The 72,089-nt window shown below is 39.3% G+C and overlaps 2 protein-coding genes across 3 annotated transcripts; both read right to left on the bottom strand.

Annotated features, from left to right (window-relative positions):
• Positions 1 to 16,449: 16,449 nt before the first annotated feature.
• On the bottom strand, positions 16,450 to 35,268 carry LOC137281451 (uncharacterized oxidoreductase MexAM1_META1p0182-like). 2 transcript variants are annotated; one of them, XM_067812685.1, is made up of 9 exons: positions 35,077 to 35,268; positions 29,149 to 29,279; positions 28,776 to 28,871; positions 27,246 to 27,384; positions 26,639 to 26,679; positions 25,859 to 25,928; positions 24,768 to 24,804; positions 17,727 to 17,775; positions 16,450 to 17,306 (listed from the first exon to the last, which is right to left on the bottom strand). In XM_067812685.1, exons 1-9 carry the CDS (start codon positions 35,108 to 35,110, stop codon positions 17,142 to 17,144), a joined length of 762 nt encoding a protein of 253 aa, XP_067668786.1. In that variant the 5' UTR covers positions 35,111 to 35,268; the 3' UTR covers positions 16,450 to 17,141. The 2 variants fall into 2 exon arrangements, with proteins under 2 accessions (XP_067668786.1, XP_067668785.1); XM_067812684.1 differs by lacking the exons at positions 16,450 to 17,306; positions 17,727 to 17,775; positions 24,768 to 24,804; ... (3 more) ...; positions 28,776 to 28,871; positions 29,149 to 29,279 and adding an exon at positions 30,107 to 32,244 and having other exon boundaries at positions 35,077 to 35,230.
• A 10,845-nt stretch (positions 35,269 to 46,113) lies between these two features.
• LOC137282386 (uncharacterized oxidoreductase TM_0325-like) lies at positions 46,114 to 71,132 on the bottom strand. The gene is made up of 8 exons (XM_067814132.1): positions 70,963 to 71,132; positions 50,475 to 50,605; positions 50,107 to 50,202; positions 49,169 to 49,307; positions 48,587 to 48,627; positions 47,256 to 47,325; positions 46,636 to 46,684; positions 46,114 to 46,394 (listed from the first exon to the last, which is right to left on the bottom strand). The coding sequence occupies exons 1-7, from the start codon at positions 70,994 to 70,996 to the stop codon at positions 46,659 to 46,661; spliced, it is 537 nt and encodes a 178-aa protein (XP_067670233.1). The 5' UTR covers positions 70,997 to 71,132; the 3' UTR covers positions 46,114 to 46,394; positions 46,636 to 46,658.
• Between the last annotated feature and the right edge of the window lie 957 nt (positions 71,133 to 72,089).

Here is a 72,089-nt window from a genome sequence, read left to right as displayed (position 1 = left end):
GTTACCCAGCCACGTTGGCATTTCTGGGAACACACTTGCCGATGTTGCTGCCAAAGCAGCATTCACCAAATCTGTGACACCACTTCTTATTCCTTACAGCGATTACAAAGCCACCATTAGATCTTATATCCGTGATCTGATGCAAAAGAAGTGGGACACCCAAGTAGGTATAAACAAATTACATGCGATAAAACCCTATATTGGTTACACCTACTTGGGTTGTCAGACGAGATTTGAGGAGGTCATTATCCCTTGTGATGAAAGAATCACAGTCAAGCATATCTTGCTTGACTGTGTTGAGTATTCCATCACAACTTCTTATTCCATACTCTGATTATAAAGATGTCATCCGATCTTACATCCGGGATCTTATGCAGAAGAATTGGGACACCCAGGTAGGTATCAATAAATTACATGAAATTAAACCCCACATTGGTTATACCTACTTGGGTTGTCAGTCTAGATTTGAAGAGGTCATCATAAGGCGATGTCGTATTGGCCACACTAGATATACCCATGAATATCTATTGAAAGGTGAGGATCCTCCGTTCTGCATCCCTTGTGATGAAAGAATCAGTCAAGCATGTCTTGCTTGATTGTGTTGAATATTCCATCACAAGGGATAAGTATTTTAAAACACGAACCATGAAGGATCTTTTTAGTAATGTAAATCATCATTTATTTATTGCATATTTAAAAGTATTACATTTGTTATCCGATTTGTGAATAGATAAATATTTTATAAGTGGTCATTTGGATTAGTAACTGGGATTGTTAGTGGCTGTACCTTCAAGGGGGGTTGAAGTAGAGTAAAATTATTGTCCTCCTGAGAAGGTACGTAAGTCCCAAGGCATTCAAAGGTAATTTAAATTGACCGTCTATTCTAATTGTAGTATCCCTGTCATTTTAATTTTGGCTAAAATTCACTTCATCGCCTGCAGTTGAAGGGATGATGTAAATCCAGCTAGGGTCCATGTAGGTAGCAAAAGTACTGTAAGTCCCCATGCTCCCTAGTATGGTGACCTACCTTCAGTTGTTGGCGACCTGTAGCCTGTTTTTATTTTCTGTATTGCCCTCTCTAGTTTAAATGTTTTAGATTTCATGATTAGTTTTAACATCAATATGTCTGTGATAATCTAGCTAGTTTTACTGTCCTTTGTCGACGGATATTTTAGATTGATTACCTTGTTTTCATCGCTATATGGCTGTAATATTGCCGATGCGATGTAAAAATTTAACTCACTCACTCACTCATTCACAGCAAAAATAAGCTGGTTTCCGGAACACTGAAACCTAGAAGAAACGTCATGGAAACCAACATTTCCAGTTGGTTTCCAGGGAGTTTCCTATAGTTTCACTGTGGTTTCCATGCAACTGAAACTGCACCATTTCAGGATGGTTTCCAGTTCGTTTCATTACCCACTCCTCCAAGCGGGATCCAGTTGGTTTCCATGTACGAGTTTATTGTAGGTTTCAACCTGGTTTCCATGTATGAGTTTTTTGTAGGTTTCAACCTGGTTTCCATGTATGAGTTTACTGTAGGTTTCAACCCGGTTTCCGTGTTGTAGTTTCCAACCTAGTTTAATACCTAGTTTCCATGAACTGAAACTTGCTCGTGTCAGCCCTTTACCCGGTCCTCCGGAAAAGATGTTGTTTCATGTCTCACATGTAGCAAATCAGGTATTTTATACAATTGCATAATGGTAAAAGGCTTCAGGATGACAAACAAGAATAAAACAAAAATTCATTAAAAGTTTATTTATATTCAACAATATGTTTGTAAACAAATAATATCCGGAATATTCAAGTTAGTAAATGAAACAAAAGCAAGGGAATAATTAGCAGTGAGTACAGAATATTTTTCTTAAACACACTGTAGACCAGCCCATATCACTTGGCTTCCTAGTTTGAAAAATGTTAGCTCTTTCCCCAAGAGGAAGAACTGTGTGCTTCTTCTCCTCCGGCCAGTCAATCGTTTCACAGCCTTCCTGCTTTCCAGCTTCTGAAATTTAGAAAACAAACTATCAGTACAAACAAGCATTCGTCTACGATATCCATGGCTAGAGAAAAGAAAACTGTCAAACATTGCTTGAGGTAAAATACACTGAACCCCACGTCCGATAAGCGAAAAGATCAAAAAGTATAAACTGAGCATTTGACATCAAAAGTTTCAATCGCAGAACAGCTTATTGATATATGATAGAGCGCAGGGACATGAAGAAATTCGCCTTTGAAAGCCATAATTTATTTTCTGAATGTTACTTACAATGCACATTATGAGTATAGAACTACGATTTATCCGTTATTGTGAAAAGACATGTTTTCTTAACCAATAATGTGGAGTCATTCAGGCAGACAAGCTATGAATATGGGGTCACAAGCATACGCTGCAGCATAATGTGCTCCATAATATTTAAAACTTTTTAAGCTGGATTTTTCAAAGGATAAATTGCACATTTTAAACAGTGTTCACTTTGAAATTCCTTGAATGTACATAGAAAGAATCCAAATTAACTTGATATTTTAAAGGTTTCCTTAAAATTTTTAATCTCTGCAAGATGTAAAATGACTAGAATACGTTTACTTACTCTGAACCTTTTGCCGTTCTTTGTATACAAGCCGTGGGCCTCTGCTTTCCCCACACCGTCATAAGTGATCCTCTTGTTCATCCAAACCCATCAAAAAGCTTCTGAAAGGAGACGTGCATGATGCATAACTATACGTGAAACATGTTTCCAGTTGGAGGTTACAAGAATAATGACATGCGCCATGCACTTTTACTGATTCCTAGGATTTACATTATTTGGTTATGTTGTATTTACATTATGTACTGGACGGTTATACATACCTGTTGTATGTCAAATTGAGTTGGTCCTGGCTGCCTTCTTCAGTTTTTCCAACAATGCCCTCCTTTATGCTGGAAACGTAGAAATGCATCGATTAAAAACAGTCAGGAACTTGTCATATTGCACTCTTGATAACAATAAAGTGTCGAATAAAAAGAATAAATATCAATTTGCAAAGTGTAGAATATGCTAGATGAAAAGAATCCAGGTCAGCAAATTCATATACTATTTTGGGTTGGCAATCCATCATTGTATACCCATATATTCTTTATATACTCTTCGTAACCTTTTCTGTGGGACTAACACAATCCACATTTCTTCATTCAGAGTTCGTTAAATCTTGATATGATAAGCATAACTCTACTTACATCAGATGGCAAATCTAAATTATCTCATAAATCAATAATATAAAAATCTTCAATATTAGTTTGAAAACATTGTGAAATTTCAATTTTGAAACCTGGTCAGAGAATCCCTAACCCATAAATGCAAAATGACACACATTGTTTTCAAACGTGCAAATATCAAAAGCAATATGAAAAGGATTTCTTAAATAAATATTCGTATTTATAAATACGTTTGAAGTTATTTTTGAGTCGTAACAAGCACATTAGCAATAATATACTAGAGATATTTGTGATTTATTTTTTTCTTGCAAAGATAAATTTCTCATTCATTAACACATTGAACCATTTTAATCGTGTGTGAGCTGATCCAAATCACAGTAATATTGAGTTCTTGAATTAACCGAGTGCTGAGCGAAGGAAGCCATAGATCTCTCTTGCTAAGAATTCGACACGCATTTGTTTACCGAGGTCCATCAAGTCTAAAATTTCATATGCATTGTAGTAGTTACTTATTTACGTTAAACATTCCGAGTAACATGTGCTATTGCTTATTTCAAGAAAATAACACTGTACCTGACCAGATCGTGGAATGTTCCTTTTCACCCGCTGCGATCGACGACTGCTGCTGTTCTCAATTTTTCACGTATCCGAATCTCCAAAGCTTCTATTGTAAATCTCATTGCCATTCTCTTGAATCAGATAACACGGGCAAACGTAGGAATACTGTGTTGACTTCCTTGTCGTTACTGGACATACCGGGTGAGAACTTCTTTCAACATAGTCGTCTCAAAACAACTTGGGATCAAGCGACAAAATGGCGGCAACTGTGCGTAGGGGCATTGTGGGTAATAAGAAATACCTGATCCTTTTTCGATTGGCAGGCACGAAATCCTTCTCTGACCCAATTTGGATGTGATTTTATGACAAAGACTGAAAACGACTACTTCAGTACTTAAAACTGTTGCTTTTATAAAATGTCACGAGTTCGCGTGCCCATGCATGGATTACCGGTTCATTACTTCCGGTTTTGTCTGTCAACACCTGACTCAGGTAAGTTCTATTGTTTTTACAGCTAGCTAAATTTGATAATAGGAGCCTGTTAAGTGGGGACTGCCCCAGTGAAGCCGATACACGAACCCCGACGCACTAATGACCTGACACTGATTAGTTGTCAAGTATTTGAACTCAGTGTCAAAGTATGCCAACTATAAATGCTTTTAACGCTAAACTTTACGCACTGCCTCAGTTTATTGTATAATTCACGTATATTCTGCATAAATATCATCATGTAAGTACCGAACTGACAATTGTTTTAATGACTTATACTAATCTTCCTAAATGCTTATACTCTTTCACATTCCCAGGAGTTGGCAGTCTATAGCCTGTTTATATATATATATATATATATTGCATCATTCCCCTTTTAATTATTAATATATATCTGAACTATTGCTATTGCTAAAGTGGCTTTAATTTTATTTATTTTTATACAATATTTTACTGAAAGGAATACAAGCCCGTACACAACTCAATGATCCATTAAGTTATAATTAATACATAATAAAAGTTTGAGTAATGTTTCTATGCAAAGTCAACTCATCTTTTATTCTTGTATATAGATATCACTGTTTTATTATTTCTTTTCAGATAAAGCGTCTGATCCTCAATTTGACAAAGCAGACAACCGAAACCTGGACTTGTCCCATTCATCACAATCTAGAGAAACGGAACTAAGTGTGTCTCGCGCACATAGCTGGGCAAAGGCCATTTATAGCCATTCGTCCTTTCACCATTTGCATGTTTAGCACGGTTATTGTGAAGTTTGTGTGCATGGTAGTTGGAATATGATGCTTCATTACATTACGAATAAACAAGAATGTGAAGGAAAAAAGTGTATAGTTTGTTCTTGTATCATCAGTTTGAAGCCACATTTATTATTGTGATATCCACAGAATGATGCGTCACCAATTTACATTTGTTGTCTTGTTCATCTAAGCAATGATACGAATCTACTATTCCTTCCCCAGGCACATTCAGATTGAATTATAACACCTCGTCAAAGCTAAGTTTCAGTCAGGAATGGAAACCAACACATGACCATAGCTTCGTGTCAGTTTCCATCACCGGAGCTTAGAGTATCCATTATGGATTCTATTTGGAAACTAGGTCACCCAGTTTTACTGAATGGATACCAACTGGATGTCAGGATGGTAAACAATTTATGTTACTTAGTTCAAAACAGCGCAATGGAAACCAACATGAAACTACATTTTTTCTACTTTTATGTTGGTTTCCACTTAGTGAGATCTGAGAGTTGCAAATTCCAGGTATGGAAACCAACAAGAAACCCCCGAACTTAGTTTCATTTTGGTTTCCATTTACAGAAATACCAAAATCACATTTCCAAAATGGAATCTAGTTGGAATTTCAGGGAATGGAAACCAACTGGATTCCGCAATTACCCACATTACGGATGGTTTCCAGGTTTCTGGAAACCAAAAAACCTGGAAACCAAGTCATTTTTGTAGTGACTATACGGCGTTGTGTAAGAGAAGGTTCATCAGTCTCAACATAGAGACTGGCAACAGGTGAGGTTCTGAAGGACCCAAGACAAAGTCTGAGACCTTAATGGTGGATAGAATCAAGAAGTTTCAGGTTGCTTTTACATGCTCCACCATATACGATGGAGCCATAATCAAGTTTAGATCGTACTAATGATCTGTATAAGTGAAGGAGGGTAGCTTGATCTCCTCCCCACTTTGAATTTGAAACAACTTTTAGCAAATCTAGTGCCTTCAGGCATTTAGCTTTAAGGGATTTAATGTGTGGTAAGAATGTTAAATGAGAGTCGAAAATTAAACCCAAGAACTTGGCCTCCTTTACAACTTTGATAGGGATGCCATTTAAAGATAATTCTGGGTCCTTATGAGGCTTATATTGTCTACAAAAATGTATACAATTCGTCTTGGATTTAGAAAATTTAAAGCCGTTTTCAAGACACCATTTATTTATTTTGTTTAAACATAGCTGCAGTTGCCGTTCAATTGTATGCATATTTTTACCACGACAGGAAATATTAAAATCATCCACAAATAATGATCCATCAATGGAATCATTTAAAACCTTGGATAAACTATTGATCTTGATGCTAAAAAGTGTGACAGACAAAATACTGCCTTGCGGGACACCCTGATCCTGATTGTAATGATCAGACAGGGTTGAACCCACTCGAACTTGAAATTGTCTGTCTTTTAAAAATTCTGATATAAAAAGAGGCAAACGGCCCCTCAGGCCAAAATCATGCAAACCTTTCAAAATGCCATGCTTCCAGGTTGTATCATAAGCTTTCTCAAGATCAAAGAAAATTGATACAGCATGTTGTTTATTTACTATAGCATTTTTAACGAAGGATTCTAAACGTACCAAATGGTCAATGGTACTACGATTTTTCCTGAAACCACACTGAATATTGGTTATTAGGTTATTGGTTTCAAGATACCAAGTTAATCTATTATTCACCATACGTTTCATGGTTTTACAGACACAGCTAGTAAGAGATATTGGTCTGTAGTTAGACGGATCTGTATGCTCCCTGCCGGGCTTTGGTATTGGGATTACAATAGCATTACGCCATGATGGAGGAAATTCCCCAGACGTCCATATTTTATCAAATATATCTAAAAGTGTCATCAAGCATGGTTCAGGTAAGTGTTTCAGAAGCTGGTAATGGATATTATCATCACCGGTAGCAGTGTCATGAGCTTGCTCAAGAGCAGTTTGTAGCTCATGTAATGAAAACACTTCATTGTAATCTTCACCGTTATTTGATTCAAAATTAAGTTTTGTCTTTTCCTGTTGTTTCTGATATCTCTGAAACTCAGGAACATAATTTGTTGATGAAGAATTTTTGGCAAGAGTTTCGCCGATTTTATTTGCAATTTTAGACTTATTAGTAATTAAATTATCACCATCTTTAAGATGGTGTACGGCAGATTTGGAACCTTTGCCTTTAATTCTTTGAACCATGTTCCAGACCTTGGACATCGGCGTGCGTGAATTAAGTTTGGAGACATAATTTCTCCAAGATTGTCGTTTGTTTTGTTTAAACGTACGACGCGCCTTTGCATTCAGTATTTTGAATTTATTCAAGTTATGGACAGTTGGATGATGGCGAAAATAATGTTCTGCCTTTTTCCTCGCTTTTCTGGCCTGTCTACAATTTGCACTGAACCATGGTTTTCGTACATGTGGAGTCGTAGAGGACTTTGGTATACACTCATCAGCAATTCTATTTAAAATGTCAGAAAAAGTTTCAATGGGATCACTGATATTAGTGAAACACTTAGGTCGCAGTTTTGATTCACACATAGTTTGATATAAAGAACAGTTAGCCTTCGAAAAGTTCCATCTTGTAAACGATGGAGAATCGGATGGAGTAATTTCTGAGAGGATAGTTGGGAAGTGGTCACTTCCACAAAGGTCATTATGAACAGACCAATCAAATTCATTGAGGAGGTTAGAATCTGCAAGAGATACATCTAGAGAAGAATAAGTGCCAGTTGCAGGGTGCAGATAGGTGCTTGAATCATCATTAAATATGCACAGATCATTATTTGAAACGAAATCTTCAAGTAGTTGGCCCTTAGCATTAGTGTTAGTACTGCCCCATAATGGGTTGTGACCGTTTAGGTCACCCATAATAATACATGGCTTCGGGAGTTGATCATATAGTGATTGAAGATCAGTCTGTTGTAGTGTTGAAGAAGGCGGAATATACAGAGAGCATAGTGTAAATGCTACTCCCAGAGTCAGTCGCACAGCAACAGCTTGTAGATTAGAAGTGTAACAGGGCTGTGAATAACATCCCGTCGTATGAGGATAGTGGAACCTCCAGTGGCCCTATCACCTGGAGGGGAAAAATAATGATACGCTTCAAACTGACGTAAACTAAAGTTATCTGTCTGTTTCAGATATGTCTCTTGCAGACAGAACGCTGATGGTGCTAAATCCTGGATTAACAACTGTATTTCATTAAAATTTGTTCGTAGTCCTCTACAGTTCCAATGCACGATATGCTGAGATGGACCTATCTTTTAGGTGGATTAATAGGGGATCTACCCCGTACCTTTTTCGAGGGCGACAAGCTATGTGCCCTAGAATGGACGTTTTCAGACACGTCCATGTCCTCAAGCGATCCGTATCTGTTAAATAATCTGATCTTATCATCTGACCCCTTTGGGGCCCTGCCACTTTGCTTTGTGAAAGAATCTGGTTTCGGTTTGGTTTTGCTTTTGACAACTGGTTGAACGTTCCTGTTAGACTGAGTCATTTGAGATGCCTGAGAAGATGTATCACAAGCAGAAGAAGGTTCTGATTGGGTTTGGGGCTTGTCAGGAAGTGGTTCCACAGTTTGTGTAGATATTACAGGCGATAACATCATAGGAGATTCGGTTTTAAGCCAAGTCAAGTTCGTTTGACAGCTTGCAGATGACGTGGTTACTGTAGGGGTTTTATCAGACGGTGTTTTTGCAATGGAATCATACGTTTCCTTAATCTCAGAACCTAAGACAATCTTTTTTGCATCAGAGGAACTAATGTTTTGAGTAAATTTGATCTTGTTGATCTCCATATGCTGTTTCCAAACTGGACAATCTTTGGAAAAAGATGAGTGAGCACCCGAGCAGTTGGTACATTTCTTAAAAGTACTCTTGCAATCTTCTGTTGTATGTGTCTTCTCACCACAGTGAGCACATACAACGGACAATGTACAAGTACTAACACCATGACCAAATTTCTGGCATTTGAAACACCTCAAAAGATTTGGTATGTAGGTGTCAACGGTCATGTTACAATATCCTGCCTTTATTGATCTGGGAGCATTGGGAGAAGAAAATGTGAACAGGTAAGTGTTCGTCAGAACGGTTTCGTGGTTTTTGCGTGTTGCAAAACGCTTGACGTAAATGACTCCTTGGTCTTTCATTTCCGAAACAATATCAAGTTCGGACATGTCAGCGAACAATCGATCTCTGTCTCTAACAACTCCTTTGCTGGTGTTAAGTGTTCTGTGAGGAGAGACTGACACCGGAATGCCGACGAACGTTTCAGTTGACATCAAATTAGTTGCTTGTTGCCTTTTGCTGCACTCAATGAGCAATGACCCTGAACGTAAAAGTCTAATGTTTTTCACATCACCAGCTATGCCTTGTATGCCTTTTTGCACTGCAAAAGGATTTAACTTCAATCGTGTGTTATCTTTGGTCTCCATTACTAAAAAAGTGGCCAGTAGTCAATTGATTTTGGCTGTCTGTGGTCATCGTCATCAGGATCAGTGTCGACAGGACGTTTTGTTTTCTTTAGGGGAGTTTCGTAATCCATGTTTAGTGTTTTAAGATTCATCATCCGAGCTCCCCACCCACCACGGAGTATCATGAAGACGATGCTAAACACAAGTGGGTCTCCAACTTGCAGCACCAAGGATACCCGGATGATATACTCCAGCAGAAAAACCAAAAGATAAATTATTCCACCAGATTGGCCCATGAGCCACCGCCTTCTGGGCATAAGACTCTAGGCAAAGTTCATGTATACAAAATTCAAGTTAAATAACATTCTATAATCCAAAGGCGCCAAGACCGAAATACAGACGATTTCAAATCCCATTTTGTGCAATTACATAAAGTCCATGCACAGGGCTTGGCATGACCAGCCGATTGGTCGAACCGGGCCCATTCGACCACCCGTCTAGGCGAAGTCAGGGCCAAAGTGGTGTATTGAGCAACAGGAACACGGTCGCAAGCTCCTATTGCCCTCAACCACCAGGATCCCTTCCTCCGCCGACACAGGGCCGCAACCCACGGCAAACGGGTTGGTGGACCAAATATCCCCCCGGGTCCACTACGGGGGTGTCGGCGAGCTCTTAGCATTACCCAGCACCCACCACGAGGAGGTGGCTCGCCACGGGTGCCCACTGACTGAAGCTTGGCCTCCCATCACCCTTTATTGTTGTGCACCACTGCTCAAACAAATACGACTTCAGTATGTGCATCAATATTTATTTATATGAGCATATGTTACTTTTCTTAAGTGACACTGACAGTATTTGTACTATTTCGAAAGTATTTCAGAATTCTGATAATTTGCTTCATAAATTACAAGTCATCTCTCAAATTTCATTGATATTTGTCTAGCATGTTTGGTACACATCACACGCTTGCTACTAGTGGCGTTCCGATCAATATAGTGACCAAACGACCAAACAATCCGTAACATTTTCTCATAATCGAACGGAAACGACTTTGGAACTATTGTTCTGTGTTGACGATGGAATATAACTTCGAAGTTGTTAGGGCCTGAACACGTGTTTATTTCTTAGAAAAATCACTTCGCTAACTGAAAAGTCATGACTGAATGTTTCTTTAAGACTCAGAGGAATTTAACGTTCATGATATATTATATAATTAGTCGTCACTTTAAAGTATCAGGTTGCACAATCAAACAAATAACCAGCACGTACCAACATGTACATCAGTATATATCTAAGTAAACATAACAATATCTTGGAAGGAAGCCATAGATCTCTCTTGCTAAGAATTCGACACGCATTTGTTTACCGAGGTCCATCAAGTATATTGCATCATTCCCCTTTTAATTATTAATATATATCTGAACTATTGCTATTGCTAAAGTGGCTTTAATTTTATTTATTTTTATACAATATTTTACTGAAAGGAATACAAGCCCGTACACAACTCAATGATCCATTAAGTTATAATTAATACATAATAAAAGTTTGAGTAATGTTTCTATGCAAAGTCAACTCATCTTTTATTCTTGTATATAGATATCACTGTTTTATTATTTCTTTTCAGATAAAGCGTCTGATCCTCAATTTGACAAAGCAGACAACCGAAACCTGGACTTGTCCCATTCATCACAATCTAGAGAAACGGAACTAAGTGTGTCTCGCGCACATAGCTGGGCAAAGGCCATTTATAGCCATTCGTCCTTTCACCATTTGCATGTTTAGCACGGTTATTGTGAAGTTTGTGTGCATGGTAGTTGGAATATGATGCTTCATTACATTACGAATAAACAAGAATGTGAAGGAAAAAAGTGTATAGTTTGTTCTTGTATCATCAGTTTGAAGCCACATTTATTATTGTGATATCCACAGAATGATGCGTCACCAATTTACATTTGTTGTCTTGTTCATCTAAGCAATGATACGAATCTACTATTCCTTCCCCAGGCACATTCAGATTGAATTATAACACCTCGTCAAAGCTAAGTTTCAGTCAGGAATGGAAACCAACACATGACCATAGCTTCGTGTCAGTTTCCATCACCGGAGCTTAGAGTATCCATTATGGATTCTATTTGGAAACTAGGTCACCCAGTTTTACTGAATGGATACCAACTGGATGTCAGGATGGTAAACAATTTATGTTACTTAGTTCAAAACAGCGCAATGGAAACCAACATGAAACTACATTTTTTCTACTTTTATGTTGGTTTCCACTTAGTGAGATCTGAGAGTTGCAAATTCCAGGTATGGAAACCAACAAGAAACCCCCGAACTTAGTTTCATTTTGGTTTCCATTTACAGAAATACCAAAATCACATTTCCAAAATGGAATCTAGTTGGAATTTCAGGGAATGGAAACCAACTGGATTCCGCAATTACCCACATTACGGATGGTTTCCAGGTTTCTGGAAACCAAAAAACCTGGAAACCAAGTCATTTTTGTAGTGACTATACGGCGTTGTGTAAGAGAAGGTTCATCAGTCTCAACATAGAGACTGGCAACAGGTGAGGTTCTGAAGGACCCAAGACAAAGTCTGAGACCTTAATGGTGGATAGAATCAAGAAGTTTCAGGTTGCTTTTACATGCTCCACCATATACGATGGAGCCATAATCAAGTTTAGATCGTACTAATGATCTGTATAAGTGAAGGAGGGTAGCTTGATCTCCTCCCCACTTTGAATTTGAAACAACTTTTAGCAAATCTAGTGCCTTCAGGCATTTAGCTTTAAGGGATTTAATGTGTGGTAAGAATGTTAAATGAGAGTCGAAAATTAAACCCAAGAACTTGGCCTCCTTTACAACTTTGATAGGGATGCCATTTAAAGATAATTCTGGGTCCTTATGAGGCTTATATTGTCTACAAAAATGTATACAATTCGTCTTGGATTTAGAAAATTTAAAGCCGTTTTCAAGACACCATTTATTTATTTTGTTTAAACATAGCTGCAGTTGCCGTTCAATTGTATGCATATTTTTACCACGACAGGAAATATTAAAATCATCCACAAATAATGATCCATCAATGGAATCATTTAAAACCTTGGATAAACTATTGATCTTGATGCTAAAAAGTGTGACAGACAAAATACTGCCTTGCGGGACACCCTGATCCTGATTGTAATGATCAGACAGGGTTGAACCCACTCGAACTTGAAATTGTCTGTCTTTTAAAAATTCTGATATAAAAAGAGGCAAACGGCCCCTCAGGCCAAAATCATGCAAACCTTTCAAAATGCCATGCTTCCAGGTTGTATCATAAGCTTTCTCAAGATCAAAGAAAATTGATACAGCATGTTGTTTATTTACTATAGCATTTTTAACGAAGGATTCTAAACGTACCAAATGGTCAATGGTACTACGATTTTTCCTGAAACCACACTGAATATTGGTTATTAGGTTATTGGTTTCAAGATACCAAGTTAATCTATTATTCACCATACGTTTCATGGTTTTACAGACACAGCTAGTAAGAGATATTGGTCTGTAGTTAGACGGATCTGTATGCTCCCTGCCGGGCTTTGGTATTGGGATTACAATAGCATTACGCCATGATGGAGGAAATTCCCCAGACGTCCATATTTTATCAAATATATCTAAAAGTGTCATCAAGCATGGTTCAGGTAAGTGTTTCAGAAGCTGGTAATGGATATTATCATCACCGGTAGCAGTGTCATGAGCTTGCTCAAGAGCAGTTTGTAGCTCATGTAATGAAAACACTTCATTGTAATCTTCACCGTTATTTGATTCAAAATTAAGTTTTGTCTTTTCCTGTTGTTTCTGATATCTCTGAAACTCAGGAACATAATTTGTTGATGAAGAATTTTTGGCAAGAGTTTCGCCGATTTTATTTGCAATTTTAGACTTATTAGTAATTAAATTATCACCATCTTTAAGATGGTGTACGGCAGATTTGGAACCTTTGCCTTTAATTCTTTGAACCATGTTCCAGACCTTGGACATCGGCGTGCGTGAATTAAGTTTGGAGACATAATTTCTCCAAGATTGTCGTTTGTTTTGTTTAAACGTACGACGCGCCTTTGCATTCAGTATTTTGAATTTATTCAAGTTATGGACAGTTGGATGATGGCGAAAATAATGTTCTGCCTTTTTCCTCGCTTTTCTGGCCTGTCTACAATTTGCACTGAACCATGGTTTTCGTACATGTGGAGTCGTAGAGGACTTTGGTATACACTCATCAGCAATTCTATTTAAAATGTCAGAAAAAGTTTCAATGGGATCACTGATATTAGTGAAACACTTAGGTCGCAGTTTTGATTCACACATAGTTTGATATAAAGAACAGTTAGCCTTCGAAAAGTTCCATCTTGTAAACGATGGAGAATCGGATGGAGTAATTTCTGAGAGGATAGTTGGGAAGTGGTCACTTCCACAAAGGTCATTATGAACAGACCAATCAAATTCATTGAGGAGGTTAGAATCTGCAAGAGATACATCTAGAGAAGAATAAGTGCCAGTTGCAGGGTGCAGATAGGTGCTTGAATCATCATTAAATATGCACAGATCATTATTTGAAACGAAATCTTCAAGTAGTTGGCCCTTAGCATTAGTGTTAGTACTGCCCCATAATGGGTTGTGACCGTTTAGGTCACCCATAATAATACATGGCTTCGGGAGTTGATCATATAGTGATTGAAGATCAGTCTGTTGTAGTGTTGAAGAAGGCGGAATATACAGAGAGCATAGTGTAAATGCTACTCCCAGAGTCAGTCGCACAGCAACAGCTTGTAGATTAGAAGTGTAACAGGGCTGTGAATAACATCCCGTCGTATGAGGATAGTGGAACCTCCAGTGGCCCTATCACCTGGAGGGGAAAAATAATGATACGCTTCAAACTGACGTAAACTAAAGTTATCTGTCTGTTTCAGATATGTCTCTTGCAGACAGAACGCTGATGGTGCTAAATCCTGGATTAACAACTGTATTTCATTAAAATTTGTTCGTAGTCCTCTACAGTTCCAATGCACGATATGCTGAGATGGACCTATCTTTTAGGTGGATTAATAGGGGATCTACCCCGTACCTTTTTCGAGGGCGACAAGCTATGTGCCCTAGAATGGACGTTTTCAGACACGTCCATGTCCTCAAGCGATCCGTATCTGTTAAATAATCTGATCTTATCATCTGACCCCTTTGGGGCCCTGCCACTTTGCTTTGTGAAAGAATCTGGTTTCGGTTTGGTTTTGCTTTTGACAACTGGTTGAACGTTCCTGTTAGACTGAGTCATTTGAGATGCCTGAGAAGATGTATCACAAGCAGAAGAAGGTTCTGATTGGGTTTGGGGCTTGTCAGGAAGTGGTTCCACAGTTTGTGTAGATATTACAGGCGATAACATCATAGGAGATTCGGTTTTAAGCCAAGTCAAGTTCGTTTGACAGCTTGCAGATGACGTGGTTACTGTAGGGGTTTTATCAGACGGTGTTTTTGCAATGGAATCATACGTTTCCTTAATCTCAGAACCTAAGACAATCTTTTTTGCATCAGAGGAACTAATGTTTTGAGTAAATTTGATCTTGTTGATCTCCATATGCTGTTTCCAAACTGGACAATCTTTGGAAAAAGATGAGTGAGCACCCGAGCAGTTGGTACATTTCTTAAAAGTACTCTTGCAATCTTCTGTTGTATGTGTCTTCTCACCACAGTGAGCACATACAACGGACAATGTACAAGTACTAACACCATGACCAAATTTCTGGCATTTGAAACACCTCAAAAGATTTGGTATGTAGGTGTCAACGGTCATGTTACAATATCCTGCCTTTATTGATCTGGGAGCATTGGGAGAAGAAAATGTGAACAGGTAAGTGTTCGTCAGAACGGTTTCGTGGTTTTTGCGTGTTGCAAAACGCTTGACGTAAATGACTCCTTGGTCTTTCATTTCCGAAACAATATCAAGTTCGGACATGTCAGCGAACAATCGATCTCTGTCTCTAACAACTCCTTTGCTGGTGTTAAGTGTTCTGTGAGGAGAGACTGACACCGGAATGCCGACGAACGTTTCAGTTGACATCAAATTAGTTGCTTGTTGCCTTTTGCTGCACTCAATGAGCAATGACCCTGAACGTAAAAGTCTAATGTTTTTCACATCACCAGCTATGCCTTGTATGCCTTTTTGCACTGCAAAAGGATTTAACTTCAATCGTGTGTTATCTTTGGTCTCCATTACTAAAAAAGTGGCCAGTAGTCAATTGATTTTGGCTGTCTGTGGTCATCGTCATCAGGATCAGTGTCGACAGGACGTTTTGTTTTCTTTAGGGGAGTTTCGTAATCCATGTTTAGTGTTTTAAGATTCATCATCCGAGCTCCCCACCCACCACGGAGTATCATGAAGACGATGGTAAACACAAGTGGGTCTCCAACTTGCAGCACCAAGGATACCCGGATGATATACTCCAGCAGAAAAACCAAAAGATAAATTATTCCACCAGATTGGCCCATGAGCCACCGCCTTCTGGGCATAAGACTCTAGGCAAAGTTCATGTATACAAAATTCAAGTTAAATAACATTCTATAATCCAAAGGCGCCAAGACCGAAATACAGACGATTTCAAATCCCATTTTGTGCAATTACATAAAGTCCATGCACAGGGCTTGGCATGACCAGCCGATTGGTCGAACCGGGCCCATTCGACCACCCGTCTAGGCGAAGTCAGGGCCAAAGTGGTGTATTGAGCAACAGGAACACGGTCGCAAGCTCCTATTGCCCTCAACCACCAGGATCCCTTCCTCCGCCGACACAGGGCCGCAACCCACGGCAAACGGGTTGGTGGACCAAATATCCCCCCGGGTCCACTACGGGGGTGTCGGCGAGCTCTTAGCATTACCCAGCACCCACCACGAGGAGGTGGCTCGCCACGGGTGCCCACTGACTGAAGCTTGGCCTCCCATCACCCTTTATTGTTGTGCACCACTGCTCAAACAAATACGACTTCAGTATGTGCATCAATATTTATTTATATGAGCATATGTTACTTTTCTTAAGTGACACTGACAGTATTTGTACTATTTCGAAAGTATTTCAGAATTCTGATAATTTGCTTCATAAATTACAAGTCATCTCTCAAATTTCATTGATATTTGTCTAGCATGTTTGGTACACATCACACGCTTGCTACTAGTGGCGTTCCGATCAATATAGTGACCAAACGACCAAACAATCCGTAACATTTTCTCATAATCGAACGGAAACGACTTTGGAACTATTGTTCTGTGTTGACGATGGAATATAACTTCGAAGTTGTTAGGGCCTGAACACGTGTTTATTTCTTAGAAAAATCACTTCGCTAACTGAAAAGTCATGACTGAATGTTTCTTTAAGACTCAGAGGAATTTAACGTTCATGATATATTATATAATTAGTCGTCACTTTAAAGTATCAGGTTGCACAATCAAACAAATAACCAGCACGTACCAACATGTACATCAGTATATATCTAAGTAAACATAACAATATCTTGGTCTTGTTAAGTGACTGTGTATCACCACTGGTTATATTTCGGGAGTATTTTTTTTCTGGTAATTTGTTCCATATAAATGTAATTCATATGTTATATGTTATTGGTGTTTGTCTGCTCTATTTGGTGTGTAATTAATGGGGGCATTTGATCGCTTTGGAACTCTCTGCTTTATATAAGTACTGGTGTCGTCATTGTCAAGCCACCATCGGCTCGGAAACACTCTCCAGTCACGAAGGCTGCTTTTTCTGAGGCTAGGAAGGCCACAATGCGACCAATTTCTTCTGTGGTACCCGTTCGACCAAGTAGCGTTGCTTTAGTCAACAGAGCATCCATCTGAAACAGTGTGAGCGAATAGGACAATGTTTATTTATTCTGCAGGGCTGGCTCGTTTTCAATACCACACTGATTTACATTCTTTACGAGACCGGTGAAAACTGCGGTAAGAATTGCTTTACAGTACACATGGTTGTCGAACGAGGCGACTGGTCGATGCTCAAGATGTTGATCTGTGGATTGTCTGGTACAGATTCGATTATTTATAGACCATATAGCTGGAATATTTGCTGAGTGCGACATTAAACGACAATCAGGCAGTAAGAGAATTCTGGGTGGAACAATCTGGGTGTACATGTATGACGCCCCTGTATGTTCGGCTGGTCAGGTTTCTTGTGTGACAGTCTTACATCAGACTTGCTCAGGCATGTTATTATTTCTCAGTTTTTCCTCCAGATTTGATTGCGTAAGTATAATTACCTGGATATTATCTTCACTGCGAGTTATCTCAGTGGGTATGTATCCTGGGCTGAAACAGTGAAAGGAATACCGTGAATGGAAAAATACAGATACAACAACAACAAAACAAAACATATATGACAGTGTGTACAAAAAAAGAACATTAAACACAATAATATTAACTGTAATAATAACTGTCACGGAGGCAGCAAGACAAAAGCCACACGTACAAAAGCCATTCAGACAAAGACACCCGAACAAAAATCTCACGCACAAAAGCCACCTGGAGAAGAGTGAGTGAGTGATTTAATATTTAACGTCACATCGGCAATGTTGCAGCCATATCGTGACGAGAACATTCTTGGAATGCATATGCATTTGGTAATATTTATGCATATGGTAAAAACCTGTCAACGAAGGACAGTAAACAGCTAGAGTATCACAATAAGAATTAAAACTAGCGTGAAAAGTTAAAACCAATATCACTATTCGGACAGTACAATGTGAAAACAGCCTTTAGATCAACTGAAGGTAGGCCACCATACTAGAGGCCATGGGCACTTACAGTGCTTCTGCTACCTGCATGGTCCCTAGCTGGGACCTAGTTTAGCGCTGCCTTAGCAGCAAGGTCTGCCAAAGTGTTACCAGAGATACCAACATGGCTGGGTAAACAACAGAAGACGATGTTGTATTGGCCAGTCGCAAGATAGTTGGAAAGTGGATGTTTACATGCTTGGGTTTTAATGGCCTGAAGGCACGAAAGAGAATCAGACAAGGTTATGTATTGTTTATGTTTAGGATGTCTTTGAATATATTTAAGAGCTGTTAATATGGCGTTAGCTTCTGCTGTAAAAATAGAACTATTATCTGGTAATCTAGAAGATATTGTTACAAGCTACTGCGCCACGATCCTTGGACCCATCTGTAAATGAGGATTTATAATTGCTATATTTATGTTTTAATTGATGATATTCTTGTTTATATTGTAATTCATTCGTTTCTGCTTTTTTATAGTGACTTAATGTAAGGTGAACTTGTGGTCTAACCAGCTGCCACGGAGGAGAAGAAAACAAGCGAGAAGGAGCTACATTTTCTAGTTCAATGCCAGCAGCAGAAAGGAAAGGTTTCACTCTTAGCCCAAGAGGTGGAGCAAGAGAAGATTTCTTATTGTACAAATCCCCGTACAAGGAATTGAAGACACAGTTATATGCAGGGTTGAACTTATTTGAAGACAGTTTAGATACTGTAAAGATAGTTTAATACGACGATGGTCAAGAGAAGGTTCATCTGCTTCAATGTATAGACTGTCAACAGGAGAAGTTTGGAATGATCCAAGACAAAGCCTTAGACCTTCGTGATGGATAGAATCAAGTATTTTGAGGTTGCTTTTACAGGCTCCACCATAGACAATGGAGCCGTAATCCAGCTTAGATCTGATGAGTGACCTGTATAAATATAGAAGGGTTGTTTGGTCTCCTCCCCACTTTGTATTTGAAACGACTTTCAACAGATCGAGCGCCTTCAGGCATTTGGTTTTTAGGTATTTAAGATGTGGCAGAAAGGTTAAGTGTGAGTCAAAGATGAGACCAAGGAACTTAGCTTCCTTGACAACTTTGATGGGTGCACCATTCAAAGATAAGTCAGGGTCTTTATGAGGTTTGTATTTTCGGCAGAAGTGAATGCAGTTGGTTTTAGATTGAGAAAATTTAAACCCGTTCTCAAGGCACCACTTATGAATTTTGTTGAGACAGATTTGCAACTGTCTCTCAATGGTTCGCATGTTTGTGCCACGACAAGAAATATTAAAGTCATCCACGAAAAGGGAACCGTTGACTGAATCCGTTAACACTTTTGAAAGACTATTTATTTTAATACTAAATAAAGTGACAGACAAAATGCTGCCTTGTGGAACACCCTGATCTTGACTGTAATGATCAGACAGGGTAGAACCCACGCGGACTTGAAATTGCCTGTCATTTAGAAAGTTGGATATAAATTGGGGCAAGCGGCCTCGCAATCCAAAGTCATGTAAGTCTCTTAAAATCCCATGTTTCCAGGTTGTGTCGTATGCTTTTTCTAAATCGAAAAACATTGACACTGCATGTTGCTTATTAATGATGGCATTCTTCACAAACGATTCTAAACGCACTAAATGATCAATAATACTTCTGTTTTAACGGAAACCACATTGAATATCTGTTATTAAGTTATTTGTTTCCAAGTACCAAAGCCAACATAAGGGATAAATATTTCAATGTAAAAACAATTAAGGATCTTTTTACCCCCGTAAGTTCTCATATAATTCTTGGATTTTTAAAAGAAATTGATTTCATCTTTGAATTTTGATTATTGTGTTCTGTAGATAGCTACATTTTAATTCATGGTAGTTTAGATTAGTAACTTGAATTGTTAGTGGCTGTACCCTCAAAGGGGGTTGAAGTACCGTAAAATTATTGTCCTCCTGAGAGGGTACGTAAGTCCCAAAACATTTCCTGTACATTTAGACTTCCACTGTTTTTAATCGTAGTATATGTGTATTTTTAATTTTTGGCTAGATGTGTCTAAATTGATAACAGCTGAGGGGATGATGTAAATCCAACTAGGGTCCATGCAGGTAGCAAAGGTACTGTAAGTCCCCATGGTCCCTAGTATGGTGATCTACCTTCAGTTGTTGGCAATCTATAGCCTGATTTTATGTTGTATTGTCCGAATAGTGATATTTTTGTTAACTTTCCATGCTAGTTTTAATCATACTTGTGATATTCTAGTTGTTTTACTGTCCCTCGTTGACAGGTTTTTATAGAATCGATATATTTCACTACAGTATTAAACGTTCTCGTCACGATATGGCTGAGATATTGCCGATGTGACGTTAAATATTAACTCACTAACTCACTCCAAGTACCAAACAAGTCGATTATTTATCATGCGTTCCATGGTCTTGCAAACGCAGCTAATTAATGACATCGGCCTATAATTGGAAGGATCAGTGTGATCACGTCCAAGTTTAGGAATGGGCACAATTATAGCATCACGCCATGAAGAAGGAAAATTTCCAGACGTCCAAATACCATCGAAAATATGAAGAAGCGTCTCTGAAGATGATTCTGGTAAATGCTTCAGGAGTTGATAATGTTGATAATGTTATCAGCTCCTGAAGCAGTATCGTGAGCCTGGTCAAGAGCAGTATGGAGTTCATTAATCGAAAATACTTCATCATAATCTTCACCATTATCGGAAGTAAAACTAATAGGGTTTTTTTCCTGCTGATTTTGATTTTGAAATTGAGGTACATAGTTTGATGAAGACGAATGTTTCGCCAGTGTTTCACCAAGTATATTAGCAATATCGGATTTATTTGTCAGCAACAGGTTTCCGTCTTTAAGATGGTGAATGCTAGATCTAGAACCCTTACCCTTGCTCTTCTGGATCATATTCCATACTTTAGAAATTGGTGTACGTGCATTGATTTTAGAGACATAGGTTCGCCAAGATTGGCGTTTATTTTGCCTAAAGGTACGCCGTGCTTTTGCATTTAAAATTTTCAATTTGTTCAAGTTATGGACCATTGGATGGCGACGGAAATAATGCTCAGCTTTTCTCCGTGCCTTTCTGGCTTGTTTGCAGGTATCATTAAACCATGGTTTTCGAATGTGTTGATTTGTGGAGGACTTAGGAATACATTCATCGGCTATCTTCTTCAGTTTATCTGAAAATAGTTGTACAGGGTCGGCAATGTCAAGAAATAGATCAGGTTTAAATGTACTAGAAGCAAGCAGTTGAAATAAAGACCAGTTTGTCTTGGAAAAGTTCCATCTTGTAGTAGGAGGAACATCTGAAGGAGTCACAGTTTTCACAATAGTAGGGAAGTGGAAGTGGACAGACCATTCAAATTCGTTTAATAATGCTGAATCTGTAATTGCTAAATCAATAGCAGAGTAAGTTCCTGTGCCTGGATGTAAATAGGTGTTTGAGCCATCATTAAGTATACATAAGCTATTGTTAGAAATGAAATCTTCTATGAGCTTCCCCTTAGTATTCGTCTGAGCACCACCCCAAAGGGATAATGGATGTTATCAGCTCCTGAAGCAGTATCTGAGCCTGATCAAGAGCGGTATGAAGCTCATGTAACGAAAAAGTTTCATTATGGTCTTCCCCATTATCTGAATTAAAGTTAATAGTTTTCTTTTCTTGCTGGTTTTGATATGTTTGGAGTACGTAAGTCCACAAGCATTCGATGTAAATTTAAATCTACCAGGTTTTCAATCGTAGTATTCTTGTTGTTTTAATTTTGGTTAGAATTTTGTATACTCGCCAGCGGTTGAAGGGATGGTGTAAATCCAACTAGAGTCCCCATGGTCCCTAGTTTGGTGATCTACCTTCAGTTGTTGGCGATCTATAGCCTGATTTTATAGTGTATTGTCCTAATGGTGATGGTTTTTTTTAACTTTCCATGCTAGTTTTAATTCCATTTGTGATATTCTAGTTGTTTTACTGTCCTTCGTTGACAGGTTTTATAGTAGACATATAATTAATTTTGATATGGAAATGTTCTCGGCACGATATGGCTGAGATATTGCCGATGTGACGTTAAATTTTAACTTACTCACTCACTCACTGATATGTTTGGAACATACCTTCATAATTTGACGAGGAAGAATGTTTTGCCAAAGTTTCACCAAGTTTATTAGCAATATCGGTTTCATTAGTTAATAACTGGTTTCCATCTTTAAGGTGGTGAGCCCTTACATTTGATTTTTTGGATCATATTCCAGACTTTAGACATTGGTGTACGTGAATTCATGTAACATTCATTTCATCACAAAAACGTTGAATAGCATCAGGAACATTATTAAAAAGTTCAGGTTTAAGCCTGTCAACACACACAGTTTCATATAAACGCCAGTTAGCCTTTTTGAAGTTCCATCTTGATGATGGAGGAACATCAGATGGATTCACGGGTTTTAGTAATGTTGGGAAATGGTCACTCCCACAGAGGTCATCATGAACTGACCATTCAAATTCATTTAGAAGGCTTGAATTAGAAACCGATAAATCAAGGGCTGAATATGTTCCTGTGTCAGGATGTAGATATGTGTTCGACCCATCATTGAAAATAAATAAATCATTTTCGGAACAGAACTCCTCTAATATTTTACCTTTAGCATTTGTAGTTGTACCACCCCAGAGTGGGTTGTGGCCATTTACGTCTCCCATAATAACAAAGGGTTTTGGGAGTTGGTTATTACAAATTTTGAAGTTCGGTCTTTTGAAGTGTTGAAGACGGTGAGAAATATAAAGAGCATAGTGTGAGTGCAACGTGTAAAGTAAGTCTCACGGCAACAGCCTGGAGACCAGTATTAAGAATAATAGGGCTCTGAATAATATTCTGGTTTATAAGGATAGAAGCTCCTCCAGTGGCCGTCTCGCCCGGGGGTGAAAAAAGAATGACCCAAGTCAAATTTGTTTGACAGCTTGTGGATAAAGTAGATAGTTTATGGCTGGATTCAGTTGATTTTGATTACAGAAGCATAACTGTCTGGAAGCTCAGATCTCTTGACAAGTTTTTTTGGCATCCGAGAAACCGATGTTTTGTGTAAAGTTATTCTTGTTAATTTCCATGTTTTTTTCCAAATCGGGCACTCTTTCGAAAAAGATGAATGGTTTCCTGAATGGTTGGTGCACTTTTTAAAGGTACTTGTACAATCTTCTGTTGTGTGTGACTTCTCGCCACAGTAAGCACACACAACGGACAATGTACAAGTATTTACCTTGATGTCAACCTTGATGTTGCAGTAACCAGCCTTCAATGATTTTGGAGCTGTCGGAGACGAAAAGGAGAAGAGATAAGTATTGGTGGGAACACTTTCATTGTTTTTACGGGTCGAAAAGCGTTTGACATAGAGCACACCTTGATCTTTCATCTCGTATGCGATGTCAATTTCTGACATTTCAGCAAATAGTCGATCGCGGTCCCTGATGATGCCTTTGCTTGTGTTTCAGGTCTTATGAGCAGAGACCGTAACTGGAACGCCAACGAATGATTCGGTACTCATAAGGTTGGCTGATTGCTATCTTTTAGAGCATTCAACCAGCAGCGCACCTGAACGTATCTTTCTTATGTTTTCGACTTCTCCAGCAATACCCTGAATACCCTTAGATATTGCAAAAGGATTCAGCTTGAAAGGTGTCTTGTCAATAGTTTCAATCACTAGAAAACGTGGCCTGAAATGAATTGATTTGGACGGTCGGATGTCATCATCAATAGGATCAGTTTCAAGAGGACGTTTGGTTTTCTTAGTTGGGGTTTCATAAGCCATGTTTAATGTGTATATTTTCATCACCCGAGCTCCCCACCCACCACGGAGTATCACAAGGACAATGCTAAAAACAAGTGGGTCTCCAACTTGCAGCACCAAGGATACTCAGATGATATACTCCAGCAGAAGAGTTATAAATAACACATCCACCAGATTGGCCCATGAGCCACCGCCTTCTGGGTATAAGACTCTAGGCAAAGTTCAAAGCATCATAATGAAGATCTTTAACATTTTATATAAACAAATGTGCCAAATCCAAAAGTAACTCTTTTCCAAATTAAAACTGTGTAATGACAAAAGTCCATACACAGGGCTTGGCGTGACCAGCCGATTGATAGAATCGGGCCGATTCTACCACCCGTTTAGGTAAAGTCAGGGCCGAAGTGGTGTGTTGAGCAACAGGAACACTGGTCCTGCTCCCATTGCCCTCAACCACCAGGATCCCCTCCTCCACCGACACAGGGACGAAACCCACGGCAAACGGGTAGGTGGACCAAACATACACCCGGGTCCACTACGGAGGTGTCGGCGAGCTCTGAGCGTTACCCAGCACCTACAACGAGGAGGTGGCTCGCCACGGGTGCCTCCTGGAGAAGAAACACCCTAACAAAAACTACCGGGTAAATGCCACCCGGGACTCACTCTAGTTCACACTTGCTACAAAATTGATAAATGCCACCTTGACCTAAGGTGCAAGTCAAGTCAACAGTAATATATATATTACCTTTCTTTGTGTACTTACTTGACGGCATTCACCCGTACCCCGTGTGAAACCATCTCTGTACAAAGAAAGAAAGCCGTTTATTTGCTTACTGATAAAGCCTGTCAGTAATATTTTATCAACAAATTAGCTTCTATGACAGGTATGACTTTCCCTGAGCACGGACTCCTGCATGTGCTTCATATTTCAGCTGAACCACTAATAGCATCGCTACAAGAAGCAGCAGCAGCCCAACAAACAATAGCTCCAGCACCCCTACCGGTATCAATACAACAAGCAGCAGTAGCCCAACAAACATCAGCTCCAGCACCACTACCAGCATCGATGCAACAAGCAACAGTAGCCCAACAAACATCAGCTCCAACACCACTACCAGCATCGATAACACAGGCAGCAGCCGCTCTTACTTGTTTGAGAAATGTTTGTTAAGAGTTGTTAGTGCCAATACGTTACTACATATCGAGAGACTGATTTGGTTTAGAAATACTTTGATATTTCAGAAGTTTCAGTTTCTGCGAGTCAGCAAGAATTCCTGTATCAGTTTTATCCCCCGCAGCATTTCTTCACCACATTTATCACAGATAGATCATGTGTTGTACTGGTAACTTGTGGTGGTTTTGTATTTCTCAGTAAAATATTTTTTGCGTTTCCTTGGCAACAAATTTGACACTGATTGAAATTGGAGGTATTGCTCTTTTCCAGAGGGTTTCTTATTCTAAAACCATTCAAAATTTCATCGCCGACACATATATATGCCTGGTAGTAAAGTGGTGTCATTTTGAAGTTTTCGACTTCTGGGATTGAACATTTTTGGCATTTCAATGGATGTAATGATAATAATGGATGCAAAGATGGGGTTCGAGGTAGCAATTACAAAAGTGAAATGTGTAGCCCATATCATCGCGAACGTTTCCATTGTCTTTATAGCATTAAAACTAATAAAAATGAAGGATTGCACTAGGTGTATTTAGATACACATATACTTGTTGCGTAGTCACAATTTGAGTGCTCAATGACAATTGGATGTTTGATCAATAAAGGTCTACACAACAAACACTATCATCTCACATGAGTGGACAACACATAGTTTTCAGAAATGTTTGTATATTTACCATGTGCAAGATATCTTGTGAATGAGTCCAAGGCCGCCTTCGACATGGCATAGACACCCAATGCCGGAATCTGCATGGGAGGGAAGGTTAATCATAAGATAAATGGTCTTTGCATGACAAATGCAGATCGTTTACTTCAGTTCATTCAGATATCTAAAACAATGACGTAAGATAAAGTTCGACGTTTGGCACAACAAGGTGAGAGCATGTAAGTACCCAGTGTCCGCGATAGGTTTTTCACGAGTGCGTGCAAAAATGAAATAGTGAACATGCAGTCCAAATCTTTTGTATGTGAAATTTTCAGTACAATCTTGAATCATTTCAAAGTGTATTTGCTGCTTATATGTTTTAAGGTACCTTTTCAAATTACATATCAGAATCTATGTGTCCAACACACGTACGCAAAAATATAATTTGCGTGTGCTTGTAATTCTTTACTTCGTTAACGCGAACACTCGGCCAAATATGTTTTTCAGTTGTTTCTGTAACCTGAGAAAATCATAAAGGATCTGAGACGTTTTTATCTTTAGTTTTAACATTAACTTAACACCTGAAATCGCCCTCTCTGACAAAGTGCAATTTTACCATACATTATATGTGGTATATTTTATGGGGAAATGGTTGAAGACAGGCTAGACAGTGGACACAAACCGTGTGATTTGTCAAAGGAGACACCACACAGGTGACATTGTGTTTGATACGTGTGGCCCATTCTGTAATCGATCGATCGGGTTTGGTTTTTGCTGGCTGTGAATCACTCTTCTATTGTATCATACTCACAATTGTACTCGTGGCGCAAGAGGAAATATTAACCACACATCCTGCAACAGAAAGATTTCAAATTGTTAATCCCTGTAACAAGTTACACACATAATATTCTGCTGCAAAAATAGGAAAGTATCAGGGTTTAGATTTTCACATTTTACAGTGGAAGCTTTCTAAACTGGCACTTATCGGGACAGGAGAAACAATCCAGGTTAGACAATGTACCGAACTGTAGAGCTGGTGATAAATGTACAAGCTAGGGACTGGAGTGAGATAATGTGCCGGATGTTTACGACTAGTCGGAAAAAGCAGATGTTGGTTTACCTTTTACTGTATTTGTATCTTAGGTATTTGAAAGTATTCTCCTTAAAGGTATGATGTTAAGTAATCGGAATGTTTGGATCGCTACATCCAGTCTGAAACGATGAACACTTTGCAGTTGCCACACCCTACTCCTCCTCCTGTTAAACACTGTTCTGTTCTAAATCTTGAGACATTTTCAGCATATTCAGAAATCAATGTTTCTTGGAAAAAATACTATTCCTAACACAACACTCATGGTACAACTATCCACACTCACTCACTCACTCAGCCACCCACTCACTCACTCATAAGACAGTACCTTTAGATTCAATCAAATACGGCGCAACTAGCTGTGTCAAGAACACAGGCACCTCCACGTTTATGGCCATGAGACTGTCGTACTGCTCTTTTGTTGTTGACTGCAGTGGACATGCATATCCGGTCCCAGCATTGTTCACCTAAACACAGACACAAGATCCAACAATCATTTGTGGACTTGTTTAACAACCCGCAATCTGACTACATATTCCAAAGAATCTGGTGATTGATAGTATAAGCAAAGATTATGACATGGTATACAGCATTACACAATGAGCAAACTATGGTTTGGTCTAGATGTTCCAACACTGTCACAGGTGTAGATCATGATACCAGACCTGGGTTAGTGAGTGAGTGAGTTAGAATGTATCATTAGCAATATTGCAGCCATATCTTGACGAGATTAATTCAATTTATATCAGTATTAAAATCAATAAGTTGAAAACGCAAAAAACTGTCATCGAAAGACAGTAAAAACACTGGGCTATCACAGAAAATGGACATAAAAGTAGCACTGGCAGCTAAAACATTACAATCAAAGAGGACAATACTATAAACAGTGGCTATAGATTGCCAACAACTGAAGGTAGATCACCATTATAGGATCCATGGGGACTTACAGTACCTTTGCAACCTGCATGAACCCTAGCTGGATTTACACCATCCCTTCAGCCATTGGCGATTATATTGAAATTTAGCCATTATTGAGAACAAGAAATATACTATGATTAAAAGCTTGGCCGCATTGGGTTAGTCCGTATTGATATTGCCATAATGTATACATACGGTAATGGTAAAAGCCAACCTACATCAAACCAAGGCATGCTCAACTTAATGGTTAATGGATCCTCGATGTGTTTCACCCACAAAGTGAAAACGGGATCGGGGCATGGTCTTATCACTTATAAATCGAATTATAGTTTAATGATGAGTCAGTTAGTGTGACATTTGCAGGCTGGATCTGAAATTAATCCAAATGTGCCAAAAAAACCCCGGACTACTGGCTATGTTCGCTCCATGACATATTTATGTATTTACGTTTTCCAATACCCTCAGCATAGTAGGGAGTGTTGGTGTTAGATGTTAGATTTGAATTTTGATAACGAAGTCCAAATATATTTACTTCCAAAAATATATGGTTCCACAATCAGATTTGCAATGGAAGAACACAACATGGAAAATGTTTATTCTTGTTTTAGAGATTATAATCAAAATGACTATTCCCTTTCTGTAACCTGGACTTCTGTTGTTCTGAATTTCGCAGAATTGAGAATACTTGTCCTTTCCTGTATTACTTATTGCAGCCTCCATGTGGTTACTTTACTTAAGTTTGTAAGTTTACTTCTTTTTCACTATCACTCAAGACTCGAACTAAGGTTTTGTGAAAATCAGATTTACAAACAACATGGTTGAAAAATGGTGGACAACAACTCATGTTTCTCCCAAGAACTTGATCTGGTTAAAGAGTGGTCAGACTGGTACATGCCACACGCAGAAACCCTACTGCATGGGCGTATGTTCATGCACTCACCAGAATATCTATTTTTCCGAACTTCTTCTTGGTTGTTTCCACCAGAGTTTTTCTGAAAGCATCCTCTGTGAGATCACCAACGTTTGTGAGAACATCCTGAAACAGACAGTTAACACCATATTGAAAATTATTTATTCTACATGATGTGAATTTCTTTTATTTGATATTGAGGAAGAGGAGCTGATAATTAGTTAAGGAATCAACTTTCCAACACATATAAATTTATCCTTGCACGCCAAACAGACATGATTGGCAGTCAGTCATGACACTTGGGACACTACGGACCATGTGCTTATGAATAGATGGGAATAGAATTAGATGGGAATGTGGCTTTCTATATCAGCTCAAGAGTTCTTTATTGATTTCCATTTACGCCCGGAGCTTCGATCTTGCAGTTCTTGGCCACTTCCTCCAAATTGTTCTGTTTCCTGCCAGTCAATGACAGTTTGGCGCCTTCTCTCGCAAACACTGCTGCAATTCCTGCTCCAATTCCTGAACTGGAACCTGAAAAGAGTGAGTGAATGAGTTCGATATGTCATGTCGGCAATATTTCTTACTTTATTGTGATATCTCTGCTACGTACATGGTTTCACAGACTGATGTGCTATTTTCACTAGTAACTGGCAAAACTGAAAGGATGTATGTGCGAACTGACGTCGAATATCTATTTCACCAATTCTACCTTTGATTGGGTCAGTGTATACATATATGAATGTGTGTTGTGTGTGTGCGATTATTACACCAGACATCGGCAGCAACTTTAACATCAGCCCTGAAAGCGAATGCAACTATCAGGTACAGCAAATACCTTCTTAACAACAAATACATCATCATCAACACACAAGCCAACAGCAAGACCATTATTATAAATCAACATTAGCTAGCCAGCAACACCAACAGCTCCAGAAACGCTACAAAAAGCATAAACAAAATATAAGCTATAACCACAAACGCCAAGTACATTGGAATATGGTTTCATGAAAATATAGACCTACCGCATCCTAGGGGTTATCATTTCGTCGCCTGAGAACCAGTGTGTTCTAAGTCCCCAAAACCTTCTTTCGAGATAAACGACCCTAAAGATTTGTATGTCTGTGGTTTGACTAATGTTATACCTAATTGTTTGAAACTTCGTATGGAGATGCAGTATATCATGTAGAACAAGACAAATCATCACATATCACTGACATTGATGACAAAAGCCTTAAAATAACAAAATATTGATTGGAGATAGAACAATTACGTAAATTCAACGGACCTTATATTTAGTTCCAGAGTGTTATATGTGCCTCTAAAGGCATTAAAGGCCAGGGAAAACACAGAAAATTTCACTCTTTCACTTGTTGTCTTTTAATAATAAACTCACGTGCAAAAGAAACGTCCCCAAAATATCTTTAATTGTCATTTACTTTTAAATGACCATGAACAAAAGTCAGTGTCAGGAACCTGAGCACTCTCCTGAACACTCAGTGTGATGATATGACAAAATAACACATGGGTTTTGCACGTGCTTTGCAAGAAAAATGACTTACATCAGTAAAGTTTCCCGTATGTACAGAAAACTACCCATATGATCGTGGGGTATGAAACACACCCCAAAGTGTTCTTCAGCATCAGCTACATCAGTTCAACAGGAAGAACGTGCAGAGATTAACCTCAGAGCAGAGAGAGCGAACAATTGGGATGCTTCAACACGTTCCAGGCGAAGGATTGGTAGACTTTTGACACGTTACAGGCAGACTGACAGGACTGCAGACAGGTCCAGGAGTGGCAGACCGAAGGTGACCAGCCTCCATTGACGGTGCAGGACTTGAGTCTTGCTTTGCAGGAAGAATGGCGCTAGATCCCTATTCATGTGATTGGGCGACTTACAACCTCAGTCCGACGTCATGTTAGATCACTTGTTGCGTCACGAGGTGGGCACACCCGATATTAGGCCGTCTTAATCATCCACCAGTGTGATTCATGTTTTGACGGATGATCGGATACCGGAACACAACATCACTACTCTATAATCAACTTGTAAAACTTAAGAATGAAGATTTTTATGGATATCAACTTCTTTATGAGAGAACACAACGTTTCGGAGTTAATGCTTACTCCTTCATCAGGTGATTGAGAAAGGGATACAGAGGTGTATTTATATGTACAGGTAAAACAATAACAAAGTAACAAGTGGAATGAGTTAACGAAAGCTAGTATAAACAAGCACTGATAGGAAGCCGATAGTTAAGATAACAATGATGGAAGCCAATGGTAATGCATTACAGTTGATTGGATATGTTTGCATAACATGATTACATAACATGATTGGGGATAAGGGTGGAAGCCAATGGTGATACATTACGCATGATAGGATGATGTACATAACACACGATAGGGGGTGAGCATGTTTACATGAGGATTGGTGATGTACAAACACAAGTATGTACTCGGGTAGATAGGCTATACATGAATTACATAGATAGAATGTACACAGGTAGATGAGATTAATTTATCAATAAGTCCCAGGCACTTGGTAGGTACACTCCTTGGTCGCGGTTGATGGCTGGTTTCTGTCTCCGGATCTCGATGGCCTCTTGCAGTTTCCTTTGGCGCCAGTTGTTGTTGTTGGTAGATAGTATCCTAGTGTCCTCCCATCGAATTGAGTGTTCAGGGTTCTTGAGTATGTGTTCAGAGATGGCCGATTTCTGGTCGAGTTTCCTGACTGAGGTCTGATGTTCCTTCATTCTAGTGTTGATTGGTCTCAGCGTTTCTCCAATGTATAGGTCGCCACAGTTGCAAGGGATCTGGTAGATGCATCCTCTCGGGTTAGGGTGTTCACAGCTGGGTCCTTTACCGTTGGCTTTTAGGTAGGTCTTGATGGTCTTGCCACTGGAGAAGGTGACATCGATGCTGGCTTTGGTCTTGATGAGGCGTGATATTTGATGACTGATGGGGCCAAGGTAGGGTATGGTTACTCTGATGGGTGATGGAGAAGGTTTGGGGCGGGGTTCTCGGTCCTTAAGGGTCTTGTTGATGGTGGCTGTGACGAGCTGGGGAGGGTAACCGTTGAGTGTGGTGAATGTCTTTCTGAGGTGGTCCAGTTCATTGTTTAGGGCATCGGGGTGGCAGAGGGCTTTGGCACGTCTGGTAAGGGTGGCGATGATAGCTTGCTTGATCTGAGGGTGGTGGCAGGAGTTGTAGTGGATGTACTGGTCGGTGTGCGTCGGCTTGCGGTAAACTGAGGTTCTAAGTCCATCGTCTGTGGTGTGGAGGGATACATCAAGGAAGGGCAGGTGTTGGTTGGTCTCAGTCTCCATGGTGAACTTGATTCTTGGATGTTGGTCGTTGAGGTGGTTGAGGAGCTCATTGGGGTCGTTGTCATAGGCGATGGTGGTGAAGGTGTCGTCGACTTTGCGGTACCAACAGAGGGGCTGGAACGGAGCTGTGGAGAGGGCTGCTTCCTCGAAGGAGGTCATGAAGATTTCTGTAATGAGAGGAGAAAGAGGTGAGCCCATGGGGAGACCGTGGATCTGCTTGTATATCTTACCATTGAATGTGAAGTAGGAGGTGTCAAAGCAGCTGCGGGCGAGGTTGATGATGCTGTCTATGGTGAGCTGGGTGTCCAAGTCATCTATCCGGTTGGCTAACTTGCTGCGAAGGATGTCCAGGGCTTCTTCTAGTGGGATGTTGGTGAAGAGGTCCACGACGTCGTAGCTGACCATGGTGCCTGTGGGGTTGGATTCTTTCAGCTGGTTGACAAAGGATGAAGAGTCGCTGATGTAGGACTTGCCATCTTTGCCAAGTGGAGCGAGGAGACGTGTGAGGAACTGGGCGGTGTTGTAGAAAACTGAACCTCTTGAGCAGACTAGGATCCGGGCTTTGGGCGGGTTCTTGTGGATCTTGAAGAACCCTGAACACTCAATTCGATGGGAGGACACTAGGATACTATCTACCAACAACAACAACTGGCGCCAAAGGAAACTGCAAGAGGCCATCGAGATCCGGAGACAGAAACCAGCCATCAACCGCGACCAAGGAGTGTACCTACCAAGTGCCTGGGACTTATTGATAAATTAATCTCATCTACCTGTGTACATTCTATCTATGTAATTCATGTATAGCCTATCTACCCGAGTACATACTTGTGTTTGTACATCACCAATCCTCATGTAAACATGCTCACCCCCTATCGTGTGTTATGTACATCATCCTATCATGCGTAATGTATCACCATTGGCTTCCACCCTTATCCCCAATCATGTTATGTAATCACGTTATGCAAACATATCCAATCAACTGTAATGCATTACCATTGGCTTCCATCATTGTTATCTTAACTATCGGCTTCCTATCAGTGCTTGTTTATACTAGCTTTCGTTAACTCATTCCACTTGTTACTTTGTTATTGTTTTACCTGTACATATAAATACACCTCTGTATCCCTTTCTCAATCACCTGATGAAGGAGTAAGCATTAACTCCGAAACGTTGTGTTCTCTCATAAAGAAGTTGATATCCATAAAAATCTTCATTCTTATGTATTTTCACTTCTAAATGACATTCAAAGCCTTAACTTGTAAAACTGTCCAAAAGTGCATTTGTGTTCAATATATGTTCATGATATAAAACGTTCGCACTGAAAAGTGTTCAGCTATTTGTTATTTCTGCTTTGAAAACGCAGTTTTTTTGCACGTGAGTTTATAATGTGTATTTTAATGATAATAATTACTGTCTTGTAGACCTAGGTGACTGGATGTTCAGGTTTGGTATATGTGCAGAATGTCTTATATACCATTATTAAAGATTGCGTTGTGGAGCATGTGGCACTAAAATAGATTTTGTTCTTTTGCCAATTAAGGAGACAACCACTCCAGAAGAAAACCTACTCCGAACAACAGCAGCACAAATACCACAAACCCATGAGCTGCTGAACCACAGAGAACTCTGACAGTGCACACCCAAAATGAGACAGTTCTCACAAACATTCTATTTTACCCCCACAAACGATCTGAGCATGCCAGAAAGGAATAGAATGAGGACCTCAAAACAACACCAGTTTCTAGACAAACATAATCCTTTCCTTAAATAATATACATCCCCCATCCGCAGTAGCGAAACAAAAAATATCACTACGAACGTTAACACCGCCTATAGGCACCACGCACAGCAGTAATCAATTGGGTTAGCGGTTTTCTGCATAAACATCAGTATATGCTTTCGGATTAAGACAAACAGGCTTGACTAATCTATTCTGTTGATTCGTGGCCCCGCACGTCAACACTCTTGGCCACAGATTACAAGGTCAGTCAGTGTAGTTTCTGGTCCAATCACTGTAATCTACCAGCCACGAGGACGAACAATGTGTTTATTAAAGGTCACATGCAACGTAAAACACAACTTTTCAGATTCTGATACTTTTCGGTATACACTTACCGAATCAAATCATCAAAAATGTTGAAAAAATCGTAATGAAAAACGCCTGCAAAATCGGAGTTCAAACGATTCACTAATTTTTCCCCAGCACTAGGGGAAAATGTGATTTCAACAGTTATGTTGCGCTGCGCTCATGACGCATATGCAGTGACTAGGTTCGCGGAACTTGAAACAGTATGCCTGCCCGGAGTGTCAGGTGAGCAGTAATCTAATCTTGGTTGTATACACAAGGACGTAAATAATCTACTATTTACATAAAAATACACATGTTGATTGTTATAAGCAGACCTCAATGTCTGGTTTATTGACACTTATATGTCTGTCTGACTGCTAATAACAACATGCAGTGCACAACTTCAATCACTGACCACATGAAATCTGAAATTAACACCTATCGGGCTTATAAGCCATAAACAAAGAAGGGGGTAAACACAAGTACAAAATATTGCACTTTTGATTTTGCGATTATACGCTTATAATTTTGCTCATTTGTTTTTTCTTAGTCTTTCTTAATCGACAGTGTTTTAATTATGTTTGATGCTTTGATTTCATGTTACCTTCAACACATCCTCGAACTTCGCCACCAGATTTTCTCACCTCTTACAACATGCATTACTTGCTGACATATCAATGGTCGGGGATTCAAAACCATCAAAAGCAGGGGCTCCTTACACAAAACAACTTTAGCTAAGGTTAATCTTAACTAAGTCTAGTGAGTGAGTGAGTCTAGTTTTACGCCGCCCTCAGCAATATTCCAGCCATATGGCGGCAACTAAGTCCAAGGTAACCTTCATGGATTATTACAGAATGTGAGTTAAGGTTGACCTTTGTAAAGATTGCTTCGTGAAAGGAACCCCAGATCCTAAGTATCTAAACAGTCTCACCTGTAATGATAGCGACTTTTCCTCGCAGCGCCATCTCAGCAGTAGGTAACTTATGAACAGGTCTTGAGACACAATGTTCTGTTTCTTATGTAATGTCTTGCACGGGGACGAGTGAGGTAACTGTATTCATTACCCACACGAACAACGTATAGGCAGATAGCATAGTAATCTCCCACGTCACATGTGTGTTGTGTCAAGATGACCTGTGTCATAACGACTTGAACTGAGATTCTAACGATGATTGGATAACCGATGTCGTCTCATTTCGGTCACTTTGTAAAGGAACTACCTTTTCATTCATAGCAAATTCAGTTCACTCATTCTACAACTTATATTGTGGGTATATCAACATCTAGAAGGTTATCGTGTTGTGAGTCGAACTGATACATTACATCAGTGAAAAACATGAACGCAATGTTTCCACCAGCTATGATAGCCGAGTTAAGCGACTGCAAACCAAGAAACGGGGTGCTAAAGAGTTGTTTAGTGTAGGAGGCTGCACGGGGCGATGTCGACTGACATGCATCATGACGTCGGTCACCAAGGTGGTCGACGAGATACCGGTTTTCGCTCGGTCAGATACCACACGGAAGACACTCGTTTCGGATAAAGGCCGGGCGTAACAACTTAGGAACGGCCAGCGAGTCCTAACTTGACACACAGAAGGAAGCAAGCTACAAAAACATATTTTCATATCATTGGAAAGGTCTCGAGGAGATGAACACGAAAAGTTCATTTGTCAGTGTGTTCACTTATTAATAAGCTCACAAACTGGCTCTGAAAATGTATAATTTGTCATGATCACAGATACATTTACACAATTTAACATTTCAACCACTGGCCTTTGTTACCAAAACACGCCAATCAACTTATCTCTCTAGCTTCTGTCATGATGGGACTATAATTCACTCACTAGGGTCTTGGTTAAAAAAGGCAGGAATAACAAATATAAAGGGGATACTGTACCACATTATTCTTGAATGGGATTAACAGGTGTAAATACTCGGTGGCCACTTCGGCATAAATCATTGTTTCAACGAGGCAATTGCATTTTCGCGGGTATTGTCACTTTGAACACTGATGCATCGTCGCATAGGTATTGTTTATCATCTCATCTGGTACGCTGGTCTTTTCGAGCATGTTGATGAGTTCAAATTATGGCTCACACGTCTTACATTGTTGTTATTGTATGTATGCAGTATATGTCCGGTTTCGTCTCTATTCGCCTTCAACCCAGATCGCATACAAAAACAATGTAGGCTTATTATTAGGATTAGGAAATGCACCCCAATACTTGCACGACGTGAATCCACTAAGAAGTTACAACTGTGTTATAATGAAACGGTTAGGAATAATGCATAAGCCTTTTAAATTGTAATAGCTATAATGAAATACGGTCAAATTCACACTGTAAAATACTCGGTTGTCTGGTACTAATAGGCTTTATACAGGGGAAAACGACATCATTGAAAGAAAGTCTATATCAAATTATATATCGATTGTGTTTAATCTTATTCAACTAAGATAATTCTGGTACCGAAACAAAAATATCAAATCAGTTGATCACGCGAAGTGCTTATAACTTGGAATAAACATGAAACTACCACTCAAGCAGCAGTATCATTACCTATAGTCTCTAATTTTGTTAAATTAAGATAATTCTGGAAGTGAAATAAAAAATTTCTGCCAGAAATTTCTGCAGAAAAACATTTCTGCCAGAAATTTCTGCAGGAAAAAAATTCGCCAGAAATGTCTGCAGAGATAAAAATTCTGCCAGAAATGTCTGTAGAAATGCATTTTCAGAGCCAATTTTCAACACACTGGCAATATCTCCTCGAGATCTTTCCAGTGGTATAAAATATGTCTTTGTAGCTTGCTTCCTTCTGTGTGTCAAGTTAGGACTCGCTGGCCATTCCTAAGTTGTCCCGCCCGGCCTTGATAATTAGTATGTAATGACACCTTGTGTACCATTCTCTATTTACGGGCCACAGTAACTTCAATAAGGACTGAATACAGCTAACTGTGTTTATAAGTATAAACAGTCTCACCTGTAATGATACCAACTTGTTCACTCAGAGCCATTTTAACGGCAATGGAACTACGTTTAGCTTTGGAACTATGTGGTTACCAATCGTTTCCCATCCCGCTTTGACGTAAGTAGTGGGATGAGTTGTTTGTTGTAGGCTCATGGTATCAATCACAGGTTTCCACTCAAGATTTAGTGGGTGAGGTACACGAACGTACCTGATCCGTTTCGTCTTTCGTCAACAAATTCGATATGGTTTGAGTGCATATCCTGGATTAAAACGATAAAGACAGGATAGTGAACACATCTATGACGAGCACACCACTACAGCACACATAATACTTAAACTGTGAGTGAGCTAATATTTAACGTCACATCGGCAATACTTCATGACCCTTATGTACAGATGGATCCAAGGACGGTGGCGCAGTGGTGGTACACCTGGTTGTCCCTTTCTCTACACATCTCCCTCGTAACAAATAGTGAACTGTGTAAGTATTTTAATAATAGTTTGTTAAACAAGTTTTTTTATTCTAAGGAAAAATATCCTGCAAAAACACACAGAGTTGAGATGGTGTTCTGATTATGATCAGCATTTCTTTAAGTATTTAATGTTCATTAGCTTTCGAGCTAGACTGCAATTCATCGGTCTGCTTTTGAACCGAAAAGACTTTATTTACTGCCGAAAGTGGACATAACAAAAAAGCGGTAGAGACTAAAAGTGGACTTGCGCTTTCTTCCTCCCTCACAAGTCATTCGTCCAGATTTCTATTAGGGATACTCCCAAAAGTACACATGCTTGACGGCATGTCACAAGGTCGCCTATACAGAATAAAGACGTTGTATGTCCATATGCCATATATCTGGAATGCCAGTCAAAGAATATCTTGTAGAGTATGTTAACGGACACTGAATTCTTATTCATAGGAGTTTTTCAGACTTTGTTTCAGGTAAATCCCATTTAATGTCTCTTTGAGTCATCTACAGCCGACGTAATGTCTGTTTTTTTAAACTACATCGGTAAAATTACGTGGGCATCGCATGTAGGAAACATTTGTTCTCTCGTGGTATTGGTTTTATTTGGATGAACCCAGCCATTGGACACATAAATCTCTTGTTACATAATTACGTTTTGTCAGAATTGACATTCTATGCTTTATGACAGCACAAGATATGTTTGATAATGGGTATTTTAAATTTTTCTTCAGCCTAAAAAATATGTTTATACATTCAGATTTCAAAAATATTTTTTTCAAATTTACACTTGATCTGTTATATTTAATGATAACCGAAGTCATAAAGCTGCCCATAGATGAGAACAGAATATGTCCATTCTGTAGATCCGCAGTTGAGAATGAAATCCACTTCATGCTAGTTTGTTTATCTGACTCCATTCTCAGAAGCAAATACATTCCACATCCTTTTTAATAATTATAGCAATGACATTTTTAAAACGTTCTTGACATTTCTTGTTGAAATTACTCCAATCAGTTAATATTTTCACTCTTTAATTATTATTAATTTTACATCAAAACAACATAATGGTTACGTGTTTTAGCGTGAGTAACGGAATGCAATGTATTTAGTAGTGTGTATGTTTAGTTTTACGCCTCACTCAGCAATATTCCAATTAGGTGGTGGCGGTCTGTAAATAATCGAGTCTGGGCAAGACGATCCGGTGATCGACAGCACGAGTATCAATATATGCAACTGAGATACGATGACATATAAACCAAGTCAGCAACCCTGACCACCTGATCCTGATAGTCAGGGTAAAACTAAGCTCACTTACTCACTTGACTGAAGGCACCCGTGGCGAGCCACCTCCTCGTGGTGGGTGCTGGGTAACGCCAAGAGCTCGCCAACACCCCCGTAGTGGACCCGGGGGGATATTTGGTCCACCAACCCGTTTGCCGTGGGTTGCGTCCCGTGTCGGTGGAGGACGGGATCCTGGTGGTTGAGGACACTGGGGCTTTTAACTGCGTTCCATTGCCCAACACACCACTTTGGCCCTTACTTCACCTAGACGGGTGGTAGAATCGGCCCGTTTCTATCAATCGGCTGGTCACGCCAAGCCCTGTGCTATAACTCTGTAGTGTTGCACAAAAATTTGAGAATTGTATGTTTATATTTTCTAGCCTTGGCGAATTTCGAAACAGAATTTGAAAACGTTACTGTTTATTATTGCCTAGAGTCGTATCCCAGAAGGCGGTGGCTCATGGGCCAATCTGGTGGAATCATTAATCTTTTAATTTTTCTGCTGGAGTATGTCATCCGAGTATCCTTGGTGCTGCAAGCCGGAGACCCGCTTGTTTTTAGCATTGTCCTTGTGATACTCCGTGGTGGGTGGGGAGCTCGGATGATGAACTATTCAACCATAACCATGGCTTCTCAAATCCCCATTACAAAGAAAAAACGTCCACTTGACAATGATCCAGATGATAACGACCAAAGACTGTCCACTTCCATTGATTACTGGCCACGTTTTGTCGTGATTGAGACTCAAGATAACAGCAGACTGAAGTTGAACCCTTTTGCGATACAGAAAGGCATACAAGGAATTGCTGGTGACGTCAAAAATATCAGACGTTTGCGTTCAGGTGCGTTGCTCGTTGAATGCAACAGAAGACAACAAACTACTAACCTGATGTCTACCACCACATTCGTCGGCATTCCAGTATCAGTATCTCCACATAGGACACTTAACACAAGCAAAGGAATCATCAGGGATAGAGATGGATTATTTGCCGACAATTTGATATTGTTTCAGAAATGAAAGATCAAGGGGTCACGTACGTTAAGCGTTTTACAACACGTAAAAACCAGGAGACCATTCAGACTAATACCTACCTCTTTTCATTTTCCTCTCCAACAGCTCCCAGATCTGTAAAGGCAGGCTATTGTCACATCAATGTAGACACCTATATACCCAGTCCATTAAGGTGTTTTAAATGCCAGAAGTTTGGTCATGGTGTTAGTACTTGCACATTGTCTGTTGTGTGTGCTCACTGTGGTGAATGACACACACAACAGAAGATTGTGACAGTGACTTTAAAAAATGCACCAACTGCTCAGGTGACCATTCTTCATTTTCTAAACAGTGTCCAATTTGGAAAGAACAAATGGAGATAAATAAAATCAAATTTACACAAAATATATCTTTCTCTGAGGCCAAAAAACTGGTAAAAAGATCTGATCTTCCAGAAAGTTATGCTACAATAGTAAAAACATCATCGGGTTCTAGCTCTAAAACAACATCAACCACAGGCTGCCAAACTACCTTCACTTGGGTCAGTTGTGAATCTCCACAGCCTTTGTGCACTGCTATATCATCACAGACTGAGGAATCACTTCCTAGTACGTCAAAGTCGTCTTCTGATCACAAATCATCAGCATCTCAGTCACATTCAAAGTCTCAATCAACAGCTGATAGTCGACAAACGGTGAAAAGTAAACCGAAGCCAAAGCCTGATGCTTCAAAACAACAAAGTGGCAGAGCTCCCAAGGGGTCACAAAATAAAGTTCATTTGTTTAATAAATACGGGTCTCTTGAAGACATGGACGTTTCTGAAAACGTCCATTCTAGGGCACATAGCTTGTTGCCCTCGAAAAGAGTGCGGGGTAGATCCCCCATAAATCCCCCCAAAAGATAGTTTATTCCAATAATATTGTACAGTGGAACTGCAGAGGATTGAGGACAAATTTACATGAATTACAGCTATTAGTCCAAGATTTTACACCTTCAGTGATATGTCTCCAAGAGACATATTTAAAACAAACAGATATATTTGACCTTCGTCATTTTAATGCATATCATATATTGTTTTTCGCCTCCGGGTGATAGAGCCACTGGCGGATCATCCATTCTTGTCAGAAAAAATGTTATTCAAAGCCCTGTTTCGCTTGTTACTAATATGCAGGCTGTTGCAGTAAGAATTACTTTACATGTAGCGTTTACACTTTGCTCTTTTTATATTTCGCCGTCTTCGGCGTTTGCCAAAACCGATCTTCAAGCTCTATATGATCAACTCCCGAAGCCCTGTATTATAATGGGAGATTTAAATGGGCACAACCCACTCTGGGGAAGTGTAAATACAAACACTAAAGGGAAATTGTTGGAGGACTTTTGTTCTGACAATGATTTATGTATTTATAATGATGGTTCCAACACATATTTACACCCTGGTACAGGGACTTATTCTGCTCTCGACTTGTCATTGACAAATTCCGAACTACTAAATGAATTCGAATGGTCAGTCCACGATGACCTCTGTGGAAGTGACCATTTTCCTACTATATTAAAAGCTGTTACTCCATCTGATGTTCCTCCATCATCAAGGCGGAATTTTAAAAAGGCTAACTGGGCTTTATATGAAACACTGTGTTCTGAAAAACTTCAACCCGAACGTTTTATTGACGTTCCCGATGCTATTAAATGTTTTTCTGATGAATTGAACTCCATAGCTGATGAGTGTATACCAAAGTCCTCTGTAGTTCCACACATAAGAAAACCATGGTTCAACGATGACTGCAAACAAGCTAGGAAGGCAAGGAAAAAAGCAGAACATTATTTCCGTCGCCATCCTATGGTGCATAATTTAAATAAATTTAAAATTTTAAATGCTAAAGCACGGCGTACTTTTAAACAGAACAAACGCCAATCTTGGCAAAATTATGTATCTAAAATAAATTCTCGGACATCCATGTCCAAGGTATGGAACATGGTCCAGAAAATCAAAGGTAAAGGTACTAAATCTACTGTCCATCATCTTAAACATGAAGATCAATTACTTACTGATAAATCAGATATCGCAAGTAAACTGGGCGAAACCCTTGCTAAACACTCTTCCTCTTCTAATTATTTACCTAAATTCCAGCATTATCAAAAACAACAAGAAAAGGAAACTATTAATTTCAATTCTGATAATGGGGAAGATTATAATGAAACGTTTTCTATTCATGAACTCCATACTGCTCTTGATCAGGCTCATGACACTGCTACTGGAGCTGATAACATACATTATCAACTCCTGAAGCACTTACCAGAATCCTGCCTAGAAACTCTCCTAAATATTTTGATGATATTTGGACATCGGGTAACTTTCCTCCATCATGGCGTGACGCCATAGTAGTACCAATACCTAAACCTGGACGTGATCATACGGATCCGTCCAATTATCGTCCGATTTCATTAACAAGCTGTGTTTGCAAGACCATGGAACGCATGATAAATAATCGACTTGTTTGGTACTTGGAAACTAATAACCTTATCACAGATATACAATGTGGTTTCCGGAAAAACAGAAGTACTGTTGATCACTTAGTGCGTTTAGAATCATTTGTAAAAAACGCACTGATTAACAAACAACACGCTGTGTCTATCTTTTTTTATCTTGAAAAAGCATATGACACTACTTGGAAATATGGCATTTTACGAGATTTACATGACTTCGGGTTGCGAGGTCGTTTGCCTGAATTTATTGCCAAGTTTTTAAATAACAGACAATTCCAGGTCCGCGTGGGCTCTACCCTGTCTGATCATTACAATCAGGATCAGGGTGTTCCACAAGGCAGTATTTTGTCAGTCACTCTTTTTAGCATCACGATCAACAGTTTATCTAAAGTTTTAAACGATTCAATTGATGGATCCTTATTTGTGGATGATTTTAATATTTCTTGTCGTGGTAAAAATATGCATACCATTGAACGGCAATTGCAGTTGTGTTTAAACAGGATTAATAAATGGTGTCTTGAAAACGGCTTTAAATTTTCTAAATCGAAAACTAACTGCATACATTTTTGTCGTAAATACAAACCACATAAAGACCCTGAACTGTCTCTAGATGGGACGCCCATTAAAGTTCTGAAGGAAGCCAAATTCTTGGGTCTAATCTTTGATTCACACTTAACGTTTTTACCACATATTAAATCACTTAAAACTAAATGCCTGAAAGCTCTTGACTTGAAAGTAGTTTCAAATTCAAAATGGGGAGGAGATCAAGCCACCCTTCTCCATTTACATCGATCACTCGTTCGTTCTAAACTTGATTATGGCTCTATTGTCTATGGTGGCGCCTGCCAAAGCAATCTTAAACTTCTTGATCCTGTCCATCACCAAGGTCTAAGACTTTGTCTTGGGTCCTTCAGAACTTCACCTGTTGACAGTCTTTACGTTGAGGCCTATGAACCATCTCTTGCACAACGCCGTATCAAATTATCTTTACAATATATCATAAAACTATACTCTAACGAATCTAACCCTGCATATAACTGTGTCTTCAATCCCCTTTATGAGGATTTGTATAGCAAAAAGTCTTCTTTTGTTCCACCTCTTGGGCTAAGAATAAAGCCGTTTATTGCTGCTGCTGGTATTGAGCTGAACAATATAGCTCCTTCCCGTCTTCTTTCCTCTCCACCATGGCAGTTGGTTAGGCCACAGGTTGACCTAACATTAACTACATTTAAAAAAACAGAAACTAATGAATTACAGTATAAACAAGAATATAATCAATTGAAACATTCTTATAACAATTACAAATCCTTATTTACAGATGGGGCCAAGGACGGTGGTGCAGTTGCTTGTGCTACTGTCATTGGATCGAGAACAATATCTTCTAGATTACCAGATAATAGTTCTATTTTTACAGCAGAAGCTAACGCCATATTAACAGCTCTTAAATATATTCAAAGACACCCTAAACGTAAGCAGTATATGATATATTCCGACTCTCTTTCTTGTCTTCAGGCTATTAAAAATATTTCTTGTAAACATCCGCTTTTAATTGAAATTAATGAATTGTATAATACTCTTGCTACTGGCCAATACGACATCGTCTTTTGTTGGTTACCCAGTCACGTAGGTATTTCTGGAAATGTGATGGCCGATCTTGCTGCCAAGGCGGCTCTCAACAAATCTGTGACACCACTTTTTCTTCCATATTCAGATTACAAAGCTTGCATTAGAACGTATATCCGTGATCTGATGCAGAAGAAGTGGGACACTCAAGTAGGTATCAATAAATTACATGAAATAAAACCGTATATTGGTTACACCTACTTGGGTTGTCAGTCCAGATTTGAGGAGGTCATCATGCGACGATGTCGTATTGGCCACACAAGATATACACATAAATATTTGCTTAAAGGTGAGGATCCTCCGTTTTGTATCCCTTGTGATGGAAGAATCACAGTCAAACATATCCTGCTTGACTGTGTCGAGTATTCCATCACAAGGGATCAGTATTTTAATTCACGAACTCTGAAGGATCTTTTTAATAACACAAGCTCTCATTTAATCATTGCATTTTTAAAAGAATTAGATTTATTGTCTGAATTGTAAATAGATAAATATTTTATTATTGGAAGTTTAAATTCAGAACTGTGCTTGTTAGTGGCTGTATCCTCAAAGGGGGTTGAAGTACTGTAAAACTATTGTCCCCCTGAGAGGGTACGTAAGTCCACAAACATTCAAAGTAAATTCAAACTTTCATGTTTTTAATCGTAGCATAAGTGTCTTTTCATTTGCATGGCTAGGTTTCCCAAATTGCTGACGGCTGAGGGGATGATGTAAATCCAGCTAGGGTCCATGCAGGTAGCCAAGGTACTGTAAGTCCCCATGGTCCCTAGTATGGTGATCTACTTTCAGTTGTTAGCAGTCTATAGCCCATTTTTATCTTGTATTGTCCTCTATAGATCAGTTGTTTTAGGTATAGTTACTAGTTTTATATTCTCATCTAGTTGTTTTACTGTCCCTCGTTGACAGGTTTTATAATAGATATATATATTTCATTTCAGTATTAAATGTTCTCGTCACGATATGGCTGAGATATTGCCGATGTGACGATAAATATTAACTCACTCACTCACTTGTCTTCAGGCTATTAAAAATATCTCTTGCAAACATCCACTTTTAATTGAAATTATGGAATTGTATAATAAGCTTGCCACTGGCCAATACGACATCGTCTTTTGTTGGTTACCCAGCCACGTAGGCATTTCTGGTAACGCAATGGCCGATCTTGCTGCCAAGGCAGCACTCAACAAATCTGTGACACCACTTCTTATTCCATACTCTGATTATAAAGCTAGCATTAGAACTTACATCCGTGATCTGATGCAGAAGAAGTGGGACACCCAAGTAGGTATAAATAAATTACATGAAATAAAACCGTATATTGGTTACACCTACTTGGGTTGTCAGTCCAGATTTGAAGAGGTTATTTTAAGACGATGTCGTATTGGCCATACTAGATATACTCATGTGCACCTGTTAAAAGGTGAGGATCCTCCGTTTTGTATCCCTTGTGATGAGAGAGTCACGGTCAAGCATATTCTGCTTGACTGTGTTGAATTCTCCATCACAAGGGATAAATATTTTACAGTTAAAACAATGAAGGATCTTTTTACCAGAGTTAATTCATTTTTAATTTTAGGTTTTTTAAAAGAAATTGATTTTTTGATGGAATTTTGAATGTTATGTTGTGTAAATAGATGTATTTTAATGATTGGTAGTTTGGATTAGTAACTTGAATTGTTGGTGGCTGTACCCTCAAAGGGGGTTGAAGTATTGTAAAACATTCACAGTAAATTTAAGTCTACCAGGATTTTAATCGTAGTATTCATGTGATTTTAATTTCGGCTAACATTTCATACAACCGCCAGCAGCTGAAGGGATGGTGTAAATCCAACTAGGGACCATGTAGGTAGCAAAAGTACTGTAAGTCCCCATGGTTCCTAGTGTGGTGATCTACCTTCTGTTGTTGGCGATCTATAGTCTGTTTTTATACTGTATAGTCTAAATAGTGCTATTAGTTTTAACTTTCCATGCTAGTTTTAATTGAAATTGTGATATTCTAGTTGTTTTACTGTCCTTCGTCGACAGGTTTTTATGATTTATATAAGCTCGTTTTCATTGTTGAATGTTCTCGTCACGTTATGGCTGAGATACTGCCGATGTGACGTTAAATATTAACTCTCTCACTCACTTAAAGAATTATAAAAAGTAGAAGCCATTTGTCAAATTATGTCAATTTTATTATCTGTCTCTTGGGTGAATGTACTTGCTCCACATCTAAATGTTTGGTACACACTAAGGGTGGATCCGCATAGGCCTCAACCTAAACCTTGTTCAGGCAAGGGCTGGCGTGGTCATTGAGAACCCACCATCGGCCTTGAAACACTCTCCAGTTACAAAGGCTGTTTTATCCGAGGCTAGAAAGACCACAAGGTGACCAATTTCTTCAGGGGTACCAGCTCGACCAATTGGCGTCGCATTTACAAGACTTTGATGCAGCTGAAAAAGAGACCGTGAATGATTGAGAGAAATGGTGTAGTTTCTACACTGCTATCAGTGAGTACTATATGGTCACCAGGCGTTACCCCATCCCACTTGAGGAATCTGTAACTTAAACAGTGGGAAGTAGTTCCTCTTGTAGTATGTGAGGTAGAGTATTGTTTTATAGCAACGTCACTCAACGGCTCATGCTATCAATCACAGGTTTCCACACGAGATTTGGTGGTTTAAAAGCACCTACCTCATCAGTCATCTTCTCTGAACCTAATTGACTGGGTACATATCCGGGGCTAAAACAAGGAAACAACAGCGGATACAGATATCAAAACAAACGCACAATAACAGCAAATACAACACTTAAACTGAATACAACTGTCACAATGTGTCACAAATTATAAAAACGACAGGAGAGAGAGTATGGAACGACAACAAGAAGGCAACTAAAACCTAATCAATAACAGCCCCAAATGAAAACCAATTCTGTGGGTGCCTATTACTCGTGTTAATGTTTCCGAACTCAACCGAAGTCAAACAAACCTAAAAAAAAGAATCAGCATTAAATATAGAATACCCTAAGCAAAAGAAGTCTTTTCTAGGGTGCACGTACTTGATTGCATTGACGCGTACCCCATGGGACACCAGTTCTGTCGAATGAAGTGTTGTCCATTGTTTTACAAAGCTTAGTAAAGTGTTCAAAACATTAATGATAAAAGATTATGCTTCACAGACTAAAATATGTATTGATTTATAGTTTGCTTCACAGTGTAATTGGATTATCCTACGACAAAATACTCCACAGAATACTGCAGCAGCCTACAGGGGTTAGCCATTCTAAGTTTTGGAAAAGGTTTAAAAACTAACCATGAGCAAGGTATCTTGTAAATGTGTCCAGGGCCACTTTTGACATGGCGTAAACACCAGACGTTCCTATCTGCAAGGCGAAGCGAGGAAGATTAAATATTTAGTTGGAGACATTTGCATAGCATACGAAAATAACAGAAGCAACGTGTTAACCTCCTTTAATACATAATTATCAAATTATATTTTAAAGGATGAGGATGAATCTGATGTTGCCGCCACGGATACTAAACTAGTGGACAAAAGATGGTGACCATCCTTATTAATGATCGATAAAGTCAACATACAGTGTTTTCAAGTTATGGTACATTTAGTGAAGCCAGCATTTGGGACAATGCACCAACTCTGTATATGAAAAACCCATGACAGATGAAGAGCACCTGTCATATGATGTAAGGTATAGCAGAGTTCACAAGGTCAATCATGGAATGTCTCAGTCATTTCAAGCCTCTGCAGACGTATACACATCCTTAGCGAGGAGTGTGACCACCTCTAGCAGGAATACACGCCAAGACTCGCCGTCTGATTAATGTCGTCAGCCGACTAATGATATCACTCAGAATGCTATTCCATTCGTTCTTGAGAGCTTCTGCAAGTTCTTGTCGGTTTGCCTGTGATTCAGGTGATCAGGAGAGCTCTATGGGGTATAAGTCAGGTGAGCATGCAGGTCATGGAAGAACATGGATACTCTGGGTGGTCAAGAAGTTCTGGACAATTCTCCTCCTGTGGGGCCTGGCGTTGTGCTGCAGAAGTGTTCCCTATTGTTCATATTGCCACACCATCAAACCGCCTCTTCTTGGACGCAGTTCGACGCTAGTCTTTGTTCCTTCAGACGGTATGTTGCACCCGGACATGATAATGGGACATGGTGAATCGACTTTCGTCTGCAAAAAAACACTCGCTGCCAATTTCGTACTAGACAGTCCAGTTCAGGGCCCTAGCAATATGGCTGTCGTGGGCACCCAACGGCGTCATGCCTATGGCCCTTTCTCTCCCTTGCGATGTTAGCCATGGCATACTTTCGGTGGTTTTCTGTCAGCTGACATGTATGGCCACCTATTCGAGACCTTTTTATACCAGTTCTCGACAAGTATTTGGCAAATTCACCGAGTTTTTCTCTAATTCACATGCTCTTACAGAGTCAACATGCTGCGTTTGGGCGCTCGATTAGTCAGATTTTACTCACTTGAACAACTTTGCCAAAAGTACAAAATATAAAGTTTTCACTATCTTTTGCCTTTGAGTTGCACAAACATGACGAACTACGTGTCGTTTAAAGAGATTTAGTTTCACAGGGTATTAAGTCATCTTGTATTTGGCAGCATTACACTCACAGTCATAGACGTGACGCAACTCGAATTATTGACCACGTTTCCTGAAACAAAAAGATCGGATCAAACTAAATCCTAAAGTGAATGTACACGCATATTAACATCATCAGGACGAAAACTGAAATATCATGTTTTACACATTACGATCCTGTAGACATTTTGACAATCAGTTGTTAGAATAAGTCTTAAAAAGTCATTTCCTTTGGACTGAGCATGTTTGATCACAGACCCAACTCACACCATGTTTTCACTTTAACTGTCAATAATGATCGGTTTGTGCTGGAAGGACCTTTCCAGGACGTACAACATATAGACCAAGGAACAACTGATGTTGGGTATAAATCTGTATACAGTTTCCTTCTTTTGTTTTCAAAAATAAACTGTTACAAAAAGGATGAAAATCATAAAGAACAATCTGGACAAAGTGTGCTGAAAACATCCCTTTCTAGGCCGTACAGCATACATACAAGTGAACAACTGATTTTGCGTATAAGTTATAAGGCAAAGTCTTTCTGTTGTTATTTTGTACAAAATAGACTCTTTCAAAAACAGAACGACGGCATTCACATTCATTTAGAAAGGTACCTTTAGTTTCAATCAAATGTGGTGCAGCTAACTGTGTTAGAAACAAGGGTGCTTCCAAGTTTACAGCCATCGTTGTATCGTACTCTTCTTTGGTCACTGATGTCAGCTGATTCATGCCTCCGATCCCCGCATTGTTCACCTAAACACAGATATGTGACAATGTATTTGTTTGTTTCCGTTTCGGGTAACATCATACTATATACACAGCAAAGGGTCTGCTTGTACATATTCGAGTCCGTAAAATCCGGTGATTGACAATATGAGCAACGTACCAAGCCTTTAAGGTATTATGACACGTTATCCATCAATTAACCACTGAAAATCAACCATTAATGGTTGAATCGTCCGCTCGTCTCACCAAAGATGAAACAACTTGAAATTTTCATGTGACGAGTGTATGCATTTTTATTTACAACTGTCGTGATTCAGTTCATTAGATCCTCTTTGTAGTGTATCTGTATTCATACAAAACACTGGCATGTTTGACATCAGATCAACATAAGCATCCCATGGATACTGGGGTTTGAGGTGATGTGCATAAAACCCTTGTTTGTCCAGTGAGGCGATTTAATGGAACGAGTGTTCAGAATAAGTTCAGAATAAATTCATCTCACAGTATCCCTACTGTATGGATCGTTGCTTAAACAATCACTCTATGTTATATTCCTGCCATATGCAGGGGCCATGGTGGCAAACAAGCAACATGGATCAACCCTATATCTAGATTTTGATTATTTGTTTCTTGCTATTGCCGCATACAGTTTTGGCCCATCCGTAACTGAACTCGAACGTACCTGGTTACAGATCGATTACACACAGGTGGCCCTGCAGATTTCCAGTGTCAAACAATAAAACAATAAAAGCATCTATTGTGATACTACAGACGGTATTTATTCTTAGGTCCTCTAACGATCCAGTAAACGCCGAAGTATAATCACCAGTATGTCTATTTTCCCGAACTTCTTCTTGGTTGTGTCAACGAGAGTCCTTCGGAAGGCATCCTGCGTGATGTCACCCACGTTTGTGAGAACATCCTAGAATAGAAAACGTATCACCTTGTTGAAATAGTATTTCGAAACAATGTAATATCCTTCAATTTGGCAATGCAGTGAGGAAAGAAAGTTCACGATTGCGTTTTGGCACTAGTTTTGAAAGAAGATTTGAAACTGTACAGGTATCGTCTTGCGGACCTGGTTCGCAAAGTGGACATAGCTGTCACTGTCCAAAGGAATAGAGACGCTTTTGACTATTGGCTATTCTATAATGTGCAGGGTGGTGATGCTATTCTTGAATGATTTCTACTGACCTGACATCCCGCCTTCTTGCAATCCTTGACCACTTCCTCCAAGTTCTTCTGGTTCCTACCAGTCAAGGACAGCTTGGCTCCTTCCCTTGCAAACGCTACAGCACTTCCTGACCCAATACCTGAACTGGAGCCTGAAACAAAGATCAACTTGACACAATATAATGACACAAAGAGCTGAAGTCCGTTCTGGAGTGTGAGACTGTATCTGTTAATGTGTACGCATAAATTTGTTGACCCAATGCCTGTAAACTGCTCGTTCTGTGTACCAGCCTGAGAAGATCTAATCACCTGTGTTGCCTTTCGGCATATCTAAGAATTCATGTGTACGTTTTGTATTATGAGATTTGTACATTTATGTAATATATCTAATGACATTAGAATCCGGATTCCCATGTCCAATGTCCAGATTCATGCACCATTCCGTATCATGACAGACTCCCATTACATGCCTTGAGATGATTAACTGAAAACGAAAGACTGATAACAACAATGTATTACTGAAATATTGTTAAGACTAGTGCCCCGCATATAAGAACCTTGAAATATGGTTTCATGAAAATATAGACCGACAGTTCACCGCACAGTGTCCTAGGGGTTTTTATTTGTAACTTTATTACTTCAGCACACCTACAACTAAACGGACGGAAATTCTAAGAGTGGGTGAGTGACCACATGTACACTATAAAACATGTCGACGATGGACAGTAAAATACTAGATTAACGGGAATATAAATATAAAACTAGCATGAAAACTAAAGCATTAAAAAAAGAATACATAATAAACACGGGCTATAGATTACCAACAACTGAAGGTAGATCACAATACTAGGGACCATTGGGACTAGCTGGATCTATACAATCCCTTCAGCCCCTGTAGCAGTATCGTGAGCCTGGTCAAGAGAAATATGAAGCTCATGTATCGAAAAAGTTTCGTTGTAATCTTCCCCATTATCTGAACTGAAATTAATAACCTTTTCTTGCTAGTTTTGGTCTTTTTGAGACTGGAGTATATAATGTGATGAGGAAGAATGTTTTGTCAGTGTCTCACCAAGTTTATTAGCAATATCTGATATATTAGTCAATAAATGGTTCCCATCTTGGAGATGGTGAATGCTACATTTAGAACCCTTACCCTTGATTTTCTGGATCATATTCCACAGTTCTGATATTGGTGTGCGTGAAGTTACTTTTGATACACAGGTTCTCTCAGACTCGCGTCTACTTTGCTTGCAAGTACGCCTTGCTTACGCATTTCAAATTTTGAATTTGTCTAAATTGTGGACCATAAGATGGCGACGGAAATAATGCTCCGCTCTCTTCCGTGCCTTCCTAGCCTGTTTGCATTCATCGTTAAACCATTGTTTTCACACATGTAGAACTGCAGATGACTTTGGGATGCACTCGTCAGCAATATTATTTAGTTCAACTGAAAAACATTGATTATACAGCGTTTAGGTAGTTGATCATAAAGATCTTGCAGATCAGGTAGTCGGGCAGCCGATGAAGGAGGAATATAGTGAGTGAGTGAGTGAGTTAGTTAATATTTAACGTCACATCGGCAATATTTCAGCCATATCATGACGGGAACATAACACTTAAATGGAATATATGTGTAAAATAAAAACCTGTCGACAAAGGACAGTAAAAACACTAGAATATCACAGACATGAATATAAGACCAGCATGAAAAACTAAAACATTGTAATTAAAGAAGACAATACATTATAAAACACGGGCTATAGATCGCCAACAACAGAAGGTAGATCACCATATTAGGGACCATGGGGACTTACAATACCTTTGTTACCTGCATAAACCCTAGCTGGATTTATACCATCCCTTCAGCTGCTGACGAGTGTATGAAATGCTAGCCAAATTTGTAATAACAAGAACACTACGATTAAAAACCCGGTAGACTTAAATTTACAATGTTTTTGGACTAACGTACCCTCTCAGGAGGACAATAATTCTACAATACTTCAACACCTTTTGAGGGTACAGCCACTAACAATCTCAGTTACTAATCTAAACACCCAATAATAAAAAATATCTACTTACAATTCATTCAACAAATCCAATTCTTTTAAAAATCCAATAATTAAATGAGAACTGATATTAGTCATAAGGTCCTTCATATTACGTGATTTAAAATGGGTATCCCTTGTGATGAAATACTCAACGCAATCAAGTAAGACATGCTTGACCGTGATTCTTTCATCACAAGGGATACAAAATGGAGGATCCTCACCGTTCAGTAGGTATTTATGCGTATATCTGGTGTGACCAATACGACATCGTCTCATAATGACCTCTTCAAAGCTGGACTGACAACCCAAGTAGGTGTAACCAATATACGGTTTCATTTCATGTAATTTATTGATGCCTACCTGTGTGTCCCATTTCTTCTGCATTAGATCACGGATATAAGATCTAATGTTAGCTTTATAATCAGTGTATGGAATGAGAAGTGGTGTCACAAATTTGTTGAGTGCTGTCTTGGAATATACAAAGAGCATAAAGTAAAAGCAACTAGTAATGTAAGTCGAACTGCTACAACTTGAAGATTTGTTTTAGTGGAACTGAGCTACGGATAATATCGTTCCTCAAAGGATTGATGATCCACCAGAAGCTCTATCAATCGAGGGAGACAAAGAGTGGTCTGCATTGAAGTGACGGAGCTCAAAATTATCTGTCTGTTTCAGATAAGTTTCTTGGGTGCAGAACGCTGACGGTTTAAAATCGTGGTTCAATAATACCAGATCATTTAAATTATTCCGGAGTCCTCAACAATTCCAATGAATTATAGCAGAAGACATTATTTCCTTGGTGGATGTACAGGAGATCTACCCCTCACTTTCCTTGTGGGTGACAAGCTATGAGGCCGACCTTGGATGTGGTCGGACGCGTCCATGGCCTCAAGTGATCCAAACTTATCATATAGTTGGACCTGGTCATTAGACCCCTTCGTAGGCCTGATTTTTCATACTGATTTCATTGCTCGTTCTGGATGTAGTGTTCACATTTGACTTCACATTTGAATCTGATATAGATCCCTGTTTCTGAGAAGCAGATGAATCCTTCTCAGAAGATGTCTTAGCCTGAACAGTGGTTTGTACACTGGAAGTTTCTTTTGAAGCCTTCGCCTGGATTTCAGCAGACAGCAATGTTGGAGCTGGTGTTCTACCCCACGTGTAATCCGTTTGACAACCGACTGAACTGCATGAAACGTGTTTTGGTTTAGGGGACTGAACAGAAGCAGAAATAACGGTAGCATAACTTCGGGCCTGAGTGTGCTTGTGCCAGAACAATCTGTTTTGCATCAAAGAACAAAACGTTTTGCTCATGCTTCACCCGTGAAATCTTTGATTATAATCATTCATTGGATGAGGAAGGATGGCAACCAGAGCAGTTTACACATGCAGGTGCCTTGTCACTAAAGGTACTGTCTTTGCACGCTCCAGCGCATTGTTGGCATGCATCTGGATTGTGGCAATTATAACACCTTAAGGAGTTTGGGATAAAAGTACCAAACCTTAAGTTGCAGTAACCTGCTTTCAGAGATTTTGGAGTATTTGTTTTGAAGACATCAGTGTTCTCTTTGACTGTAAAGCGTTTAACATTAGTAACGCCTTGTGATTGTGTAGTTCAGTAACCATGTCAAGTCAGACTCGTGTCTGAAAGGCAACGTCCAGTATCACGGACGATGCCTTTGCTGGTATTTAATGTCCTGTGAGGGAACATCTCCACAGGAAGATTTGCTAAGGACTTTGTTTTGAGCAGAATGTTGGACTGTATTTCTTTCCTGCATTCAATTAGCAGGGAACCAGATCTCAACTTTTTAATGTCTTTCACCTCCCCAACCAAACCTTCCATGCCTTTTGACACAGCAAAGGGATTTAAGCTGAGAGGGCCCCCTTCAGGAACACACATCACAATGAAACGAGGCCAATAATCAGGGTTACTGGAAGTTGTATGCGACTCATCTGAAGACAACGAATCATCAGCTACGTGTGATCGTTTCCTTAAGTGGGGGTGCCATGGTAGAAAAATATATGATTCACCCTCCTAGCTCCCCACCCACCATGGAGTGTCAACAAGGACGATGCCTCACGCCTGTGGATCTCCAGCACCAAGGACACAAGGAGGGTATGCTCAAGCAGAAAACATCTTGAAAAGATATATCCCACCAGATTGGCCCACAAGCCCCCGCCTTCTGGGCATAAGACTCTAGGCAAATTTCACAACATCACATCCCAAAATCGATAAACGTTTTAGATGAGCCATTATGCCAAGACCGACAGTAAAACAAGTTCAAATCAAATTTGTGCAATGACACATATATAAAAATAAATGCACAGGGCTTGGCATGATCAGCCGATTGGTCGAACCGGGCCCATTCAACCACCCGTCTAGGTGAAGTCAGGGCCGAAGTGGTGTATAAGGCAACAGGAACACGGTTGCAAGCCCATATTCCCCTCAACCACCAGGATCCCTTCCTCCGCTGACACAGGACCGCAACCCTCGGCAAACGGGTTGGTGAACCAAATATGCCCCCGAGTTCACAACAGGGGTGAACGGCTCTTAGCGTTACCCAGCACCCACCACGAGAAGGTGCCCAATCGGGCAAAATTTGTTCTGGATCCAAAGACAGTGACACACGCTACAGCGCCACCATCCTTGGATCCGTCTGTAAGTTAGGATTTATATGCATTATACGTATTAGTACGTATTTACTGAATTCTTGTTTATATTGTAGGTCATTAGTTTTTGATTATTTAAATGTGGTCAGTGTTAGGTCAAATTCCTGGTGCCTAACCAACTGCCAAGGAGGAGAAGAAAGAAGGCGGAAAGGATCTATATTATTCAGCTCAGTTCCGGCAGCAACAATAAGGGTTTTATTCTCAAACCAAGAGGCGGAACAAGAAACGATTCCTTATTGTATGGATCCTCATAGTCATATATAGGATTTGATTCATTGGAATATGGTTTTGTTATATATTGCAAAGCTAATTTTATACGGCTCTGTTCAAGAGATGGTTCATCAGCCTCGACGTACAGGCTCTCAACAACTGAAGGTCGAAAGGAGCAAAGACAAAGTCTTACACCTTGATGATGGAGAGAATCTAATAGTTTTAGGTTGCTTTTGCAGGCTCCACCATATCCAATTGAGCCATAGTCAAACTCTGAACAGACAAGTGATCTATATAGGTGTGGCACCTGTGGCGAGCCACCTCCTCGTGGTGGGTGCTGGGTAACGCTAAGAGCTCGCCGACACCCCCGCTGTGGACCCGGGGGGATATTTGGTCCACCAACCCGTTTGCCGTGGGTTGCAGCCCTGTGTCGGTGGAGGAGGGGATCCTGGTGGTTGAGGGCATGGAAGCAGGACCAGTGTTCCTAATGCTCAACACACCACTTTGGCCCTAACTTCACCTAGACGGGTGGTTGAATGGGCCCGGTTCAACCAATCGGCTAGTCACGCCAAGCCCTGAGCATCACTATATGTAATGGTGCACAAAATGTTGACAATTGTACTGTGTGTATTATTAGGTCTTGGTCGATTTTTGAGTCTTGTGAATTTCAATTTTACAAATTTATGTTTTTGCCTCGAGTCGTATGCCCAGAAGGCAGTGGCTCATGGGCCAATCTGGTAGTTTAATTACTGGTAGTATAATTCTTCTACTGGAGTATATCATCCGGGTATCCTTGGTGCTGTAAGCTGGAGGCCCGCTTACTTTAGCATTGTCCTTGTGATACTCCGTGGTGGGTGGGGAGCTCGGATGATGAAAATGTATACATTAAACATGGCTTATGAAACCCCAACTAAGAAAACCAAACGTCCTCTTGAAACTGATCCTATTGATGATGGCCTGCGACCGTCCAAATCAATTGATTTTTGGCCACGTTTCTTAGCGATTGAAACTATTGACAAGACACCTTTAAAGCTGAACCCTTTCGCCATATCTAAAGGTATTCAGCTTATTGCTGGAGAAGTCAAGAACATAAGAAAGTTACGGTCGGGTGCGCTGCTGGTCGAATGCGCTAAAAGACAGCAGTCGGCCAACCTTATGAGCACTGAATCGTCCGTCGGTGTTCCATTTACTGTCACTGCCCACAAGACCTTACATACAAGGAAAAAGGCATCGTCAGAGACCGCGATCGACTATTTGCTGAAATGTCAGAACTTGATATTGGGTACAAAATGAAAGATCAACGTGTGCTCTACGTCAAACGTTTTTCAACCCGTAGAAACAATGAAACTGTTCCAACCAACACGTATCTGTTCTCCTTTTCATCTCCGACAGCTCCAAAATCATTGAAGGCTGGTTACTGCAACATCAAGGTTGACGTGTACATTCCGAACCCGCTGAGATGTTTTAAATGCCAGAAGTACGGCCATGGTGTAAATACTTGTACATTGTCCGTTGTGTGTGCTCACTGTGGTGAGAAGACACATACAACGGAAGATTCTACAAGTACCTTTAAAACATGCACCAACTGTTCAGGAAACCATTCATCTTTTTCGAAAGAGTGTCCGATTTGGAAAGAACACACGGAAATTAACAAGATCAAATTTACCCAAAATATTACCCATAATATTTTTGATGCCAAAAAACTTGTAAAGAGATCTGAACTTCCAGACAGTTATGCTTCTATAACCAAAACATCAACTGAACCAAGCCATAACATATCTACTTCTTCCACAAGCTGTCAAACAAATTTGACTTGGGTCAAATGTGATTCTCCCCAGATTTTCTATCCTACTACATCATCTCAAACTACGGAATCACTTCCTAGTAAGTCACAAAAGCAGTCAGAGTCATCTTCTGATCCCAAACCACCCTCTCAGTCGCGTTCACAATCTCAATCGTCATCTGATACGCAGTCAGTTAGTACAAGCAAACCAAAACTGAAGCATGAGGCCTCAAAAAACTTAGTGGAAGAGCCCCAAAAGGGTCGGAAAATAAAATTCAGCTACACAACAAATATGGATCTTTGGAGGACATGGACGTGTCTGAAAACGTCCATTCTAGGGTACATAGCTTGTCGCCCTCCAAAAGACTGCGGGGTAGATCCCCTATAAATCCCCCCAAAAGATAGTTTATTCCAATAATATTGTACAGTGGAACTGCAGAGGATTGAGGACTAATTTACATGAATTACAGCCATTAGTCCAAGATATTACACCCTCAGCGATATGTCTCCAGAAGACATATTTAAAACAAACAGATACATTTGACCTTCGTCATTTTAATGCATATCATTGTTTTTCTGGGTGATTGGATGATCCGCCAGTGGGCCTTTCTAGTCAGACAAAACGTTATTCAAAGCCCTGTTTCACTTAATACTAATATGCTGGCTGTTGCAGTGAGAATTACTTTACATGTAGCGTTTACGCTATGCTCTCCTTATATTTCACCGTCTTCGATGTTTGCCAAAACTGATCTTCAAGCTCTATATGATCAGCTCTCGAAACCGTGTATTATAATGGGATACTTAAATGATGGGCACAACCCACTCTGGGGTAGTGTAAATATAAACACTAAAGGTAAATTGTTGGAGGACTTTTGTTCTGACAATGGTTTATGTATTTATAATGATGGTTCCAGCACATATTTACACCCTGGTACAGGTACTTACAAATTCAGAACTACTAAATGAATTCGAATGGTCAGTCCACGATGACCTCTGTGGAAGTGACCATTTTCATACTGTATTAAAAGCTGTAACTCCATCCGATGTTCCTCCATCATCAAGACGGAATTTCAAAAAGGCTAACTGGGCATTATATGAAACACTGTGTGCTGAAAAACTTAAACCCAAACGTTTTACTGACGTTCCTGATGCTATTAAGTGTTTTTCTGAGGAACTGAATTCCATAGCTGATGAGGGTATACCAAAGTCCTCTGCAGTTCCACATATTCGAAAACCATGGTTCAGCGATGACTGCAAACAAGCTAGGAAGGCAAGGAAAAAAGCAGAACATTATTTCTGTCGCCATCCTATGGTGCATAATTTAAATAAATTTAAAATTTTAAATGCTAAAGCACGGCGTACTTTTAAACAAAACAAACGCCAATCTTGGCAAAATTATGTATCTAAAATAAATTCTCGGACAAGGTATGGAACATGGTCCAGAAAATTAAAGGTAAGGGTACTAAATCTACTGTCCATCATCTTAAACATGGAGATCAGTTACTTACAGATAAATCAGATATTGCTAATAAACTGGGTGAAACCCTCGCTAAACACTCTTCCTCTTCTAATTATTTACCTAAATTCCAGCAGTATCAAAAACAACAAGAAAAGAAAACTATTAATTTCAACTCAGATCATGGGGAAGATTATAATGAAACTTTTTCTATTCATGAGCTCCATATTGCTCTTGATCAAGCTCATGATACTGCTACAGGAGCTGATAACATACTTTATCAACTCCTGAAGCATTTACCAGAATCCTGCCTAGAAACTCTTCTAAATATTTTTGATGATATTTGGACATCGGGTAACTTTCCTCCCTCGTGGCGTGACGCCATAGTAGTACCAATACCTAAACCTGGACGTGATCATACGGATCCGTCCAATTATCGATCTATTTCACTAACTAGCTGTGTTTGCAAGACCATGGAACACATGATAAATAATCGACTTGTTTGGTACTTGCGAACCAATAACCTTATCGCAGACATACAATGTGGTTTCCGTAAAAACAGAAGTACAGTCGATCACTTAGTGCGTTTAGAATCATTTGTTAAAAACGCGCTGATTAATAAACAACATGCTGTGTCTATCTTTTTTGATCTAGAGAAAGCATATGACACAACCTGGAAATATGGCATTTTAAGAGATTTACATGATTTCGGTTTGCGAGGTCGTTTGCCTCAATTCATAGCCAACAGGCAATTTCAAGTCCGTGTGGGTTCTACCCTATCTGATCATTACAATCGGGATCAGGGTGTTCCACAAGGCAGTATTTTGTCAGTCACTCTTTTTGGCATCAAGATCAACAGTCTATCTAAAGTTTTAAATGATTCAATAGATGGTTCGCTATTTGTGGATGATTTTAATATTTCTTCTCGTGGTAAAAATATGCATACTATTGAACGGCAACTGCAGCTGTGCTTAAACAAAATAGATAAATGGTGTCTCGAAAATGGCTTCAAATTTTCTATATCAAAAACCAATTGTATACACTTCTGTCGTAAATACAAACCCCATAAAGACCCAGAACTATATCTCAGTGGTGCTCCAATCAAAGTGGTCATGGAGGCCAAGTTCTTGGGACTTACTTTCGACTCACATTTGACCTTTGTGCCGCATATTAAATCCCTTAAAGCCAAATGCCTGAGGGCACTCGATTTATTAAAGGTTGTTTCAAATTCAAAATGGGGAGGGGATCAAACTACCCTCCTTCACTTATATAGATCACTGGTGCGATCTAAACTTGACTACGGCTCCATCGTATATGGTGGACCTTGTCAAAGCAACCTAAAACTACTTGATCCTGTTCACCACCATGGCCTAAGACTTTGTTTCGGTTCTTTTAGAACCTCTCCTATTGACAGTCTATACGTCGAAGCTGATGAGCCTTCCCTCAACTTACGTCGTATCAAACTATCTTTACAATACATTACAAAATTAGCATCTAATGAGTCTAATCCCGCATTTAATTGTGTCTTTAATCCTCTCTATGAGGATTTGTATAACAAAACGTCTTCCCTTCTTCCGCCTCTTGGGCTCAGAATTAAGCCATTTCTTGCTGCTTCTAGCATTGAGCTGGAAAATATAGCTCCCTCCCGTCTTCTTTCTTCTCCTCCTTGGCAGTTGGTTAGGCCACAAGGTGACCTAACATTAAGTACATTTAAAAAATGAGAAACCAATCAATTACAGTATAAACAAGAATATAACCAATTGAAACATAAATATAGCAATTATAAATCCTTATTTACAGATGGGTCCAAGGACGATGGCGCAGTTGCTTGTGCCACTGTCATTGGATCCAGAACAATATCTTCTAGTCTCTATAGATTACCAGATAATAGTTCTATTTTTACAGCTGAAGCTAACGCCATATTAACAGCTCTTAAATATATTCAAAGACATCCTGCACATAAACAGTATATAATCTTTTCTGACTCTCTTTCTTGTCTTCAGGCTATTAAAAATCTATCTTGTAAACATCCACTTTTAATGCAAATTATTGAGTTATATAATAATCTTGCTACTGGCCAATATGACATCGTCTTTTGTTGGTTACCCAGCCACGTGGGCATTTCTGGGAACACAATGGCCGATTTTGCTGCTAAGGCAGCACTCACTAATCTGTGTCACCACTCCTTATTCCATACTCAGATTACAAAGCAACCATTAGAACTTACATCCGTGATCTGATGCAAAAGAAGTGGGACACCCAGGTGGGTATCAATAAATTGCATGAAATGAAACTGTATATTGGTTATACCTACATAGGCTGTCAGTCCGATGTCGTATTGGCCATACGCGTTATACACACGAATATTTACTTGAGGTGAGGATCCTCCGTTTTGTATCCCTTGTGATGAAGCAATCACGGTCAAGCATATCTTGCTTGACTGTATTCATTTTACCATCACAAGGGAGAAATATTTTACTGTCAAAACAATGAAGGATCTTTTTAATGTTAATTATCATTTAATTATTGCATTTTTAAAGGAAATAGAATTATTAGATAAATTTTGAATAATATGTTTTGTAAATAGAAAGTTGATATCTTAAACATGGTAGTGTGAATTGTCAACTGCGATTGTTAGTGGCCGTACCCTCAAAGGGGGTTAAAGCAGCGTAAAATTATTGTCCCCCTGAAAGGGTGCGTAAGTCCAGAAACTTTCAAAGTGAAATTTAAGCTTACGTAGTATTTTTGTCATTTTAAATTTCGGCTACATTTTCCTACAATCGCCAGCAGCTGAGGGGATGGTGTAAATCTAGCTAGGGGCCATGCAGGTTGCTAAAGTAACGTAAGTCCCCTTGGTTCCTAGTATGGTGATCTACCTTCAGTTGTTGGTGATCTATAACCTACATTTATATTTTGTATTGTCCAAATTGTGCTGTAGTTTTAACTTCATATGCTAGTTTTAGACTCGAATTGTGATACTCTAGTTATTTTACCGTACTTTGATGACGGGTTTTATAATATCTACATGTTCTGTATAATCCTGCTTATTGTCGTCACGGTATGGCTGAAATATTGCCGATGTGACGTTAAATTATAAGTCACTCACTCACTAACGCCATATTAACAGCTCTTAAATATATTCAAAGACACCCTAAACGTAAACAATATATAATTTATTCAGACTTTCTTTCTTGTCTTCAGGCTATTAAAAGTATTTGGTGTAAACAACCACTTTTAATAGAAATTATTGAATTGTATAATGATCTTGCTACTGGCCAATACGACATCGTCTTCTGTTGGTTACCCAGCCACGTAGGCATTTCTGGTAACACACTGGCTGACCTTGGTGCTAAAGCAGCACTCAACAAATCTGTGACGTCTCTTCTTATTCCATATCCAGATTACAAAGCTTGCATTAGATCTTATATCCGTGACTTGATGCAGAAGAAGTGGGACACCCAAGTAGGTATAAATAAATTACATGAAATAAAACCTTATATTGGTTACACCTACTTGGGTCGTCAGTCCAGATTTGAAGAGGTTATTTTAAGACGATGTCGTATTGGCCACACAAGATATACCCATAAATATTTGCTTAAAGGTGAGGATCCTCCATTTTGTATCCCTTGTGATGAGAGAACCACGGTCAAGCATATCCTGCTTGACTGTGTTGAATTCTCCATCACAAGGGATAAATATTTTAATGTAAAAACAATGTCAGATCTTTTTAACACAGTTAGTGCTCATATAATTATTGGATTTTTAAAAGAAATTGATTTCATGAATGAATTCTGATTATTATGTTCTGTAGATAGTTGCATTTTAATTTTTGGTAGTTTAGATTAGTAACTTGAATTGTTGATGGCTGTACCCTCAAAGGGGGTAGAAGTGTTATAAAATTATTGTCCTCCTGAGAGGGTACGTCAGTCCACAAACATTCACAGTAAATTTAGGTCTACCAGGTTTTTAATCGTAGTATTCATGTTCTTTTAATTCTGGCTAAATTTTCGTAAAATCGCCAGCAGCTGAAGGGATGGTGTAAATCCAACTAGGGTCCATGTAGGAAGCAAAGGTACTGTAAGTCCCCATGGTCCCTAGTGTGGTGATCTACCTTCTGTTGTTGGCGATCTATAGTCTGTTTTTATATTGTATTGTTTAAATAGTGCTGTTGGTTTTAACTTTCCATGCTAGTTTTAATTGAAAATGTGATATTCTAGTTGTTTTACTGTCCTTCGTTGACAGATTTTACCACATGCATATATTTCATTTAAATGTTCTCGTCACGATATGGCTGAGATAATGCCGATGTGACGTAAAATATTAACTCACTCACTCACTCTATATAGGTGTAGAAGGGTAGCTGGCTCACCTGCCCACTTTGTATTAGGCACGACTTTCAATAATTCAAGTGCCTCCAGGCATTTAGTTTTAAGGGATAATTATGCGGAAGAAACGTTAAATGTGAGTCGAAAACCTAAGAACTTGGCCTCCTTCACAACTTTGATGGGAGTGCCATTAAAAAAACAGTTCTGGGTCCTTACATTGTTTGTATATACGGTAGAAATGAATGCAATTAGATTTTGATTTCGAAAATTTGAAGCCGTTTTCAAGACACCATATATTTATTTTATTTAAACACAACTGCAGTTGCCGTTCAATAGTATGCATATGCACAAGACAAGAAATAGTAAAATCATCCACAAAAAGTAATCCATCAATTGAATCATTTAAGACCTTGGATAAACTGTTGATCTTAATACTAAATGAGGTGACATACAAAATACTGCCATGTGGAACACCCGATCCTGACTGTAATGATCAGACAGGTTAGAACCCATGTGGACCTGAAATTGTCTGTCAGTTAAAAAGTTGGCTATAAAATGAGGCAAGCGGCCTCGCAATTCGAATCCAAATCGATTTAAAAAACGTAAATCTCTTAAAACGCCATGTTTCCACGTCGTGTCATATGCATTTTCAAGATCAAAAAAGATAAATACAATGTGTTGTTTATTAATTAGTGCGTTTGTAACACATTATTCCAAACGCACCAGGTGATCGACAGTATTTCTGTTTTTACGGAAACCACATTATACATTTGTTATTGTGATAAAGGTTATTTGTTTCTAAGTACCAAACAAGTCAATTATTTATCATGCGTTCCATGGTTTTTGCGAACGCAGCTGGTTAGTGAAATAGATCGATAATTGGACGGATCCGTATGATCACGTACAGGTTTAGATATTGGTACTACTATATGCCATGAAGGAGGAAATTTACCCGATGTCCAAATATCACCATAAATATTTAGAAGAGTTTCTAGACAGGGTTCTGGTAAATGCTTCAGGTGTTGATAATGTTTGTTATCAGCTCCTGTAGCAATATCATGAGCTTGATTCAGAGCAGAATGGAGCTCATGACTAGAAAATAGTTTATTATTATCTTCCCCATTATCTGAATTAAAATTAATAGTTTCCATTTCTTGTTGTGCTGAAGGGTGTTTCAATCAGTTTATTTGCATTCTCGGTAAGTAATTACTCTTCAATGTTCGAGAATTTATATTGGAATCCATTGGAATATCCATATTGGAAGGCGACGGAAATAATGCTCGGCCTTCTTACGTGCAGTCCTAGCCTCTTTGCATTCATCAGTGAACCATGCTTTTCGTATGTGTGGAACTGCGGAAGACTTTGAGATACACTCGTCAGCAATGTCATTGAGTACATCTGAAAAACATTTAATAGAATCAGGAACAGTAATATAACGTTCGGGATTAAGTTTATCAGTACAGAGGGATTCATACAGGTTTTAGTATTGTAGGGAAATACTCGCTCCCACATAGGTCATCGTGGACCAACCACTCAAATTCATTTAAAAGATTAGAGTCAGTAATTGATAAATCAAGAACTGAATGTGTCCCTGTGCCTGGATGTGAATATGTATGAGACTCGTCATTGTAAATACAGAGATCAGTATTTGAAAGACGATAATCAAGTAATTTACCTTTGGTGTTTGCAGCAGTACACCCCAGAGTGGGTTATGGCTATTGAAATCGCCCATGATTATACAGGGTTTAGGAAGTTCATTGTAAAGAGCGTGTAGGTCAGTTAACTGGAGAGTGGATGCAGGTGGAATAGACAATGAACAACGAGTAAATGACACTTGTAATGTAAGTCGCACAGCTACCGCTTGGAGATTTGTTTTAAGCACTTTTGAGCTATGTAAAACATTTTGCCGTACCAGGATTGATGATCCTCCACTTGCCATGCCATATCACCTGTAGGTGAAAAATAATGACACGCATTGAAATGATGGATGTAAATGTATCTGTTCAACTATGTTTCCTGTAGACAGATTGCTGACGGTGTAATATCCAGGGGCCCGTTTCACAAAGCTCTCTTACCGGTCCGACCTCGTAAAGCAGGTCGTAGACCACCTCTTACTTTTTTACCCCGTTTCACAAAGACCTCGCACACTTACACTGTGTCGTAAACAGCCCAAAACTTAGGACCCCGATTGACCTGTCGTAAATGCTTTAGGAGGTCGTAAACACCACTCAGTACAAAGGTCCCGTCAACGATTATGGTACTGCAGGTGATTAAAACACGCTAACTGATAAGGCCTGAGAAATGTTGAGACCGGTCGAACGTGCTCGACACTCTAGATGATTTTCCAGGCATGTTGTTTTCTAACTGTCCTAGGGTGGGAGACCCACCATTCTGACACAACACGAAATCATGATTCACTGCATTATTTGGTGTACTGTATGATTTCAAATGCGAAAATCGGATAATTACTATGACTGTTTCATTTGAAAAATTACCTGCTATCTTTCACTGATAGAAGTTTTTCATGATGTTACCACTGAAAAATCTGAAACGCTGCCGATTAACCCAGAATCGGTTGGGATGCTTTCGAAAATACAGTCACACGAACTCCTAAGTGCGCTTTCCGACATATTTGATAATTTCTACAAAATCTCCTGTCGCGAAGGCCGGTATTGAGACGCCTGTTACATCACGAATATCCCATAGTCACCTGCGACAAATGCATCAGTGAATTCCCCATACATATTAAGCGGATATTACATCTGGTCTTTGCCACCAATATCTACAGTCTAGATGAATTGAAACGAAACGTACTGGGTGTGAAAACAAAGACTGCGGTAGTTTGAAATGTAAACAAACAAAAACTCAGATTTTACAGTGTTTATAAAAAATTCCGACATCCAGCCATTCATTGCATTTGAATGGCTCAGTATGTATGTATGGAAAGAGCATCGTAGCAGGAAAGAGGAAACTGAAATTAAATATAATGCAAAGATTTGACACTTCCTAAACAATTGTCAAAATTTCCGTGCAGCGTGACGCCATAACAGAACTAAAATCAAGCAGAACAACTACGGTAATTATCCGCATTTCTGGTTTCTTCTCTTACTCACAATGAAAACGAACAACACACAGATAGTCAGAGTCACTCTGATTACTTACATATCATATTTATGTTCAAACGATTCTTGAATCCAGGGAAGAGTCCTCGCAAATCCTAGGTACCCCTGTCAGCGAAGCCGCCATTTTGCAAGAAACCTGTCATTGGTTGTGATGTCATACGTCAACATTGTTGTACATATTAGGCCATTTCTTTGAGGTCAAGGTCGGATGAACAAGAGTAAACAAAAAAGTTTCCGATAACACTTTCTATACTATGATGTATATTTTGCGCATGGTTCAGATATTTTTTCATGAAGCCAATTTTAGTATCTACCTTCAGCCTTGTTCAATATCACATCATACGTGTAAGTATGCGCTTTATTTTCTGAAAGGTTTTGATTGATTGAATAAAAGTTACGAAAGACGTTGACACATTTAGAGTAGCGGACCATATTTAAACCTTCACACACGTGTTAGTAGATCAAGCGTAGTCATAACGGCAACATGTACTTTAGTTCCTCTAATGTACAATATTCAATACATCGGGACACATATTGAGTTTCATATGAACAGGTTAATGTTTAGCGATTAATTTGGACAAAGTGATAATATTAATGGAAACGATTTATACATTTTATCTTGTAATTTAGTGAGTGAGTGAGTTTAGTTTTACGCTACACTCAGCAAAATTCCAGCTATATGGCGACGGTCTGTAAATAATCGAGTCTGGACCAGACAATCCAGTGATCAACAGCATGCGCATCGATCTGCGCATTTGGGAACCGATGACATGCGTCAACCAAGTCAGCGAGCCTGACCACCCAATCCCATTAGGCGCCTCTTACGACAAGCAGAGTCGCCTTTTATGGCACGCATGGGTTGCTGAAGGCCTATTCTACCCCGGGACTTTAACGGGTCTCTTGTAATTTAGTGAGAGAAACCAATTATTACGATAAGATAACCTGTACTTCCAATTAAAAACAAAGCATTTGCATTGTTATTGAAACGGTGTTTCTATTTTTAAAAACTTTGGGGGCGGTGACGGTAACCGGAGTGATGATGAAAGTGTCATTGTTCAAAACGTTGGTTGACTGTTGCCTTTTGGCGCACTCAATCAACAACACACCAGAACGTAATTTTCTAATGTTCATTACATCGCCGGCAATGCCTTGGATACCTTCAGACACAGCAAAAGGCTTTAACTTTCAAGGTTTTAATATCTTTCGTATCGATGCCAACAAATCGTGGCCAATAGTTAATGTGTTTGGATGGTCTGAGGTTCTGAGGCCGTCAACAGGATCATTTTCAAGAGGACGTTTGCTCTGTTTAGTTTGGGTTTCGTAAGCCATGGTAAGTTATTTAGCTTTCATCATCCGAACTCCAAATATGCCCCCCGGTCCTTAACAGGGGTGTTGGCGAGCTCTTAGCATTAGCTCTTAATGTTGGATCATCAAGAATGGCTTACTCTATTATGGAACGATAGAGAACAGTCAACTTTGACAAAATATGAAACCTTAGTCACGTTATCTCGCCTCAACAGGTCACCCTGTTTCACTTGCTCGTGTTTTGTTTTAATAATGTAATGAGTATTTTAATTATAACAATTGCTCTCTTGTAGACCTAGGTGGCTGGATGCTCACTTTTATTATTATATGTGCAGTATGTTTTATATACCTTTATTATCCCCTCCAACGCGTTTTTCAGGTGTTATTAAAATCACCCCGTCCGTCCATGCACAGTTATCTTTTCCGGAGCAGAACTCTAAAACCGTTCAATATTGCTTCACGACACTAGACACAAAAGTTGGTCTAGTGGTGTACTGGTGCCTTTTGATAGTTTTGGAATTCTGAATAAAATATTGTTGGCGTTTCCGTGGTAACGAGTGTGACATAAATTGGAGGTAATGATAATGCAGGGTAATGATTATGCAGACTGTGTCTTCTTGTTAATGATTCCATATTGAAGCATGTGGCACTAAAACGGATTTTCTTCTTCTGTCAGTTGAGATGATAACCACACCAGAACGAAACCCACACCGGACAACAACAGTATTCACAGCACAACAGCAGCAGCAGGAGCACTATACTGAACTGAACACTTTACACTCCGGCCGCGGTCTGCGGCATAAGAGGTACATGGTTACATACAATGTATTACTTAAATACAGTAAAACATAAAATGGACATATATACATATCGCCTGATTTCAGGCATGAGACGTATGTACCTTCATTTAACCAGTTAAAAAACGATCATAGGCTCTTGTGTTATCGGTTATCTTTTGTTGTGGCATTGCTTATAATGAGACATTATAATTTTGCAGAATATTGCTATAATTTCCTGATTGTTCCTAGTTTGTTTGAGCGAAATAGCTGGTTCATCATTTTGTACATATTTGGGTTTCTACAGAAGTAGCTGTTAATGTATTTTATTTTTTTAAGTCAAAGTAGGGCAGATAAACAAAAAGTGAAATTCATCTCCAATATCGTTGGTATTACAGAGAGTACATAATCTTTCATTCCTGGGGGGTTTAGTCCACCGTCCGGTTCCATTTGGAAGATATTGGTTTGAAGTTCTGAAATTAAGTAAGGCCCTCCGATTATTATGATGTAATAGATTCAGGTAGGCTTTATATTTGAATTGAGAGTTTTTAAGGATATTATACGTAGCGCCTCTTGAAGAATTTTATGTGTTTGAAATCCAGGTGTGTATATTGATGTCCTTAAGTCTGTTTACTACAAGTGCTTTAAGATGATTTTAATTGGACATGCCTGTGTAGTCCAAATATAGCTTATTCCAATTTTGTCAAAAGTGTCCTTAATACAGACAATCCATTTATAGCTAAATGTATTACGGGTTGTATCATTATATAGTAATTTATTTATTATTTTTTTGCATTATGATTACTACGTATTTATAAGACGGCACGTTCAATATGATGTTATTTCCAATTTTGAAACAGGATTTATAATCTTTTTTGGATCCAACAAATATAAGTATGTTTGTTTTGGATGTATTTATATCAGGTCTCAATGTTTTACAGTATTTGTCGAAGCAATCTAACATACGTTGTAAATCATTTGGGTCTGACGCTAGTAGAACGGTGTCGTCGGCATACAACAGAACAAATATATTTATCATAGTTTCTAATCAGTGGTTAAAATCATCGGGATGTACAACTCGACTCCTTTACAGTTATCAGTTTTTAGGTTATATTCGAGATCGTTCAGAAACATTGGAAAAAGTATTAATTTTCACCTTAACGGACGCCAGACGTACATGGGAAAAACCTGGTATTCACTCCATCACATGATACACAAGATTTGATATTTTGGTAAATGTTTATGAATAACTTTGAAGCATTTTCTGGTTGTGTTGTTTGATGTCAACTTTTTTCATAGACCTACCCACCAAACGGTATCAATGGCTTTCCTGAAATCTATGAAAGCACAATATCATTTCTTTTTCCTTCTTTTGAGCAGTTCATAAATCGTAAAATTATGGTCCATTGTAAAATACCCTTTTCTGATATCAACCTCGATATAACCATGAGCTGCTGAACCACAAAGAACACTGATGGTGCACAAGCAAAATGAGACAGTTCTCACAGACATTCTATTTCACCCCCACACACGATCTGAGCACCCCGAAATGGAATAGAATGAGGAAACTACCAGTTTCTAGACAAACATCACCCTTTCCTTAAATAATATACAGCCCATACCCGCAGTAGCGAAACAAAAAAATATCACTACGAATGTTGACACTGCCCACATTGGCACCACGCACAGCAGTAATCCATTTGGTTAGCGGTTTTCCACATAAACACCGGTGTATTCTTTCTGACTCAAGACTAATAGGCTTGACTAATCTATTCTGTTGATTCGTGGCCCCGCACGTAAACAGTCTTGGTCACAGATTACAAGGTCAGTCGGTGTACTTTCTGGTCCGATCACTGTAATGTACGAGCCACGAGGACGAACTATGTGTTTATTAAAGGTCACATGCAACGTAACATACAACTCTGCAGATTCTGATATTTTTGGTATACACTTACCGAAACAAATCATCAAAAATGCCAAATACAACCTGCAAAGTTGAACAAAATTGCGATGAAAAACGCCTGCGAAGTCGGAGTTCAAACGCTTCACTACTTTTTCCCCAGCGCTGGGGGTAAATGTGATTTCAACAGTTATGCTGTGATGCGCTGTTGTGACTTCAACAGTTATGCTGGTCTGCGCTCATAATGCATGCTCAGTGAAAAGGTTCGCGGAGCTTGAAACAGTATGCCTGCCCGGAGTATCAGGTGAGCAGTAATCTAATCTTGGTTGTATAAACAAGGACGTAAATAATCTACTATTTACATAAGATAAAAATAAACATGGTGATTGTGATAAGAAGACCTCAATATCTGGTTTATTGACACTTATATGTCTGCCTGACTGACTGCTAATAGCAATATGCAGTGCACAACTTCAATCACTCACCACATAAAATTTGAAATTATCACCTATCGGGCTTGTAAGCCATAAACAAAGGGACAGGTAAACACAAGTATAAAATACTGCACTTTTGATTTTGCGATTATACGCGTATAATTTTGCTTATTTGTTTTTTTCTTTCTTAATCACCAATGCATTTTGTATATCATGAACAAGTGATAACTGTGTTCTAATTAAGTTTGATGTTTTGATTTCCTGTGACCTTCAACAAATGCTTGAACTTCGCCACCCGATGTTCTCGCTTCTTACAACATGCATTACTTGTTGACATATCAATGGTCGGGGATTCAAAACCATCAAAAGCAGGGGCTCCTTTCACAAAACAACCTTAACTATGTCTAGGGTAACCTTGATGCGATGTTACAGAATGGAAGGTAACGTTATCCTTTCTAAGTATATAAACATTCTCACCTGTGATGATAGCAACTTTTCCTTGCAGGGCCATCTCAGCAGCAGATAACTTATCAACAGGTCTTGAGAAACAATCTCCCGTTTCTTATGCAATATCTTGCACGGGGACGAGTGAGGTAACTGTATTCATTCCACACGTGATCAACGTATAGGTAGATGCATACTAATCTCCTACGTCACATGTGTGTTGTGTCAAGATGACCTGTGTCATAACGAACCTGAGATTCTATCGATTTGATTGGATAACGTCTCACTTAGGTCACTTTGTGAACTTTGGAACTACTTTTCTGTTCATAGCAAATACGTTAGTTCACTCATCCTACAACTTATCTGTTTTGTGGCAATATCAACATGGGGAAGGTTATCGTGTCGATGTTGTGAGTCGAAATGATACATTACATCCGCGGAAAAACATAAACGCAATGTTTCCAGAAGCTATATTAGCCTAGTGAAGTATCTACAAACCAAGATACGGGGTGCTAGGGAGTAGTTTTTCTGTAGGAGGCTGTACGAGATGTGTGTCAACTGACATGCATCGTGACGCCAGTCTCCAACTGGGGTCGACAAGAATAAGCGTAGGGATGTAACTTCTTTGCGAAACCGGTTTCGGTTTGAAAACATAAAGATAACAAAAATATGCTATTTTGTCAATTTAATGCATGTAAGACATGCGTAAAACCTAAAATACCACACTCGGTTTCATTTCATTACATACCCCTCCCGCTTTGGCTTAAATAGTGGGATGTAGTGTTTGTTGTAGGCTGATGGTATCAACCACAGGTTTCCAATCAAGATTTGGTGGGTTACACGAACTCACTTGATCAATTTCGTCTTTAGTCCACAAGTTCGACACTGTTTGAGTGCGTAGATATCCTGGATTAAAACGATGAAAACGGGATAGCGAATGCATTTATCATAATCAACACACCACTACACTCAAACTGTGAGTGAGTTAATATTTAACGTCACCTGCGGCTACTTCCGCCGTCACAAGTCATTCGTCCAGATTTCTATAAGGGATACTCTCAAAAGTACTTCTCACGTATCACATGCTTGACGGCATCAGAATCTATGTTACAAGGTCGCCTATACAGAATATAGAAGTTGTATGTCCATATGCCATATAT

This window comes from Haliotis asinina, chromosome 4, assembly GCF_037392515.1.
Source record: "Haliotis asinina isolate JCU_RB_2024 chromosome 4, JCU_Hal_asi_v2, whole genome shotgun sequence".
In the NCBI taxonomy this organism is placed as follows: Eukaryota; Metazoa; Mollusca; class Gastropoda; order Lepetellida; family Haliotidae; genus Haliotis; species Haliotis asinina.
The sequence above is the reverse complement of the archived record's forward strand: the minus strand, read 5'-3'. Positions and strand labels throughout refer to the sequence as shown.

Bases quoted from the DNA above. Each gene is read 5' to 3' on its own strand.
- LOC137281451 (XM_067812684.1), bottom strand. From the start codon at position 35,110: ATGGCGCTGCGAGGAAAAGTCGCTATCATTACAG. The intron at 32,245-35,076 runs GTGAGACTGTTT...CTCTCATTACAG, and splicing joins AAAAGTCGCTATCATTACAG to AAATCTTCATGACCTCCTTC.
- LOC137282386 (XM_067814132.1), bottom strand. From the start codon at position 70,996: ATGGCCCTGCAAGGAAAAGTTGCTATCATCACAG. The intron at 48,628-49,168 runs GTACCTTTCTAA...TTTTTGTTTCAG, and splicing joins ACATTTGATTGAAACTAAAG to GAAACGTGGTCAATAATTCG. The intron at 46,685-47,255 runs GTTAGTTTTTAA...TCCTTGTTTTAG, and splicing joins TACAAGATACCTTGCTCATG to CCCCGGATATGTACCCAGTC.